General features: G+C 40.0%; 1 protein-coding gene across 1 annotated transcript; it reads right to left on the bottom strand.

Moving 5' to 3' along the window:
* Positions 1–10918: 10918 nt before the first annotated feature.
* Positions 10919–25018, bottom strand: PLEKHS1 (pleckstrin homology domain containing S1). The gene is given in 11 exon segments (XM_049790435.1): positions 10919–11059; positions 11319–11454; positions 12778–12879; positions 14414–14578; positions 15004–15110; positions 19663–19776; positions 20542–20599; positions 21857–21991; positions 22634–22740; positions 22864–22952; positions 24910–25018. Coding segments are annotated over 11 exon segments (1263 nt in total).
* Positions 25019–61135: the final 36117 nt, after the last annotated feature.

Below are 61135 nucleotides of genomic sequence, written 5' to 3'. Positions count from 1 at the left end.
GTTCTCTTCCTCTAATTTTTGTATCTTGTACTGTTTATATGGGAGATTTTTAGCACTTAAATATATTCTCATGTTACACAATACTTATTTTATAGTAATTAGTTACGTCTATCTGACTGGATTTAGAATGCTAGAACTGAGAGGTATCAGGCCTCCTTAAAAAATAGATTAGCGGGCCCGGAGAGATAATATAGCGGCAATTTGCCTTTCAAGCAGCCAATCCAGGACCAAAGGTGCTTGGTTTGAATCCCGGTGTCCCATATGGTCCCCCATGCCTGCCAGGAGCTATTTCTGAGCAGACAGCCAGGAGTAACCCCTGAGCACCACTGGGTGTGGCCCAAAAACCAAAAAAAAAAAAAAAATAGATTAGCTACTCAAAAAATAGCACTGATCTCCATATCACAGTTTATCAAACAGTGATTACAAATGCAATAACTGAGGTCTGAGAGGTGAAATGAATGTCCCAGGCCCAAGGTCAAACAAGGCACACTTTCAGTTAAAGACATGTGAGGTTCAGAGCCAAGTCAATTTGTATGAGTTTGTGACCTTGACATAATGACCTCACTGCGCATTGCTTTTTTTTTTTCATCTGTGTAGAGTGAACTTCTTTATGAAGTGTCATTTAGAATAATTGGAAAAATCTACCTAAAACTCTTAGTGTAATGCCCAATATTTCTAAATAGAAGGATTCCCACCACCAAAAACCAAAGTATTTTAACTCCTTACTGTTTCTTTTTACATTTTTAAGAAAAAAGTTATTTTATATACCTTCTAATTCCTAAGATATTATTAAGAAGAATTGTGATAATCACTTACTGACTCTAAAACAAAGAAGGAATTTTGTGAACAACAAAAGTTAGAACTTGATTCTCCCTACAGTCCCAGACTTATGAAGGCCTTCATCATTTAATCTAACTGGGTATTTGGTGTGTTGGGCACTGTTTGTTCCATTTTGTGGAAGGCCATTCATTATGACTGTCTACTCATAGTTCATTCTAATTCCACATGAATTTATTAAGATGATTAACACTCTTATAGTCCCTGAAATATAAGCCGATTTTTCTGCTATTGCTTGCAGAAAATCCATCTTCTCACATAGAGAAAATTAAAAAAAATTCTTATGGGGCCAGAGAGATAGCATGGAGGTAAGGCATTTGCCTTGCATGCAGAAGGATGGTGGTTTGAATCCCGGCATCCCATTTAGTCCCCCAAGCCTACTGGGGGCGATTTCTGAGTGTAGAGCCATGAGTAGCCCTTAAGCGCTGCCGAGTGTGACCCAAAACCAAACAAAAACAAAAACACTTCTTATTAGATTCCCATTATGCAGAAGAAAAAATGGAAAAGAAAGAGATGTAAAAACATACATGGGATCTTCAATGCTGCTAGGAAATGAAAAGCAAAGAGAAAAAGAAAAGTGATTCGGTGCTGGACCAGAGTTTGCCAAGTCGGTAAATACTTTTAGTTATGTATTTACAACACTCACATGCTTTAAGGCTTGTTTTTTTCACCTGTAATTTTTGTATCATAGAGAATTCGACTAGGCCATTTCCAGAGTCCTAATAGTCTGGATGGCTGTCTGTGCTCTAAAATTCAACCAATTAGGAGAGAAAGATTGCACTGGGGTGGAGGGTTGAGACTATGACAATGTTTTGAAGCTCATGAATAATAAGCAAATGCCTTGCAGGCATACCATATGAAGAGAGGCACTTCTCCTGAACTGATGGGATGCTAGCATCCACTCTATTTATAGAGTTCAGTAAATAAATACTGCATTAAAACTGTTCACAGCACTACCTAATAAATCCCCAACGTGGCTCAAGCTGGGCTTATGTAAGCAGAGAGAAATCCTGGCAGCATCCTCTGCGGTTTCACCCACTCTGAAAGTGTGAGATATTAATTAAAGAAAAGCTGGATTACAGCATCCAGGCTGAACTGAGCTGACAGCATCTTGCTGGCCATCTGTAATTCTTCCTAAATCTTCTTTTCAATTCATACCTATTTGTTAGAGCAGTTCTAATGGGACACATTGGACATTGTTTGAGCTTTGCAAAAACATTGTTTTATAGTTACACTATTAATTTTTGTTTTATTTGGGGACCACACCTGGAAGTGCTCAGTGATCACTTCTGACAAGGATCAGGAACCATATGTGATGTCAGAAAATGAATCCCGCTTTTTCCTGCTGAGCCAGCCTAGAGACACCAAGGACCATAATCCCTCCAGGACCCACACCCAATGAATGTGGGGCCGATTCCTGCCGTGTGATTGGGCACTCAGAGACTTAAAAGGGATGGTGGCCATGCTTTCTGCCTTTTTCCTGCTGAGTCAGCCTAGAGACACCAAGGACCATAATTTCTCCAGGACCCACACCCAAGAACCCCCGAATTCCATTTCTCCACATTGTAAGAAGCAATCTACAGCCTTACCAATGGAGAAATTTTGCAGAACACCCCCATGTTTAAAGAAATCAAGATGGCTGCTCTGATAATCTAAAAAGTAGGAAATAGCTAGGTATCCTCTCAAATAAGAAGTATAGATTAAAATTATGGAGGATGTCCAGGGAGCACTAAAAAAGCATTGATAGACTTAACTGGAGCACAGTTAAGCATCAAGAAGATTTGACAACTGAAATTAAAAATTTTCACACTGAAATAACAGGTCTGAAAAACTGAGCTTATGCAACTCTTGCCAGCATGGGGTTTGGGGAGACTCCATGCCGGAGGCTTTCTCCCTAGCCTGTGGAGTGCTGGGAGGCTTGGCAGGCCCCACAGCTGTCCCCCTCTTTTCCCCCTGGACTCCAGGCCCTCCCTGGGTGCCAGCTCAGATGGCCAGAAGTGGGTTCAGGTGGACTCTTTGGGGTCCTCAGGCTTCCTCCCTCCCTCCGTACTCCAGGGGGGAGGTGCATGGGGAGGAGGGTGGCCAGATATATGGCTTCTGGTTTCCTCTTTGATTCTGGAGGCCACCTCGTGCCAGGTATGGGGTTTGGGAAGGCCCCATGCCGGAGGCCTTCTCCCTAGCCTGAGGATTTCTGGGAGGCTTGGCAGGCCCCCAGCCGTCCCCCTCTTTTTTCCCTGGACTCCAGGCACTCCCTGGGTGCCAGCTCAGATGGCCAGAAGTGGGTTCAGGTGGATTCTTAGGGGTCCTCAGGCTTTCCTCCTCCTTCCGTACTCAAGGGGGGAGGTGCATGAGGAGGAAGGCGGCCAGATATCTAGCTTCCAGTTTCCCCTTTTATTCTGGAGGCCAGCTCTTCCCAGGTATGGAGTTTGGGGAGTCCCCATGCCGGAGGCCTTCTCCCTAGCCTGGTGAGTGCTGGAATACTTGGCAGGCCCCCATCCATCCCTCTCATTTTCCCATAGACTCCAGGCCTTCCCTGGGCACCGGTCCAGGTGGGCTCTATAGAGGTCATCAGGCTTTCCCCCTACCTCTTTCTACAGTAATGAGAATGCGCTTTGGGAGGAGGGTGGGTCGTTCTAGCACTGGTTTATGTTTTTACAGTCACTGGAAATTTTTTCTCCTTGGGGAGTCTCCTATTGACAGTATTGTATGCATATAGTTTATATATGCATAATATCCAACTTGTATTGTGACCTTGATACTGCCCTACAAAGCTCATATCTAATCTTTTACTGCCTCAGTCCCAACCCTTATTTCCCCCCATCTTCCCATGTAGGTGCAGCTCATGACATGAAGCTCAACACATAGAGTGATGAGTGCATGAGTGATGAGTGATGAGAGAAATAACTACACTGAAAACTATCATAACAATGTGAATGAATGAGGGAAATAGAAAGCCTTTCTTGAGTATAGGTGTGGGTAGGGTGGGGAGGAAGGAGATCTGGGAAATTGGTGGTGGGAATCTTGCACTGGTGAAGGGGGGGTGTTCTTTATATGACTGTTATTATACAACTACAATCATATTTGTAATCACAGTGTTTAAATAAAGATAATTAAAAAAATAAAATAATAAAATAATAAAAAAAGAAAATGAATCCCAGTCAGCCACTGTGCAAAGCAAACACCCTACGTGCTGTACTGTATCTCTAGCCCATTCATTTTTGTATGACAAGATCATGACTTTGCAAGACAGCTATGAGAAGGTAGAGCTGAATTAGCATAAAAGGCAAGAAACCATTGATTGATACATTATCTTTGTGTGTGTGTGTGTGTGTGTAGGTGTGTGTGTGTGTGTGTGTGTGTGTGTGTGTGTACAAGAAAATCCTGCTAGTCTCAAATATAACCGAGCAAAAAGAGCAGTTATGTTTTTTCTCAGCAGTTCTTAGGAGAAGACTTTAGGTATGGAATTTAATGCCTGATTACTATTGATATTAATACCAATAATTCTTAAGCACAGCTGCTTTGCATAGTGCATTTGGGGTGCATCTTTCTGCTCTAAATAGGATTCATGATGGGGCCAGAGAGATAGCATGGAGGTAAGGTGTTTGCCTTTTATGCAGAAGGTCATTGGTTCAAATCCCAGCATCCCATATGGTCCCCCGAGCCTGCCTGGAGCGATTTCTGAGCCTGGAGCCAGGAAGTAACCCCTGAGCGATGCCGGGTGTGACCCAAAAAAACAAAACAAAAAACAAACAAAAAAGCAAACAAAAAACAAAACAAAAAAAGAGTTATGCAATCATTTACACTTTAGTATAACTGCGTCTTTAAATAAGCTCTCAGCTTCTTCTTTAGGGGGGGGGTCACACGCAGCGGCACTAGCTCTGTGCTCAGAAGTCGATCCTGGCAGGCTCTGGGGACCATATGGGATGCCAATATTCAAACCACCGTCCATCCTGGATCAGCTGCTTGCAAGGCAAAGTCTATGCTATCTCTCAGGCTCCTAATCTCTGCTTCTTTAGGTTCTTTTTCATCAAGTTTTTATTGGTTCACAATGCTATGTAAATTGTATGAGTAGAAGATTCACCCTTGACATGTAAACATATTATATATTTCCATTTATGCACATTTCCACCCAGTTCTGGAGTCACCTACCAGCACTAATGGATTCCCTTTACCCATCCCACCCAATCTTTCCTTCCTGCCTCTATGGTATATTTTGCTCAGAGTTACTTTGTTTTATTTTATAAGTAGTTTCTTTTTCTTCTTTCTTTCTTTCTTTTCTTTCTTTTTCTTTCTTTCTTTTCTTTCTTTCTTTCTTTCTTTCTTTCTTTCTTTCTTTCTTTCTTTCTTTCTTCTTTCTTTCTTTCATTCTTACTTTCTTTCTTTTTCTTTCTTTCTTTTTCTTTCTTTCTTTCTTTATTTCTTTATTTCTTTTTTCTTTCTTACTTTCATTCTTACTTTCTTTTTCTTTATTTCTTTTTCTTTCTTTCTTTCTTTCTTTCTTTCTTTCTTTCTTCTTTCTTCCTTCCTTCCCTTCCTTCCTTCCTTCCTTCCCTTCCTTCCTTCCTTCCTTCCTTCCTCCTTCCTTCCTTCCTTCCTTCCTTCCATCCTTCCTTCCTTCTTCCTTCCTTCCTTCTTCCTTTCTTTCTTTTCTTTTCTTTCTTTCTTTCTCTTCTTTCTTTCTTGTCACACCCAGCAGCGCTCAGGGGTTCCTCCTGGCTCTACACTCTGAAATCGCTCCTGGCAGGCTCGGGGGACCAAATGGGATACCGGGATTCAAACCACCGACCTTCTGTATGCAACGCAAATGTCTTACCTTCATGCTATCTCTCTGGCCCCAAGTTCAGTTTCTTTATTTATATTCCACATGAGTTATTTGTTCCACTTTCTATGTTAATTATTTCACTTAGTGTAACCAATTCATTTTTTTAAAGTCCATGTTATCTTGAAAGATCAAATTTTATTCTTGTCTAACAGCTGTGCATCTAACAGTTGAGCATGTCCACTTGGCATCTAAATCACAGATTCTTTAGCCAGTTATCCTTTATGACTAGTTGTTACTGGCATTTGGATTTTCCCTGTTTTAGCTGCTGCAAATAAACCACCAGCTATCTGAGCACAGAGCTGCAGATATCTTTTCAAATTAGTATTTCCATAGACTCCAGATAAATATACTAATGTAATTGCTGAATCATAAGACATTTCTATTCTTTGAGGTATATTATTTTAAATTTTAATAGTGATAGCAATTATCACCTATCATAGTGTTAAATACTATCATTAATCATGTCTCCAAGTGCTTCTCAGACAGGAATACTCTTCCCATCTTCATGTGAAATAATGTTTCAGTGAAAGTTATTTAATCAGTCCCAGGAGCAATCTTTCCTGTTTCCTTAGTAACTGCAAATAAAATCTGTCTCGAGGTCTGGAGAGATGCTAACCCCAGTTTAGAATCTCTGAGACATATTTCTTTTATGTTTTCATTAAGATAGAATTAATCTATCATAAAATACCCTTTAAAGTATATAACTCATTGGTTTTTAAAATTCACAGAATTAAATTATCATTATTGTCCAATTTCAAAACATTTCACTACCCCTGAAAGAAATCCTGTTACACCCATTTTGCCCTCTTAACCCCTTAAAACTATTTATCTTTTTCCATGTCTATAAAATTGTTTTGTGGACCCTTTATGAAGTGAGACCTTTAGCATCTTACAATTAGCATATAAATTCCATAGCTATTCATGTTCTATCAGTCATCAAGGCTTTCTTCCTTTTATTTGACTGAATGATATTCCCTTGTATGAGTAGATCACATTTTATCAGTCCCTCAATGAATAGGCAGTTCCACTTTTTGACTATGAAATATGGCTACAAATTCACATGGTGATAAATTTATATAAACATGTATCTCAATTCAATATGAAAGTTTTTCACCCCTAAGAAAAATTTCCACTTATATCGTGAATTATCTCATCCCTGAGGAAATAGTTTTGTTTTTATTTACTGTTAATCTCACTAGAGATGCTCATTATTGCAAAAGGTGGTGCAAAAGCCTTGGATTAGCAGGATGGTTACAGAAGTTTAAAGGACCTTGAAGGCTTTGTTTGTCCTAACACCTTTATCCCAGTGACTGCGAATTGTGTGTCTGGACTTTTCAAGAAAATCGAGTAAATTCCATGCACGCCTCCAAACGCAAATTTCCACCCTTTGGGCAGACACATACATGCACATTCACATGCACTCATTTCCTCTGTAGGGTTTTTATAATTCTTTTTTTAATTTTTATGCCTTTAATTTTGAATAAACTTAATAGTTTTAGTTTTTTTAAATGACAGACATTTATTAGAATATATAATGGCAAATCTTACACAGTGATATTTAAGGTACACGGTGACAATCAATGAGGGCCTTTCCACCAGCAGTGTTTTCCTCCCTTCATCCCTGTTCCCAAGCATATATCCCTTATCTCCTTCTTTTATCCTCCAGAATGCTAGTGCTTCTAAAAGCATATATGTTGTCACTAATGTAAACCTTTTTCTTGTAGTTCCAGGTATTTTTACTAGTGGTTTCTTAAAGGTTTGGAGTCAAAGGAGCACTGTAAAAACAATGTTAGTGTGGCAATTATTGTTTGCATGGGCCCATCAAAGTATGGGGGTCATGGAAAGGAAAAATTTTGGCCTAAGTACAAGGAGACCCTACCCTGAAGTTCCTGACATAAGACTATTTCTAGGCTCCAGGCAAACTAGTTTGTTCAATCCCGGTCATTGTCTGTAGTACTCATACAGTTATATTTTTCACAGGGTTTTTTTTATAATTCTTAAACCAACTATATAAGCTAAGCCTTTAATTCTGTTGTTTTCTCCTTTCTAGAAATCAGACACAGTGGGGTCACAAGGATTTCCTGGGCGCATCCTATACCTGCAATTAAGCTCATGTTCTCACTCTTGTCTTAGATACCTTTTAAGTCACTAAACCATCTTCTGTGTCTGTTGCCTTTAATTCTTTCACTCATGCAACAGTGTCCTTTAACATGGTGTTTAATATAATTCTATTTGCCTGCCTTGTCATTATCTATGGATGTGTGTGTAATATTCTCACTTGATCAAGATTGCCACATTAGGGATCCTTTCCCATCAGAAGAACAGTCTGATGCCTTTGCTTTTGGAACTGGGCAGTAATTCTTTGTTAGCTGAAAGGTCCTGTGGAATCAGATGGTCAAGAGGGATATAAAACATACTAGCGTGCCATAACAGGATCCTCCATAGAATTTTCTTGGTTCCTGGATAGTTCCTGGAACATTAGGTGGGGACTGGGCTAGTGGCCCAGAAAATGAATGGCTTTAAATGAAATCAGAGATGCATGAGAAAGTGAGTCATGCTGCACAGCCCTTGTCTTCACTGGGAAAGAGTGTTCCAGGCTCACCCCTCTCTGCATCCTTTCCTGTGAATGCTCTTTTTCCAAACTCAGGTCATGTAGAGTTTGGCTTGTCATCTCTGAGTCATCTCTCTCTGACTTTATTCTTTGGCTCTAACACAAGTTGTCCTGGAGCACATTATCTATCATCTCTGTGGTTTAGTTTCCTCTTCCCAACATGGGTTAATAATGGTTCTCATAAGGCTATAGTTGGCTTTGACCACTTAGGCTCATGATATGCCATGCTTAGCGCTCCATGTTACTGAGTCTTACCTCTCTGAACTTTTAGTAGCTCCCATCCAAGTTTGTCGCTATTCTCTGAGTTTTCTTATGACATAATTTATCTTGAATCCCAATAATTTTTCTGGTAACTTCACCTATCCAGAACACATAAAAACATAGAGACAGGACTACCACCACCACCACTGAGATCACCAAGCATCTGAAATTAGCCTCTGCTGTGAAAATAAATGAACTTTATTCACAAAATATTTTCACTCAGAGTCTGTGAACTCTTAGTATAAGAGGCCTGATTTGTTTACCCTGACTACAGCATGAGAAAGACTATTCAGGCCTGTTAGCTTGGAGGCAAACAGTCCTCCAAAACTCAGTCTTTCTGAGGAAGAAGGCAAAAATAAGCCCACCAATTTTGGAAAGAGTATGATAAACATGATGATAAGTATGAAAAACTTAAGTATGATAAACATAAAATAAATAAGTATGATAAACCAAATTTTCTATTCGATTTACAGAAGAGGAATTTCTTAAATGATATCAAGTAAATAAGGTGATATCATAAGTTCTTTTTCCACTTAAACTCTTATTAAGACATTTTAGAACTTGTATATCTTTTGTCCCCATCAAAGTTACCAAGTAAACATCAATTCTCCCAGTGAGACCTATTAAATGTGGAGAAAATAGCCTATATTAGAGAGGCTCACAGCTTTGTTTGGAAGCTAATTGGACTTGGAACCATTTAAAAAATATGTCATCAGAATCATTGATGTATTTTATTTGAAAACATCAAAATGGAATAATGCTAATGAATTAGTACATAACACAAATCTTAGCAATTGCTTCTGTCAACATATGATTAATGAGTATTTCTCATGAGCTATGTGCTGCACTTACATGTTAAGAATATGGCAGCCAATTGTTCCCTTCTTGAGGGTTTAACCTTTGAGAATAGAGTTGCCCACTAGAACTTTCCAAATTAATAACTTGTTCTATATCTGTGCTAATAACGTAGATACATTGACCCATATTGTATATTTAGAAGTACAACTGAAACATCAAAGTGAAAATATTTCTTTTACCTGGGTATTAATGGGCATCATCCATTTTAACCTCACACTCACCTGTGAGGCAGATTGTGATAGATTACATTCACCAACAACTACCCACAAGCACCTATCATTCACTTGGAAGTAGAGAAAAATTATTCTGAATCTTCTACAACTTACTTTTCTCAGTCTTAGTGTTTTGTGGACCTGCTTGCAGAACTTTGAACACTTGCCCTCTTTGCTCATTGGTAATCTCCCAAGTATTTTTTCCTTTATTATGAAACAGTATGACACTGCAGCTGTCTTAAACCAGGTATTATGTACTTGTGAGAAATTCTACAGTCATATTTCTTAGATGTCAAAGCAATAGGCCAATGAAGGCATGCCTATAAACATGTCTTGTACTTTTCTGCACAAACTGGAGGACAGAAAAGAAAACCAGTTGACTGTCTTAGGATAAAAGATTTGTGCAAATTGAAATCCAAATACAAAGTGGGAATCAGGACATACTTTTCTCAAAGCTGGTTTTAGATCCTTGGTTTTGCCCCTACATAGCTGTGAAACCACAAGGCACAAAGAAAGAACACTGTTCATTCTTGGAGGCCTTCATTTCATCCCCTGTGAAATGACAACATGTTTAATCTATTTTCAGAATCTTCTTTTGCTTTGTCACTCCCTGGGCCCATCCATCCTTTAGCTCTCTGCCTTTAAATTCCTGCTAATGGCCAAGACCAGAGAGTTAGAGGATTAATTCGTGAGTGCATAGAGTGAAGATCTTTCAAACAGACCAGGGGCATTCATTATGTGATGAGTTGTACAGCAAGCAGAACCCCCCCCCCCCCCAATTCTGACCTCAGACTGTTTTGACTTCTACTGCATAGTCACTGGGTCTTGGAGAAAACACGATGATTTATTCAACGGTCTCCACAGGCACAATGAATAGCGGGAGGTGCCTGGTGAACTGACGGGGTATCATCTCTCTGTCTCCTGGGAATCTTGCCTTCCTGGAATGAATTTTTTTTTTAAATCTGTGCTTCCTCACAAAGAAGGTATTGTGTGCAGCTCCATGATCTCATCGAACAGGCGGCCCATTTCCGAAGAGGGCCTCTAAATCTCTCAGCCTCTGGTATTTGAGACAAAGTCTGAGATAATTAGAGTAAACAGTTTTACTGTATTCCAGAATTATGACTGCATTTGACCCTCCAATCGTCCCCAAATCCTCTTTAGAGAGGGGACAGTTACCCACCATCTGTGAGATGCAGACATTGCCAGCAACCAGCATCTATGGTTGACACTATTCAGTCCAGGGCTCAGCCAGGCCCATCCTTACTCCTGGAAGTGGGTCCCACAGTCAAGGTCTGTTTGAGAACTCTTTCTTATGGCCTAACTCCTTCTTGGTATCCTGAGCAATCTAGATGTCTCCAGTTCAAGAGGCACAACAATCTTGTGTTTTAAGGGGCATGTGCAGGATTGAGCATGAAATTTCTCTGAGTTCTGAATTCCTCCAATGGTGAGTTTAACTTTCTGAATACAAGAAAGAATAATTGACTACAGGTCATGTTTAGGCAGCCTTTTAGTAGGGCCTTATTTACATCCTCTCAAACAAACAAAAATACCTGAGGGCTAGTGCATTTTGTGGAAAATGAACTCTGCCATCAACTGTTCTGAATCTCATCCAAAGCCCATGAGCCTTTCCTGAATTCTGTTCAGATGCCACCCTCAGCCTTGATCTTGTCCCTTGTTCCATTGACTTGCCCAGCCCTGGGCTCTCAGCAGGACTCACCATCTTCTGGACACACCGGTTGAGGAACAGGGACACCTCCTCCAAGTTCCTGGGGATCAAGTCATTCACGGCCAACAGGTAGTCTCCATGGAAAAATAAGCATCCCAGGTCCCTGGGGCCTTCCCACTGAGCCACACTACAGAGGGCAGACAATGTCCCCCCTGGGTAAGTCTGTGTTCACTGGGTATCCCTAGGCTTTGCTCACTGGGTGTACAGGACATCATGACTACAAGGAGAGGGGTGTGCCTTCCTCTGAGCCACCCAAAGTCTATCATCATTGGCTTCCTCAGCAGAGTTGTACCTCATATGATGAAGCACATATCCTTCTTATTGTATCTGGAACATTCTTTCCTCTATCGCTTCTTTTTAAAGCCTGAGTTTCTGCCAAACCTGTGCCAGTTGTATCATCTCTGCAAAGTCCTCCTAAATGTCCATTCCCTTTGCTTGAATGAATATGCCCTGACCTGCTGGAAGCTTTACTTACTTATGTGGTTCTTTTTCCTCACACTGAGCTAGTAGACTCTGGAAACATGCCACCATCTTTAAAATAGTTTTCAAAACTTATAACTAGAAGTAAAAGATGATCAGTAAGTTCTGAGAGAAACTGGGCTATGTAGTGACTTTACAATGACTAGCTGGTGAATTAATTAACTACTTAGGGCTTGGGACTGGAGCACAAGCTTTGCACATGGGAGCCCTGGGTTCAGAACAATCCCACGCACCAGATGGTCTTTGAGTACTGCTGAGAGTGGCCCTAACAAGGAAAAATAAAAAATAAATAAGCAAACTAAGACACAGAAGATTCCATTGTGTCAGCTAAATATTTATATAAACTTATTGAATTGGGAAGAACTGGGGGAATAAAGTAAAATATGATTTGGTTCCTCTTAGAGAATTTATAAGACAAATGTGTTTTTGTGTGTGGTTTTTTAATTTGTTTTGTTTTGTTTTTATAGGAGCATACCCAATGGTATCCAGGGAATAAATGCTCTCGGCTCAGGGAATGAATGCTCTCGGCTCAGGGGTTTTTCTCAGCAGTGCTGGGACAGAACCTGGGTGTCCACATGTGAAATCTGAGCTCTACGCACTTAGCAACCTTTCTGGCCTTGACAAATAGCCTTTGTGCAATACTTAATTTACCAGGTCCAATCCTTGACACCCCATGTAGTCTTCTGAAGCTCCCAGGAGGAATACCTGAGTGCAGAGCCAGGAGTAAGCACTGAGGACCTCAGGATATAGCTCGAAAACTGATAGATAAATAAATAAATATCTGTTTCCTGCATTTTTGGTCCTTAGTTACCTAGTTCTGACTCTCCCATAAAACAAGGCCTTTATTTCTGCCTAGTCGAGCAACACAAAGTTTCAAGTTCTTTGGCCAGTCTTGCCAAACCATTGTTTCATGATATAACTGCTTCCATCAAGCCCACAGATACCAATAAATCTCAAATCTCCAACCTACCATATCCTTCCTGCAACTTCAACAAAAGAAAGATACTGAAGAATATCAGCAGCAGAAAGGGACACATTCAACTTCTCCACTTGGCTTTCATCGGTGATGTTACTGTGAATTAGACATGGTAAAAATCATACAAGTGACTCCCTGGCTTTGAACTGGTGTGTGTGTGTGTGTGTGTGTGTGTGTGTGTGTGTGTGTGTGTGTATGTGTGTGTGTGAATAATTCTATTTAGAAAATATGGAGATAAGGGGAGAGGAGGAGAGGGAGGATAATGAGAAGAAAGAAACGGAGAGGAGAGGACAAGAAGGAAAGAAGAAAGTGTAGAGCAGAAGAGAGAGATGGAAATCCCATAAAACAAAGGAAGAAAATATTACATACACACACACACACACACACACACACACACACACACACACACACACACACACACATATCCTCTTCCCAACTGGGATTCAGGCAACTCCAGAATAATTGAGTGTTCCAATGAATAAAAGGAAAAAGCTTCACACCCAAAGTTCAGGGGTGAGCGTGACTCCAAAACAGAGTGAGCCTTTACTGTATTTTCATGAGATTTGGCCTCCTGTGTTGGAGATGCTATTTTCTTCTAAGAAACTACCCAGAACATTTGGACATGTATATGCACTCAAGATACAGAGGTCTTTTTCATGGTCTCTTTATTTATTTAATTTATTTATTTTGTTTATTTTATTTATTTGTTTGTTTGTTTGTTTTTGGGCCACACCCGGTGACGTTCACGGTTTATTCCTAGCTTGGGGGACCATATGGGATGCCAGGAATTGAATCCAGGTCCGCACTGGGCAGCCGCATGCAAGGCAAGTGCCCTATCACTATGCTATTGCACTGGCCCCCTTTCATGGTGTCTTTAACCCTCTTGAGCTATGGGTTAAGGTAGCCAGTGGGAAGGGAAGGAAAAGTGGACAAAATTGATTACCTAACTGATGGGATCACGGTGGTATTTATAGTCTTGACAGAAAGATTCTATAGAAAAGGGCCGGAAAGATAGCATAAGGGTAAGGCATGTGCCTTTCATACAGAAGGTCATCGGTTCGAATCCTGGCGTCCCATATGATCCCCCGAGCCTGCCAGGAGCGATTTCTGAGCATAGAGCCAGGAGTAACCCCTGAGCGATGCCAGGTGTGACCCCCCCCCCAAAAAAAAAAAAAGATGAGGAATGGAAAGAAATGGAGAGGAGAAAAAAAGTGAAGAAAACAGTGAACAGAGCTTAAAAATCAAGAAAGTCTCCTAAAGTGTTCTTGGTAGCCCTTCCAACCTAAACATCCCACTACTGGTTTGACTTGCCTGTCCCTAGCTGTGCAGACAGTGAAGACTGGTTGACATGTTGGTCCAAGCCAAAGTAGTCTAGGATCAGAAAGACTAGCAAATGCTTCCCACATTCCTGAGTCTGTTGTGCTTCTGGTACCACTGTTTTTGGTCACTACCAGTGAGAGAAGGGAGCTGGTCAGATGCTTGGCTGACTTGGAAATGTCAAGAAATGACTTTATATTGTGAACTCTGAGTAAACCCATCAGCTTGCTTTGCTCTCTGGGCCCATCAAATTGTAGAAAGTGAATCTTACTTGATCAGTATTGACAACTGCACCCCAGTCAGGGACTGTGACCTTTTTTTGTCATTTGTAATTACTGCTTTGGCACTGGCTGGAGACAAAAACACATCTCTTCCTGAGCTATGTTCTTGCAGTTGAGATGGCTCAGGTTGAGTTTCTGGAAGGCTCTGGGTCCCCTCTTGGCTGCCATCAGGCTGACGGACTATGTCTTGGGAAACACTAGGGTATAAGAAGTTCAAACAAGCCTTGTTTTAGTGTATCTTAACATCATCCCATGTATGTGGTAATCAAATTTAAGGAGCTAAGAGCTGTGTGAGACCTAATTATGCTTTGATGTCTGTCCTAACATCAGAGTCATAGTCAATTAGATTCAAATACAACTCACTTTCCTGAAAATGGGTCAGAAAGAAGTGAGTGTGAGAGACAAAAATGCAAATTCAAATAGTGTCCTTAAAAGCAGAAAATGGTCTAAGGATATCTTGACAAGTTTCTCCACTTGTTCTTGTTTTGAGATCACTAAATTCGATATGGATTTGGTCTCTGGTAGAGTTTTTACTAATATAGCCAAGAGTTAAGTGAATTGACAAGAGTGTTCTATAGCAACATGTTAGCTAAAACTCATGTTTGGCATATCCTTTACTTACCAGGACTTCATTGACATGTAAATTGGCTCAACTTTCTTAAAGATCTTCTCTGGCCTACCAGAATTAATGGGTTCACTAGTGTCATTTTCAGCAAGATATTTATCCAGCTAGAGACAAGAGAAATAGACATAAATATGCAGTTTAGCATATATGCAGTTAGCCTGATCCCTTTCCACCCCTTCCCTAAGGCTTTGGGTTCTAAAATAGTAGGCACATTCACCATCAGCTAAGCAATGGTTTTTATTCTGGGACAATGACCCATAAGCCATATACCTTTTATTTTCATATGGATTTCACACATTTTGGATAGAAATGTTATATTGAACCAACTTGCTATTTACTTTTTAACATTTCATTTTAGGCACTTAAATATATGGAATCTTTCCCCTGGTCCCAATCCAGTGGTACTGCAGAATTGTATCAGCTGGGTAGGTCAAAGACTCAAAGGTGGCCCTGGAATAAATTATTCTGCTCACAAGCAATTCAGTGGATTCTAGCAGTTGTAAGTAAACCATATAATAGTGCCTTTGAAAAGATCTCAAAGAGATCTTTTGAAGAAAGCTTACTCAAAAACTTTCAGGACTTTCTATTGCCTACTTCATCAGTTAATCATTAACTGATTATGGAATTCTTCACTCAAGTCAAGTGAATATTCTACACTTCTGATACAGATAGTGATCTACTATCTATTCTTATGCAATTTCCTCCCCAGCCCCTGATGTTCCTTTCTCTCCTACTTCAAGAAATTGTGTTCATGCCTGGCTGAGGTCCCACAGTCTCCTCTGATAACCTCAACCACCCCCCACCTTTTATTTTTTTGAAATTCTTTTACTACATCATCCTGTACTTGATTTTTCAGTGGTTATGTTTTAGCTATCTTTTTAGACTTTGCCTCTCATAAAACACCTAGCAAATGCCAGTATTTAATTAAGGCTCAGGGAATCTGGCTGGTTAGCTGAACCTTAATGAAAGTCTAGTTGCCTCATCTCAGTGTCTGGAACGTACAGCATAAAAATATATTGGATAAAAGAAGATCTTGTGGTCAAGAGCTTGGGATACACTGTGTGTGGCCCGTTTGTCTACAATGTACTTTTATACACTAAAATTTCTGAGAATCAATTCTGTATTAAGAAACTTGTTAGAGGGGCCGGAGAGATAGCATGGAGGTAAGGTGTTTACCTTTCATGCAGAAGGTCATCGGTTCAAATCCCGGCATCCCATATGGTCCCCCGTGCCTGGCAGGAGCAATTTCTGAGCACGGAGCCAGGAAAAAATCCTGAGCACTGCTGGGTGTGACCCAAAAACCACAAAAAAAAAAAAAAAAAAAAAAAAAAGAAGCTTGTTAGGGACGCTGGTGGTGCAAGTGATAGGGTGTCTGCCTTGCACGCACTAACCTAGGATGGACTGCAGTTCGGTAGGATGGTAGGGATCCCTACCATTCCATGTGGCCCCCCAAATCAGGAGTGATTTCTGAATGCATAGCCAGGAGTAACCCCTGAGCGTCACTGGGTATAGCCCAAAAACCAAAAAAAAAAAAAAAAAAAAAGCTTGTTAAACTTAATTAAATATGGTACTTCTGGAACTTATGTGATGCTACAGTACTCTCTTCTGCAAGTATTTGTTCATCTGATAATGATCACCTATTTGGGAAGTGCTATAGCCCTCTAGCTCACTCCCAACCCTTTCATTTTGTCTTGTTTATTATCCACCTCAAATAAAGACTTTTGGGGAACTATTACTGAGATCTAGTTTAAATTTTGATACTCTCATAACACAGAAGCCATCTTAGTTTCTGTGCTGCCTATAGGATAAATAACTTGGAATGCAAGTCAACCATTCTATGGCTCTCTGTTCTGTTTTCTATTATGCCATTGACTTACTCTAGATTACAGCCAACTGACTTATTTACCATTTTGTCTATGAAGTTCTGACTCTCTTCAATGAGAAGAAAAAATTTGTACTTTTTCTTTTCCTTCTAGAGCTTTTGGACCAACTTTCTTGTGTTGCATGAGCAGGTAAGTAACAGAGAAGACTGTGAACTCTAAAGGCATCGATGAGGTCAGGTCATTTTTTATAACTCACAGGCCAACTATAAAATGTACTCAGTGGCTACCAGTAATCAATTGGTTAGTGAATACACATAAACAGTTGATCACATAAAAAGTTTTTGCTCAAATTATTCTTTATGCTCACAAAGCAAAATTATTTTCCTCAATGACTCTGAAGTTCAAAATTAGTCAGATATATTTAAATCTAATCTCTGTGAATTTTCCCATGGTTTTCTGTTTGGAATCAGTTTCCATTCTTGCACTCCAGTAGTCTTATGTATATATTATAAGGATCTCTCCTCAGCATCCTGTATCATGGTTGACTTTTATTCAAATACCAACACTGGAAAGCTTATCCCTTATGTCTAATTCACCTTCTGTATTTCAACTGAGCTCAAACTGAAGCCTGAGAAAGAGGGCAAAGGAGGAGGGGATCAGCAAATATTTGTAGAAGAAAGAAGTGATTAACAAATGGAAGGGATTACCTCTAAAAGAATGTTTCGAGGAGTATCATAAGAATTCTCTTTATTGGTGTCTTGAGCAGTCATTGACAAGAAATCATGAGTTTGAGGAACTCCTTTAAGCCCTAGATGACTTCCAATTAAATGCTAAATAAAGAAATAAAAGTAGAGTTAATATTTGTCTTTTTCTTTGCAAATGAAATTAAAACATGTTTTCTGAACATAATAAATTAATTAGGATAAGAAGATCAAAGGCTTTTCCAAGGTCTCCTAAAAGCCCACACAATATGAATTTGCCTCTTGAATTTGGATCACCATAATACTGTAAAAATATGTTTCTATGGGGCCGGAGAGATTGCATGGAGTTAAGGCATTTGCCTTTCATGCAGGAGGTCATCAGTTCGAATCCCGGCGCCCTATATGGTCCCCTGTGCCTGCCAGGAGCAATTTCTGAGCCTGGAGCCAGGAATAACCCCTGAGCACTGCCGGGTGTGACCCAAAAGCCACACACAAAAAAATGTTTCTATTTTGAACTTGACTTTGGAGATCAATATCTCTGAATAAGCAGGTTTCTCCATTGGGCAGTATTTTAATTCACTAAGTTTGGCCACAATTTCCCATTCCATCTTTCCCTCTGTCATCTGAGAAGCTAATTATCCCAGAATCAAGATATTATACCTTTCTTCCTTCTGTTCAAATTTTCTCTTTGTATTCTGCTCACTTACCTCTATTGTTTCCATAGTAATACAAATTGGTAGTACTGATCATGTGATCATCTAAATTACAGGCTTCACAGTGATACAGGATACAGGTCCAACCCATTACTGTCTTCCCTCCCCCAGCAGATATGACACTCCACTTGTGGAGAAGTGATTTTCATGGAAGGAAAATTATTGTAAGTACAATTTAATCCTACAGGGGTTTTTAAAAAGGTCCTAAAGATTCTCTAGTAAGTCATAGAAAGAAATTTATAAAATAAAATAAAGATATTTAAGTGTGTCTAATTCTTCTAGCTCTAGGCTCTTGGAGCCAGATCATAATGTGTTGGGGTGAGAAAAGGTTCCCACATCATTTCATTAACAACAACACGCTAAAGCAAATAGTACTCAGATAAATCTGAGTTTTAAAAATCACTGGATGATAATAGAGAATAAATGCAAGAAGGCCAAGAGAGTTATCTCACAAGAGACCAGATCTAGTAAGTGAAAAGGCAGAAGAATTTCCTGCAAAGGGTTCATCTTTCCCACTCTGCTTACTACCACCTCGCCCACAGAAACCAAATGAAATGTTTTGCCTGGCATTTGACAGTCTACTAAAGGCTTTTAAAATATTTGGATAGTTCCCAACTAGATAACACTGAGGGCTATACAATATTGGTACCTAAGGAGAAAGAAAAGCCAATTCTTACAGCTCTAGGGAACAAATTGTATCCATGGGAGAATATAAACACTCAGTCCATTTATTGCTACTATCCAAAGTTCAAAGGCTGTAAAAACCTTTGTTTTACAGAGGATAATCGCAACACACTTTAAAGGGTCAAGGGAATTTCCTTTGGTTCATTTTTCTTTGAATGGGCTTCTTTGAAAATGAACGTAAAGTCTCTCACACATACTCTCTCTGTCTCTCTCTCTGTGTCTCTGTCTCTGTCTCTGTCTCTCTCTCTGTCTCTCTCTCTCTCTCTCTTTCTCTCTCTGTTCCACGTGCACACATGAATATACAGTGAGAAGTTTGGTAAATGCAGAAACTAACAAAATTTTTGTCTTTACCTGAGGATTCTACCTGGGGTCAAAGAAAATTTAGAGGTATCTGTGAAATCATTTGACATATATCTTCTGTGTCCACTATGTGTAAGGATGAGAAAGGTTGTCAGACTTCTTTTTCTGGGGTAAATATAGTTCTGCCCAACATTATCAGATGTGTGCTGATGAGCACCCCAAAATGTATGCTTCTATTTGAGTCAGAAAGGCAAGCTAAAAGGTACTTCTGTGGTGTTGGGATCATGAAATACTAGATAATCACTGGGACCATAAATCAGTGTTAGGGTGCCAAAAATTTGAGGAAGGGGCACGGTGTGTTGGTGAAATCTTTGAAATGTTAGTAGACTTCCAGATGTAGTGGCAGTGATGAGAGGAAGAGGAAGTGCTCATTACCATATCTGGAAGATCACTTCTTTGTGAGCTGGAACTGGTGGCCTCTGAGGTGCTAAAGGGAGTTGGAGGAAAAGTGGGGACGGCAAAGAGTTTGTAATTATCCAAGGGGAATTCCTGCAAGTGAACAGGAATAGGGGGATTAGGATGCTGTGGACCTCTGAACTAGAATGAAGCCACATCTCTAACACTCACACTTTCACTCTTCCCCCACCAGAACTTCCTCATGATCTACTCTCATTCCTGTTTCCAAGAAGGACTCTTGGTCTAGCCTTCAGAGACCCCTGTTTTCACTCACCCACTCTACTCCACCCTCTTCTGCTCTGCACCTCATCTGCCTTGGCTCTAACCTTTGGGTCTTTTAGTCATACATTTTCTTCTTTCTCTCACCCTGTTTTTAAGGTGGGAAGCACCAGACAGCCTAGCAACCCAGTCCAAATGAAACCCAAAGGCCAGTTTCTTTTATAAATATCTGCCCCCAGTTCTTACAAACTCAACAAACAACCCTAACTCCTAGCATTGTCCTTAAAGAGAAACATATTATATTGAAAATGGTAGCTAGATGGAAAGTATTTTTACAGAAACCACCCTCGACTTAGTCACTTGAAAGGTAGCTGTTAAGTACCTTGAATAACAATAATAGAAAACATAGTTCCAGCTACTGTTTTTTTCTTAAACATGCTACAGTTCACTGTATTTTAGCTCCCTTGCATAACACAAAAGTATTTAATCACGAAAAGAACAAAACCATCCATTTCCATACTTATTGGTAGCTTATATTCAAGCCCATTGCTGAGAGGAAAAAGCCTTGTTTTTTGGTGAAAGGAGCTTTTCTGGTCACCCTGCTATTTGTGAAAGTCACCTCTGTATTCTGGGTGTTGCTTTTACTTCCCAGAGGCTCAGAGTTGACATGAAAGACACCCACTCTTTAATCTTCTCCCTGTGAAAAGAAATGAGCCATCAACTGCCATGTGGCAATCATAGGGCCTGAAAGCCTTTGGAGGGAAAGAATGACTCTTGTAGGAAGAGCAAAACAAGCGTTGGGAACAGAACTTTTTGTCCTTAACCAGCTCAAATGACCCACGAACTGCTTACCACCTCCACAGTGGCATTTGTCCTCCTGCTCCCTTTGGGAGGAAAGTACCAAAAATGGGGAGAAAATTGAAAAAGAGCATGGCAGGTTTGGGGCTTAGACAGTGGTCTCTTTCCATTCCTCTGCAAGCCCTTCACTCTCCTCCAGTTTTGTGCATGAAGAATAAATACATCTGAATGTATTTCTGTAAATCACATTTTCCTTTCTGTTGCCCCATGTGACTATCTCAAAGAAAGCTTTTGCACCTCAAGATTGATGTGAAACAGATCAAGTATCCTTCAGGCCCCACTGTTTACATTCAGGAGCTCACCAGCTAAACATGGTCTCTCAGTCTAGCACATAATAATCCTTAAGAATGCACTAGGCCCCTGGGCCATTGGAATTGTTCTTAAAGACAGAGTCTTCTGGGATAAGCAAAGTTAGTTCTTCCTCAGCATAGGGAGCTAGTACTCTTGCTTGGCTATTAGATTCCTTCACATGCACTGCTCTGGGATTATTATAGTCATTATTATGAATTAGATTGTGTTCTTTCATTCTTCTTCATAATATTAAACTATTGAGTTTCAGGACCTGGAAATGTGATTTTGTTAAAAACTAAGTTGAGTTGATGTAAATGGCTCATGAAGTCATACCAGGGAAGATGAATTCCTGAGTCCATGTGACTATGGTCTTTATTAAAGACATTTGAAGGTAGTGGCACCCATCAGAGAGGAGGACACATGAACTCTGGACTCATGCAGCTACAACTTTTAATGCCATCAGCAGATATGAGAGGGGCAAGGAAATCAGCTCTCCTCTAGCACCTAGAAAGAAAGCTGACCACTGCAGTAGCTTGACTGTGAGTATCTTGTCCCCAGCACACTGAAACAATGCATTTCTATTGTCCTCAGTGACCAAAGGCATGGCGCTTTGACTTTGCTATTAGTGGCCCTCGGAAAGGAATACAGAGACCTTTGAAGATGTTGCAACAACTATGACAATTTCCCAAATTGTGGCCAAGGGCTTTGATTTAAGGCATGTTTGCTTTCTCTAGGCTCAAAGTGGGTTTGTTTGCTTGTTTTTCTCTTTTACACCAGATATATGTAGGGTTTCCTTACTACTCACCTGTTTCGGCCAATGAGGAAGTACTCTCTGTTGATGGTTCTGATGGACATCACCTCATCAGGCTGGCATTGGAACATCTTTTGTACAGACTGTAGTTTTTCCTCACTTCATAAGCCAACTTCTATAATGGAAGTCCTAGTAGATAGAAAGGATTAAACATATGCAAATACAAACAGAATAAAAATGATGAAAGGTTTCTATTAGGATTTAATTAGAATAAAACCCAATCTGCTTTATCAGTGTTTTGAAGCTTGTTTGATAAGTTTAGAAAATATATCTAGAGCTGGTTCATCACTGATTGGAAAGATTTTGATCTATCTGAAGTTTAAATTGACAGTTCATACTTGAATCAGATGCTTTGACCCACAACTTGGTCTTCCAAAGATTTTGATCTGCAGCTTATTTGGAGGAAGACAAAGGAAGCTCATCTAGATATTTAAAAATCTTTGTTGGTTTTAAGGAATGATAATTTAAGAAATGATAATCTGTTCTCTCATATCCTTAAATTAATTTTAAATGAATAATCATAACATTATAAATATTCATAGATGTATAAACAATTTATTGATTATAATATATAAATATATACGATCATCTATGCATTTAACTCTAGTTTACCTATGGCTACACTATTATAGCTATTTTTAACCAACACATTATAAATGTGACATCTTTGGATCTTTTGTCAGTGATTTAAATTTCATTTTCATTTAATTTGTTAATACCTAACTTGTTTCTGTTTATTACAATAAAATATTTTCTTCAGTGAATACACACCCGTCAACTTCAATGACACCTTGGTGATGGCCGTCTTTGTAATAGGAAAGGCTATAGCCCTTACTCCCATTCTTTGACAGAATGAAAAATCGCTTCTTCCAAGAGGTCTGAAAAATTCAAATGTTTTATGTGGCTCTTAAATCTCAGAAGAAGAGCAAGTATTTAAAAACAACAACAGCAGCAGCTCATGAGGCTGGTGGGAGGCCTGTTAAATCATCAAGAATACTTACTAGATTAGTAAAAAGCTGAGGAGGAGGTGATTTAATAAAGAAATCTTGTTTGCAGATTTCATCTTCATAGGAAGATGCAAATGGTTTGCCTAATAAGAGAGAACCTGCTCTGTCAGGTTCTACTGAGAAGCAGCCTCACATGAAAAACACTATTTTGGGAGAAAGCTTCAAATTATTCAGCTATGGGAAAGAACAATTCGAACTGGACAGGAAAGTAATGGAGTCAATGGACTAAGTGTGTGTGGGGCCTTTGTCACTACAGCTGGGACCTCCTTTCAGACAATTTTTCCAAGTGCTATCATCCAACTCACTCCTGTCTGGCTCTTTGTCTTTGGAGCAAGACCTTGGCTCCCTCCAGGGAGCAGAGGTTGGTTTCTATATCTAAGGAAGTACCAGACCCAGGAACAGATAATTCTGCCTTGCCCTTTGACTTTGCAAACCTACCTACTACTGCAAACAGATTAGCAAAAATGGTTCAAAAGAGTTCTCCAAAATGTGAACTACTTCTCTGGAAGTCTAGAACTATGGGGAGTTTTTATTTTTTTCCCTATATATTCCCAAATGTCTGCAAGCTAGAGATATGACTTTCATTAAATAGTCAATGATTTAGAAAAGCATAATAAATGCTATTTATGCATAGTTTAAAAAAAACTGGTGAGCCAAGGGGATTGCTCATGCTTTGCATGCAGGAGTCCAAGGTTTGCTCCTCACTACTACATAGTCCCCTGAGCAGCTTCTGAAGTAAACCCAAGCACTGAGTTGGAAACAGACCCTGAGTACTAAAGTGTGGTCCCTAAACAAAACAATATCAAAAAAGAGAGCTTGGTCTTGTTTTCACATCTAAGTTGTACTCCTACTCTGTCCATGACTTTGGAAAAATGGCCTTAATGAAGAAATGGGGATTTAAGTGCAAATATAATCAGAATTAGGTAACACAGCAGAGTGGCCATGATATAATGTCTGGTAAATTCTTAGGCAGCTGTTTATAGCTTCTTTCCCTCTCTTCCTTTTGAGGCAACTCTCTCTGCTTCTGGCCCCATATCTATCAAAAAGATAAAGGAAAAGAAAACCAGAGGAACGGAAAGAACAAAGTTCTAGCTCCTATGCTTAATAGTTATGTGGCTTTCAGGAAATTATGGGCTTATTTCCTGAACAAATATTTTCAGAATACCTAGTTCTTACTGTGGTATCCTTAGTCTCATTTGTAAAATGGAGACAGTGGACTTGTGGTGAGGATTGAAGGATTTATGCGTGAAAACTTCTGGATACTGGTATTGGTGCACAGAAAGGCTCACTGAGGAGTAGATATTATAACTGAAAGAGGAAACTTCCACATTTGTTATTTACAGAATAAATCCATCTTGAATTTTCCTAGACTGCGGTACATTTTGGTGGAATTAAATTCATAGAGTTCAGCCAATGTAGCTATTTTGTCTTAGAAATTTGGTCTTAGATGTTTCTGGTGGGTAATGCACACTACAAAATCAATCGAATTGTATGGCAACTAGCTATAAAGACATAGCCTGAAATGACTTTTGCAACCCCAGAATGGCATTAGTGACCAGTTCCAGGGCATGGCAGGTATTTGTTAAATGCTTTGATGGCACCAAGTTTATCCTTACAGGCTAAGCCAGTAGGCACTTTTGACTATGTTTTTCTGAGTTTATAAAGTAAGCTGGATTGAGAGTACAGCAGGGACTGGAGTGAGAGTACAGCAGGTAAAGTTTTACCTACCTGCAAGAACCCCATACCTGAACCCATATTTGATTCCTGACACCACATATGGTCCCCTGAGCCCTGCCAGGATTAACGCTTGAGTACAGAGTCAGGAATAAGCCCTGAACACCCCAATCCCCATAAAAAACAGCAAACAATCAATTCTATTGGCAGTCAATTTATCAGTGAAGAAGCATGAGGCCCCAAAATAGAGTCTGACTTCATTGCTACACTAAGACAAACTTAGATGAAATAATGCAGAAAAACAAACTCTGGCATGATGATACTATTATTATGAAAGACACTGAGAGCATTTAGGGTTTTCTCTACAGAGGTGCATAATGATGTTCTCGTCCCATGCCACCTTCTTGTCCTTCCTGCCCACATGAAGCTTCTGATTATAGGTGATGGGAGATGAGGGGAAAAAAGATAAGATCATAGCGAATTAGAAAGTTGCATTGGAAACACACTATAGAGATAACCTAGAGGTGTCAAGAAGGTCACCATAGGAGAAAAGACAGAAACAACCTTGGTGAGATGAGAATGGGTTCAGGATTAAAACCCTGGAGAGGCACAGAAGCCACAGAAAGGTCCAGTGGGTTCCAGGAACCTGCAATACACTGAGCCCTGGAGACATGTAAGAGTGGTACAAGTGGTGTCTAAAGACCACTTTTCTGAATCCTGGGATGTTGAAGGCCATAGTAATAGAGTTTGAGTTTTTACTTAAAAGACTATGTTAAGGCTACTCATTAATTTGTCTTGATCAAAAAAAATTATATGAAAACCATCTTATCAACTCTCAGATCCAACTTGTATAAAATACAGAAAACAAAAAGTCATTAGACATTGTGCCAAGAATGCAAACAAGCAGAGTAAAGCCTGTGGGAGAACTTACTAAGCACATGTTCAGTATTTCTGTGCCAGAATGTGGCATTTTTGCCACTGTCCTTCTCCATCTGTATTTCTCATCAGCTTCTTTCTTTTTCTCCCCCACCCCATCTCTCTATCCCACCCCACATGCAGGACACTCTAAAGTAAATTTAGCTTTCCCTCTGCCAACTCTGAACAGATGAAGCTCAGTCAATCATTAAGTCACTTACAAGCACTCCTGGGATCCATCCTCCTTTTGTTCTTATCACGACTTCTTTAAGCCCTTCATATTGAATGCACGAACATGTAGGAAAACTAGATGTTTTCCAGTGCACTTCATTAGTTTGACTTACTTATTCGAGTCTTCACATGTTCAAACTCATCTTTTACAGAGTGGAAATGGTCTAGAGAGTAAGGCGCCTGTCTCGACTGTAGTGGACCCAGACTGTGGTTTGAATCCTGAAGTCCCCTATGCTCCCCTGGACTCTTGAGCGCCTCCCACTGTGACCCCTAAATAAACAAATGAACAAATTCATCTTTTATAGGCCCTAGGGAGTAAATGCCAAATCAACTAACCAAACTCTTCGAACAAGAAAGAATTGCAGGGTCTGGGTTTTCCCTCTTGACTGAAACAATTACAGAGAGAGAGAAAGAGAGAGAGAGGAGGAGAGAAGGAAATAGAATAAAGGATGGTTTTCAAAACATTGAACATAGACTATAGAAGTCTTTGATCTCTAAAAGACAGGAAACCAAAGAGGTACGCCCTTTAATTTTCAGGTCACAACATAGGCTATGTATAGAACTTGGAATCCTGAGTAAAGTAGACAGATCTGAGAATTTAAGGACAGTGAAACTGTAAGATTGCATAGGTCAGAGTCCTAAGTAAGAAAGATAATCCTAGAGATATGCACCCCCCCCCCCTCCTCACATCCTCAAGAGAGCTGTGTGAGGAACTACTGAAGCCAAAAAAGTATTTGTAAAGATTAGCAGGAATAAGCCCAATGCTTGCTCACACAGGGCCAGAAAAAAATACCTGCTCCCACCTGCTAGCATGCCATTTGCCAAACATTGGAGAAGATCTCAGAAAGGGGAGAATTATTCCCCAATGTCTGAGAACTCTTCCACTTACCAAATCACAAGAACAAGTGATGGAAGGATATTGTAATCAGGAAACTTGATGGCACTACAGAGAAAAGTCTAAAAAATTGATAGGAATACAAAAGACAACAGCACCCAGCAAAGTGAAATTCCCAGTGTGTGGCTTCCAAGGATTACTAGGCATATAGAGTGGGCAAGTGTTGAGAAATCCCACTCTACCCAAACAGGCTCAGATTAGACATTAGCAGAGAAGATTCTTAGAACAGTTTCTGCTTGTGTTTTTTACATTAACAAAAGCAGATAGAGATATGGAGATATTAAAAATATCCAATTAACTTATGTATAAAAAGAAGATTGACTTTTGGGGCTGGAGAGATAGCACAGCAATAAGGCGTTTGCCTTGCACACAGCCAGTCCGGGAAGGACCCGGGTTCTATTACCAGCATCCCATATGTCCCGCGAGCCTGCTAGGAGCAATTTCTGAGTGCAGAGCCAGGAGTAACCCCTGAGTGCTGCCGGGTGTGTGTGTGTGTGTGTGTGTGTGTGTGTGTGTGTGTGTGTGTGTGTGTGTGTGTGGAGAGAGAGAGAGAGAGAGAGAGAGAGAGAGAGAGAGAGAGAGTAGAGAGTAGAGAGAATTGACTCTAGAAAAAATATTCCAGGTGGGATCAAGAACAACATACTTGAGGGTCTAGAGAAAGGAACATCAAAATTAATGCTGAGGGGCTAGAAAAAGAGTACCATGGATAAGGTATTTGCCTTGTATGCAGCCAACCAGTGTTCGATCCCAGTACTCCCCATATGATCTCCGTGCACTGCCAGGTGATTCATGAATGTAGTGCCAGGAGTTACCCCTGAGCATCACCAGGAATGAGCCAAAAATAAAGAAATAGCCAAACAAACAAATAAGTGCTGGCTAACCCAAACTCAAATTCAAAAGCAGTACAAGAGCACCAGGGTATAGGCACAATGGAACCATTTCATGTACTCCAAAATCTCAGCATTTTAAGCCCCTAATGAAGAGTGGGAGATAGAAAGCTTCTGATGAAACATTATTCTGCTGAAATTATTACAGATTTAAATAAAAACTTAAACTGGGGCCTGAGAGATAGGTAGAGAGCAAGACTCTCACCTTGTGTGCAACTAATCAGGCTCCAGTTCCTGTATATTCAGGTCTCCCAAACTCTGCTGGGAGTGACGCAGGAGTGACAGCCAAGCACAGAGCTGAGAGTAACCCTGAATACCACTGAGTATGACTATTAAACAAATCAACGTCAATGAAAAATCAACAATACACCCCAAAACCATAAAAGAAAGAAAATCTCAAGAACCAAGCCATTGAGAACTCTCAACTAAGATACAAACAACAACAAATAAAACCTAACCCCAAAAGACAACTACTTATGGGGCCAGAGCCATACCACAGTGGAGGGCATTTTCCTTGCATGTGGCTGACCTCAGTTCAGTTCCTGGCATCCCATATGATTCCCAGACCTGCCAAGAGTAACCCATGAGCACTGCCAGGTGTGGCCCAAAAAATCAACCAAGCAAAAAAAATATATCAAGGATATTATAATCAAGTTGCCATAACCAAAGTTAAAGAAAGACCTTAAAAGGCAGCCAGAAGGGAAAAGTGGCATGATGCAGGCAGAGCTAAAAGAGGATGAAACAAGCAATGTAAACAAATGCAGACAAAAACCAGGGAACAACCTACATAAAGCACTAGAGAAATACTGTTGCTCTAGAATTTAATATGCAGAATTTTAGATATCTTTGTATATGGAGGCAACTTAAAGACATTTTCAGATGTACAAAGGAGGAATGTATTCACCCTCAGGAATGCTGCCCTACTGGAAATGCCAGTCTTTTAGGCAGAAAAGTAGCACTAGAAATAATTTTGAGGTTATCTTACTGTGTGAAGAACCCTAAAGTGGTAGCTACAAAGACAAAGCTGTGAAATATTATTATTATTTAAAACATAGGAAAAAATGGATTTGTTTGAGCAAAAATAAAAGCAGTGTATTGTGCAGAATAAAACATATAAAATGTAACATATGACATGTATAATGTGATGATGCAAGAACAAGAAGACAGAGGGGATGAAAGTGAATTTTAATAGAAAGTATTAGGTTATTTAAGGCTCTGCATTTCATTACCAGGACTGAATGGCTCTCCAAACACTCTTTGGCATGGCCTTCCCCCAGAAAATTCAAAGTGGTTAATGTATTTTTCCCTTAATTTGTCTTAAAAATAAAAGAGCATGGCTAGTCTGTATAAGGGGATACAGGGTCAAACAAAGATTCATCGGAAATGTGCCTAGCAGGTTTGTCTGCAAGAGCCAAAGGTTGGGAACCTATCCAGATATTCAACAGTGTATAAATTAACAATTTCTGATGAAACTTTTCCCTAGAATTGACAAGAATTTATTATTAAAAAAGGAATAGTTCTTGACACATGTAAGCATAGAAATAAATCGTAGGGCCAGTGAGGTGGCGCTAGAGGTAAGGTGTCTGCCTCGCAAGCGCTAGCCAGGAAGGACCGTGGTTTGATCCCCTGGCATCCCATATGGACCCCTAAAGCCAGGGGCAATTTCTGAGCACTTAGCCAGGAGTAACCCCTGAGTATCAAAACAAAACAAAACAAAGAAAAAAGAAATAAATCTTAAAAAATCATACTGGGTGGCAGGGTGCCAGAGTGATGGCACAGTGGTAGGGCTTTTGCTTTGCATGTGGTCACCCTGGGATGAACCTGGGTTCAATCCTCGGCATTCCATGTGGTCCCCAAACCTGCCAGGAGCGACTTCTGAGCACAGAACCAGGAGTAAACCCTGGGTGCTGCCGCCAGGTGTGGCCCAAAGACAAACAAACAAAAAAATTATACTGAGTGAGGCTGGAGTGATAGCATAGAAGTAGGGCATTTGACTTGCATGTGGCCAACCCAGGACAGACCCGGGTTCAATCCTCAGCATCCCATATAGTCCCGTGAGCCTGCCAGGAGATATTTCTGAGCACAGAGCCAGGAGTAACCCCTGAGACGTGCTAGGTGTGGCCCATAAAACAAGCAAACAAAAAATCATACAGAGTAAAGACATGCCAAAGAAGAGTGTTTTATCTCATTTATGAAAACACTCTAGTGCAATGGTCCTCAAACTACGGCCCATGGGCCACATATTGTATTTATTCCCATTTTGTTTCTTTACTTCTAAATAATATATATGCAGTGTGCACAGAAATTTGTTCATAATTTTTGTTTTTACTATAATCTGGCCCTCCAACAGTCTGAAGGACAGTGAACTGACCCCTGTTTAAAAAGTTTGAGGACCCCTGCTAGTGAGTATATATTCAACAAGTATATATTCAATATATTCTGAACCCGAGAGCTGCCAGGTGTGGCTCATAAAACAAACAAACAAAAAATCATATAGAGTAAAGACATGCCAAAGCATAGTATTTTATCTCATTTATGAAAAAACTCTGGTGAGTACAATAAAAACTATGTGAAGAAAGAGGGGAGTTTTTTTCTTCACCATAAAAAATCCTGGGGACTAAATTACATGACCATTCTTCTAATTGTGGTGATAGTTTTCAGGCTTATAGTTGATAGAACTGAATACTTGAATGGTTCAATACTTATGGTCTGTCAATTATGCAAACAGTAAAACTATTTTAAGAAAATATAACCTATGTAAAAAGAGTATCTGATCATGGTTTTCTTGTACTGCCATGGGGAATAAAGTTTGGATGGGGTACGGCAGTTCCTCTCCCACTCCTCCTCCTTTCCTCCTCTCTTCTCCTCTGATCTCTCCTGCCCTCCTCACTTCCCTCCTCTCATTTTCCCTTCCTCCCTCTCCAGAGCTATACTTTCCTGGTTATTGCTTCCTTTCACTTCCTTCCTCCCCCCAGACTATTCTCCATCTCTTCCAAAGTCCCATATATCTTTTAGGTCACAGCTCAGAAGCCTTCTCCACAAAGCCCTGAAGATTCCTACAATATTTGTATGTTTTTCTCTCTTTCGGAGACCATGAATGTTGCACTTCTGTTGTGATTCCTCTAACATTCTAACATCCTGGTTATGTGAGTTTCTCTTAACTTCCCCCATACAGTCATTGGCATGCATTTATCTTAACATCTCAACAAAATGATGAGTCCATTGAGAGCAATGGTTACTTCAGTGACCTGTAATTCTCAATAATATAAAACAGAGACTCAATAATAACAGGTGCTTTAAAGAAATATCCAGAAACAATTTGCTTTTGAATTGGATAATTTGATTTTTTTTTGTTGTTGTTGTTTTTTTAAATTTTCGGCCACACTCGTTTGATGCTCAGGGGTTACCCCTGGCTAAGCGCTCAGAAATTGCCCCTCAGGGGTTATTCCTGGCTCTACTCTCAGAAATTGCCCCTGGCAGGCTGGGGGACCATATGGGATATTGAGAATCCAACCAGGTCCCTCCCAGGTTAGCCACAAACAAGGCAAACGCCCTACTGCTGTGCTATCTCTCTGACCCTTCACTATGTTTCTTTGGTGGTTTGTCAAAGCATGTAGAACAACCTCACACTGTCTCTTATCATAGAATGGTGGTGTGGAGCTGAGGAGCTGTGATTTGACAAAATGTCAAATAAATACAATGACCAGAGGGCCTGTCTGTAGCACTGAGGGACACATTCTGGAGAAGGGGCCCCTTGTGTGGCCCAGGATGAAGTGATGCACTTCTGTACATATGGGCTGTGATGTTCTATTTTGGGGAGCCCATTGGATGGATTGCTGATCCTTGGAAGACCAGGCTGTATGAGGAAAAGAAGAAAGGCTCCCCTAAACCTTGGCCACCTTTCAAAGCATGAACAAAATCAAAGACTCTCTCCCAAGATATATCTGAAGGGCATTCTCTTCATTGTCATTGGGACTTTCACAGTGTGAAGCAAAATCAGGGACTATCAGCATGTCACCCTCCTTCCATCCATCCTGTCAATCTGGGTGGGTATGGGACATGGTGCCTGGTCAGAGATGGGACTCCCAGCTCAGATCAGTGGATGATGCAGTGAAGACTGTTGCATTAAATAATTAACGATGGGGCTGGATGGTGGAGGATGCCATCCAGCCCACATGGCTCTGCAACCTCCATGCAGCCGGCGAGTTCCAGGCCCAGGTGAAATCACTCACTCACACGCAGGCTTCAGGAAGAATCATCTTTATTCATGCCCTAGCCACCACAGGTGTGTGGCCTATGTCAACCTTTCAAGCATTCAGCAATATTTTGCTAGCCCTGCATCTTATCTCCTGTTAGCCATCTTCCCTTTGGGCTCCATGCGGCCCAAAGATCCAAAAGCCAGGAAACCAAGCCGGGCCAAAAGAGAAACGGCAAAAGGGCCGAATCCCCTGGCTCAGAGGTTTATCTATCCTTTTCCAGACCCCTCCCAGAAATGGGAGGTCTTGCAGGTAGTTACACCTATTATCCGGTTCCCAAAACTCCTCCCAGATATGGGTGGGTCTTGGGGTACACCACAGAAGACAACCTGTTTGCAAGCAGAGTGGTGACTGTAGTAAGCTCTTTGTCGAAAATTCAGAACTTTTCTTTCCACTTGATAGAAAAACTATTTGAATTCATAAAATGTGTTAGCAGCAAAGTCTCATAACTGTCCTAGAAGATAGATCATTTTACATACAGGAAACTACATCTGGGAGAGGAAAAACAAGGATCCCTGGTCGAGGCCCTCCCGACACCCCTTGGCTCCACACAAGACTCATGGCCACATTCAGTGGCACTCCCTGCTGTGTTCCCCAAAAGTCACAAGAAAAGAGTTCTCCTTTACCTGCTTTTATGTAAGATAGAGGGGACACAGATAGATTGCAGATCTAGAATAAGTTTTATCTTCACTAGGCATGAAAGCTGGTGTTACCTACCAGAAAAAGTGCATGAAACCACTTACTTTCACCTCTGTCTTTTCCACTGGTAAACTGAAGTTGATAATCACCAACTCCTACATTTGCTGAAGTAGTTTTGATGACCAGTGTTCAATACCTACTAAGTACTCAATAGTTGCTTTGTGTTATTTCTAGTTCAGCAAGTCTATGATTCTAGTACTAACATTTATTCTGTGACTAGCAATTAATGAGTGCTGTATGTTCTAGGTAATTCAAAGCAAACATCTTATAATAGGTTTATTATCTATGTATGCACAAGTAGCTATTTAAGGTATTTTATACTATTTCAGTATTTTATATTATGAATGTGAATTCATTGTCTATCTATGAAACCCAAAGTTTCATATGACTAGATAAATATAAATTTATTATAAAAATATACTTATATATGGAAAATTACATGTCAGCTAATATCTCTTTGGAGTTCAAGTATGTATGGAAATATATAACCTGAGATATGTACATCTTATTTAAAGAATAACATTACTATGAAATATATACAATGTGCAATGTTAAATATAGTATTGTGCAATGTTAAAATTTTGCAGAGGAGGGGCTGGAGAGATAGCATGGAGGTAAGGCATTGGCCTTGCATGCAGAAAGTCGGTGGTTTGAATCCCAGCATCCCATGTGGTCCCCTGAGCCTGCCGGGAGCTATTTCTGAGTGTAGAGCCAGAAGTAACCTCTGGGCATTACTGGGTGTGATTCCAAAACCAAAACAAACAAACAAACAAATTTTGCAGAGAATCTATAGCCAGAGAGATTAACCAGCTTGCCTTTTATTATGTAAACTAAAAGAAGTGACACTGAATTCTAACTTGAGACTTAGTATCTGAGCTACTTTGGTCTTTTATCTAAAAATAAACAAAAAATTAAATTTTCATAGCTGTGCTAGCATTTCTTGTCACGATGACCAAACCAAATAAGGTTTTCAGCTTCCTTTCTTTGTTCTTATTCAGGAGAATCTCTTACAATTATTTCTATAATTTTATATTGTGAAACATTTGGAATTTGATGAGTATGATTCCAAGAGGTCTTACTTGCCACTAACTAAATAGTTCCAAAAGGTTATGAAGAGAGAACTCGCAATAGCAAATTTTCTCAGTTAAGCTTCTGGGTCCTCAAAGCCTCAAGAACAGCAGCAATGATTAGTACCCACTGAGAGCCTGGGAAAACTTAAATATTTAGTTCAAGTCTCAGCAAAGAGCTGAGTGGAAGCAAATGAGAGAGAGAGAGAGAGAGAGAGAGACAGAGACAGAGACAGAGACAGAGAGACAGAGACAGAGAGACAGAGAGAGACAGAGAGAGAGAGAGATATCAATTATGGAAATTGTAACCAAGAAGACAAGTGACTTTAGGCCCAGGGATGCCGAGATGTGACCTCTGACCTTGGCAAGACGGAGGTCATGATGACTCTAGCAAGAGCTATGTGGATAGACTGGTGAAAAGGGACTTGAAATGGGTTGAAAAGAGATGGGCTCATCTGTGTCAGAGAGTGTGGAGAGACTCTACAAGGGGTAAATGGAGATTAACAAGAAGGAGCTTAAAACAAGGAACACCAAATGGAAAGCAGGTAAGTTCAATGCTGAGTGAGTTATGGGGAGCAAGGGAGGAACTGTTCTTCCAGGGAAACTTATGAAGAAAGTGGCACTAAGTCTTGGAGGCCCTTCTTCACATCAGTGGTCAATAGGCCATGTGACTGAATAATGAATCATTTGTCTCTAAGGCTAGCCTCACAATTCATCCTGAGGTAGAGGAACTCTCATGATTTGTGACCAGCACAAAAGACAGCAAAGGAAAAAGGTGATCTAAAAGAATCTCAGGGATACTGAGTGGATGATGTGATGCGAACAATTGAAGTGGACCCAGAGATAAAGATGGAGAAAAGAATTTAGAAAGAGAGAAAGGATTTTTTTTATAAATGCAAGGATGAAAAAGAATTCAACAGAGTGTATTTTAGCATGAAGTCAAAGTTTCTGGGTTCATTTACTGTAGGTAAGAACCCACTTACCTTCTCTAGGTTTCAATTTTCTCAATTTTTCTTGACATGGGAATGATTATAATACCACTTGATAGAGTCATTCTGATGATTAACTGGCCTGCTCTTTCTAAAGAACTTAGAATAGTTGGACAGGATTAGCTCTGCATGTGTCAAACGAATTGAGTGCTTTGTCCCTGTAGTTTACAAGTGGGTTTGTGCCTGAGTCTCTCTGTGTTTAAATACTGTGCAAAGTCCTTTACTTTGATCATGTGATCATGTGGGCATTAGGTCACTCTTTACCTGGATCATGTGAATAAGAAGTTTCAGAACACTCATTTAATAGAGAAATCATTTAATCAGAAATCATTTAATAGAGAACTTGGCAATGGCAGGTAGAGGGCCTGGGAACATCTTTAGGTCAGGTTGGCTATGAATTCTGCTGGCTCTACTCATGAGATCAGTGACCAAATCCAACTTCATCTCAAGATGTCCACAGGCTCTCTACCCTGCCATTATTTTTCCCTCAACCCTAGCTTAAACTCTGGATCATTGAACATGTGTATGCTGTGTGTTAGTGTGTGAAAGAAGGAGAAATAAAGTCACAAGAAATTGCAATGGCAAAAGATTTCTCAACATGCAATGACCAAAATCAATTCAAAATTAACGGTATCACAAGTCCCAGGTTCTTCTGGCTACACACATCTGTATTGCATTTCTCCAGTTAAAAGGCATTGCAAGAGGATAAAGCTATAGGCCTGCCTCAAACCTTCCCTTTAATAGCTACCTTCCTGGGCTCTATGCCTTGGTGGTCTCTTAGCCCATCTCCAGAGCATCTTCCACCATTGGCCGGTGGGGCCTGGGACATAGAGCTCAAGTCCTTCCAAAGAATTTCCATTGCAAGCTAATAAAATCCCAGAAATTCCTGGTACATAGAGCTCAAGTCCTTCCAAAGTATTTCCATTGCAAGCTAATAAAATCCCAGAAATTCCTGGTAGTGAGTGGTACCACCACCTGCTTGGTTCTGCTCTCCTTTCCCTCATCATTTCTCAGTGGCCTGCCCTGTAATATTGGCCTTTTTATTGCTCAAAAGGTGATAACAGCTTCAGGGTCTTTGCATTTGCTTCTTGCTATCTAGAATCTTCCTTCATTCATAGCCATAAAGCCCACTTCTTCCCTTGACTCATTTTTTTTTTTTCTTGCTCAGATAGAGCCTGGCCAAACCATTCCATTCACTTACCCTCTTATCTTCCTCCTTGGGATCATTATCTTGCTTTCTTTATTCATAATGCTTCTCACTGAATGCAATCAAATTATTCTTTTTTTGTTTTGTTTTGTTTTGTTTTTGGGCCACACCCGACGATGATCAGGGGTTACTCCTGGCTGTCTGCTCAGAAATAGCTCCTGGCAGGCATGGGGGACCGTATGGGACACCGGGATTCGAACCTACCACCACCTTTGGTCCTGGTTCGGCTGCTTGCAAGGCAAATGCTGTTGTGCTATCTCTCCGGGCCCAATCAAATTATTCTTCTTGTCCATTAAAGAAAAACTGTGAGGACTCAGATGCTTCAACTACTTACTCTAGTCCCAGTATTGACTGCATAGTTCATTAATATTTGTTGATTAGAAATATGTTTACATATTATAACATATATAATGCTAATGGAAATTCTATGAAAAAATAATATATATTTGAATTTATATTGATTCATATGTGGTTAATTCCATTGAAGACTTTATCGTGAGTTGTCAAGACAAGCTGTGGCTGTTCACGTAGGTGTTCTTTACCCAGAACACAAACGAATGCACTTTCCATCACCTCCCACGTCTCTCTGTCTTTATGAAGAGAGTAATTGGCCTCCAGCTCCCATGGTTTCCAGCAGAAGTTAGAAGAGGCTTCATGAAGTGAAGCAACAGTGATTTCACTGATAGGACCAACCTCCACAGCTGCCTTTTCGCTCATAAATGGGTCCCTTTTTAGCCCAACCCTAGTTAGCCTCAGAATGTAGTTGTCAAGTATACTGGTTGCTTACTGAGGATTCTGACCTGAAATCCAGACCAAGCACATAGTTCCACATTCAGACTCCAACCTCCTGATTGTTTTTGGCACACTCAGTGGTGCTCGGAGCTTACTCCTGGCTCTGAGCTCAGGGATCACCTCTCATGGACTCAGGGGACCATATGTGGTGCCGAGATTTGATCTTGAATCAGCTGCAGCAAGGCAAGTGTCTTAGTCCTGCCCTGGTGGCTCCAGGTAGTCCTTAGGCAATACAGGGCCCAATCAACAGCACATCCTCTGACTCTTGCTTTAAACTACTGGCCCAGTTGGTTAAGAGTCATCAATGGATTCTGCTGAGCACCACATGCTGGATTCTTCTACCCCCTGGCCAAAGCAAAGAGAAATAAGACATCCTTACTTCTCTTGTGATACATATTTATAAATATTTTTATGGAATCACATAATATATAGACTTAAAAAGTTGTAGATGGTCTGGAATCTTCTCCAGAACAGATCATGCCTTGGGATATAAATCTAACTTGCATAAAGTCACAAATATAAGAATTATTAGAAGCACCCTATCAGATCATTATGCAACAGAGATCAAGATTCACTGTAGAAAGAAACTATGGAGAAAATCTAACACCTGGAGATTAAACAACATGCTGCTCAACAACAGTTGGATCAAAGAGGAACTCAAGGAAGAAATAAAATGATTCCTTAAGACAAACCATAATGAAGAAACAAATTTTCAAAATCTGTGGGACACAGCAAAAGCAGTAATGAGGGGAAAACTCATAGCAATACAGACCTGTGACAGGAAAGAGGAAAATGACAAAATCAACAGTTTAAAGGGACACCTTAAGAGCTGAAACAACAGCAGGAAAGAAACCCAAACACAACCAGAAGACAAGAAATAATAAGAACCAGAGCATAAATAAACAACATAGAAACTAAGAAAACAATACAAAAAATTAATGAGGCCAGGAGTTGTTTTTTAGAAAGAATAAACAAGATAGAGATACCACTGGCAAGACTCACAAAAAAAAAAAAAGAGGGAAAAAAAACAAATAAATAGGATCACAAATGAAAGGGGAGAGATTACAACAGAACCCCAAGAAATCCAACACATCATGAGGACTGATTATGAACAACTATACTCAGGTTAGAGAACCCAGAAGAAACTGACAGATTTTTGGAAAAATATTATCTTCCAAAACTAGATAAGGAGGACGTAGAAAGCCTAAACAGGCCAGTTACATCTGAGGAAATTGAACCAGTAATTAAGAAACTCCCCAAGAACAAAAGTCAAGGTCCAGATGGCTTAATAGGTAAATTCTATCAAATATTCCTAGAATTATTACCACTGACCCACAGGCTCTTCCAAAACATTGAAAAGACAGGAATCCTTCCTAATTCCTTTTATGAGGCTAATATCACACTCATTCCCAAAGATGGCAAAGACATCACCAAGAAAGAAAACTACAGACCAATTTCACTAATGAACATAGATGCAAAAATCCTCAACAAAATCTTAGCAAACCGAATCCAGCACTACATCAAAAAGATTATACACCATGACCAAGTGGGTTTCAAACCAGGGATGCAAGAATGGTTCAACATATGCAAATTAATCAACATCATACACCACATTAACAACAAGAAAGACAAGAATCACATGATTATATGAATTGATACAGAGAAGGCATTTGACAAGATCCAACACCCTTTCATGATGAAAACACTCAGCAAAATAGGACTGGAAGGAACCTTCCTCAAGATAGTTACAACAATCTATGAAAACCCCACAGCCAACATTATTCTTAATGGTGAAAAACTGAAACATTTCCACTGAGGCCAGGAACTAGGCAAAGCTATCCTCTCTCTCCACTTTTTTTCAATATAGTTTTGGAAGTCCTAGCAATAGCAATCAGACAAAAGACGGGAATCAAAGGAATCCAAATAGGGAAAGAGAACTCAAACTATATCTTTTTGCAGATTATATTATGATATACATCGAACACCCTAAAGAGTCCATAGTAGAACTCTTAGAAACAATTAATCAATACAGCAATGTGGCTGGCTACAAAGTCAATACACAAAAGACAGTAGTGTTTCTCTATACAAATAATGAAGTAGAGGAGAAAGAGATTAAAATAGATTAAAGAGATTTAAAATAGTTTTCAAAAATATCAAGTACCTAGGAATCAATATTATGAGAGAAATGAAGGACCTATACCATGAAAACTTCAAAACACTTCAGAAATAAATTGAATAGGACCTAAGGAAATGGAAGAACATCCCATGCTCATGGGTAGGTAGAATCAATATCATCAAAATGACGATCTTACCTAAACTTCTATATAGATGCAATGCAATCCCTATCCAAATTCAAACATAATTTTTAAGGACTTAGAACAATCATTATAAAATTCATCTGGAAACACAAAAGACCCAGGTTAGACAAATACATTCTGAAAAACAAGAAGCTGGGTGAAATCTCTTTACCTAACCTGAAGCTTTACTATAAAGCCATAGTGATCAAAACAGCATGGTACTGGAACAAAGACAGAGTCTCAGACTAGTGAATTAGAACAGAATATCCAGAGATAAACCCCCAAATATACAGTCAACTAATATTTGACAAAGTAGCCAAGAACTTGAAATAGAACAATGACAGTCTCTTCAACAAATGATGTTGGAACAATTGGATAACTGAAATTAAAAATTGATCCATACCTCACACCTTATACAAAAGTCAACTCAAAATGGATCAAAGAAGTTGAAATCAGACCCGAATCTATAAAGCTTACTGAGGAAAAAATAAGAAGAACACTTGAAGACCTATATATCAAAAAAAGTCTTTGAGAATAGAGTGCCAATGACAAAAACATTAGCATCAAACCTAAATAAATGGGACTACATCAAACTAAAAAGTTTCTGTATGGTGAAAAAACCCTAGTTAATACTAGAAGACGGTGAAGGAAATAGAAAAAAATTTTGCATTCAACAAGTCAGATAAAGGGCTGCTATCTAGGATATACAAAGCACTCAGAAAGGTGAGCTCCAAAAAATCTGATAAAACTATAGAAAAATGGGGAGAAGAAATGAATAGACACTTCTCTGAGGAAGACCAAAAGATGGCCAACAGACACATGAAAACATACTCACCTTCACTCATCATTAGGGAAATCCAAATCAAGACAACAATAAAGCACCACTTTACACCAGTGAGGATGGCTCACATCAAAAATAACGGGACTAATCTCTGTTGGTGGGGATGTGATAAGAAAGGAACTCTCATCCCCTGCTGGTGGGAATGCTGCCTGGTCCAACCCCTTTGGAAAACAGTGTGAAGAGTGCTCAGTAAACTCAGAATTGAGTTGCCATATTACCCAACAATTGCTCTTCTGGCTATCTATCCCCAAGTCAGAAGGACATTCATCCCAAAGTATGTGTGCACTCCACTATTTATTGCAGCATTCAGTACAATAGCCAAAATTTGGAACCAACCTCGATGCCCAACAACAGATGAGTGGATCATGAAGATGTGGTATTTATACACAATGGAATACTACATAGCAGTTAGAAATGATACAATAATGAATTTTGCAGCAACATGGATGGATCTACAAAATATTAGGTTAAATGAAGTAAGCCAGAAGATGAAGGAGTAAAACAGAATAATAGCACTTTTCTGAGGTACTTAGAATATACACCATATATACATATAATACTCCAAGAACAAATACAAGCACTGTAGTTGTCAGCATTTACTGGGGAGAAGTGTTCAAAAAGAAATGGAAGAGTAACAACAAAAAACCTCGAATATCCATTATAGCATAAAGAAACCAGCAACAATGGAAACAACGGTTTAGCCTTTTACTACAAAGGCCTATAATAATGTCTTAGGGAGATCATATACAGATACTGGTGAAGAGACTCCAGTGGCAGCATTTCCAAACAATACGTTTTAGTGCCTTAATCTTGCTAGGTATAAAATAACCTCTCAGCGTCTCTGTCCACAGAGATTCTTGGATACAAAGGGTGGATACCCTAATTTGACACCTTGGTGTTCAGTTATGCTAGATACCATATTCAGCTTGCATTATGAAAATGTCTTGATAAAACACCCCAATATGCCCTTTTTCTCTGATTTATGTGCTCTATAGGAACTGAAGCATATAACCATTCAGACCACTAAAACAGTCAACTGTGAACCACAGACTTATATTACAGGACCTACTCATCAAACACGTTTGGGAAAATTAATATTTCCTTTCTCTTTCTCTCTTTTCCCTACTTCTTTCCTTCTCCCCTTTCTTTTCCTCTTCTTCCTCCTCCATCTCCTCAATTCAATCTATGTCAAAACAAAACAAAACTCACACTGATAGTTTCTCTTCAGGAAAGGAACTTTGATACAAAAGAGGCAGCATAACAATACTACATAGAGTAGCCTCCCACATAGGTAAACCTCGTTAATACATTGTTTAGTACTCCAGATACCAAACCTATGTGTATCCTAAACTGCTCCAGCCATTATCTAACCCTGAAACCTTCATTTTGCAAGACCCAACCCCATCACTGACGAGATGCCTAGCAACTGGGAAAAACTCCCAATTCTGATGCACCAACCCAATCTCTTTTATTTGATTTATTAAATTTTTTACTTTATGTTTACTATATTTCCCACTTTTCTATTCTCTCTCTTATCCTCTGCTCTCCCTTCCTCTCTTTCTTAAGCTATACCAGTCCTTAAGAGCTAGACCCATCTTATCAGAGTCAGACCTCTAACAACATCTTAAGAATAGATCACTAATGTATGTCCTTATGTGGGCATGTGTACAGAGAGAGAGGACTCCTTTATGAGAGCCAAACCTAACTTTTAAACAATCCATGCCTATAGTGTATATAGCTCCTCCTATATACTATCCCTCCTCCCCCCTTCAGAAGTCTTACTATTCCTTCACCTTATATCTCATCTTATTAACGATCTTTACCCTCAGTTCTTAACCCATTAGGTATCAAGACCGCCCTCCTGCCCCAATAAACCATCACCCAGCTCCCAAGCAAAGGGACACACACTCAGCCCCACATCTCGTCCCCCAACAAGAAACTACAACTAACACTCCTGCTGACTCATGCTCTGTGGCCCTCCTCACCCTTCCAAATGTGGACTGTTGCATGATACCAGATTCAGCTCCAAAAGGACCCCCAGTGCAAGAACTTTACCCAAACCCTTTCTGCTGCAAATCATTGCTGAAACTCAACAAGATCAGGGTGTGTGATGAAAATGTGCCCTGGATTCAATCCCCCACCGGAATACCTCAAAAGACAATGGGGAAGCCTATATTTCCTTTATAAGTTTAAGACCTCTATAACAATACCTCTTAACCTATTTATCCCCAAATGTAAGTAGTCTCCTGCATCACTTTGTTCCCTTAATTACTTTTTTTAACTCATTTTTATTTTTCTTTATATATTGTCTTGTTTCAGCTTTCTTTTTTATCTACATACATATTTTTTTAATTTTTATTTTGACCATTTTGGCTTACATATCTTTCACAGTAGTATTTTAGGTACATATTAACATTGAATCTGGAGCTGGAGAGATAGCATGGAGATAAGGCATTTGCCTTTCATGAAGAAGGACTGTGGTTCGAATCCTGGCATCCCATATGGTCCCCTGTGCCTGCCAGGGGCGATTTCTGAGCAAAGAGCCAGAAGTAACCCCTGAGTGCTGCCGGGTGTGATCCAAAACAAAACAAAACAACACCAATCCCCCCAAAAAAAACATTGAATCAGGGGAATACCATCACCAAAATTTGTCCTCCCTCCACCCCCGTTCCCTTCCTGCAACCCATATCCCCCACCATAAACCACACAACCACCACCACCCCCCGGGCTGCTAGAGTAAGTGGTCCCCTCTGTGTCTAGCTTACTATTAGTGATCATATATCTGTTTGGTCCTGGTACCCTCCCTTGTTTCCCCCTCTATTTGAGAGGCGGAGCTAGGTAGTTTGAGTTATGTGGTTTTGTTTGAAGGAAAAGAAAGAATGGGGTAAAAAAGAAAAAGTCAAATAAGCTGAAAATGGGTGGAGTCCTTCTCAAGGCTTTCAACCTACGTTTGAGAGAGGACAGGAAAAAGGTAATTGAAACACCGCAACAATACAGAAAGAAATATCAAATAAAATATCCAGTGAGCACTACAGCAATAAAGACAAGCACCACACAATAGTCTCGGTCCTGAAATCAAACCATGCCGGAGTGCAATAAGAAAGATAAAATAAAATAAAATAAAATAAAATAAAATAAAATAAAATAAAATAAATTGGAGACATCAACTTCAATATCTACACCAAAATAAAGAAGTCAAAAAAAATCAATCAATCAATCAATAAATATAAATGTGGCTAAAAGAATTATTTTGTGCTTTTTTTTTCTTTTCCCCCCTGCATAGGTACAGTAACTATTGGGGACATTATAGAGGGAATTCCCTTGGCCTAGGAAATACAGGGTTTCTCCACCCCGAAGTATACTGTCATGGAATTAACTATAGACTCCTTGCATGATCATTTACTCTTCCCTCGGTGCTTTTGTGGTATATGGAAGACTTCTGCTTCGTCATGGATGGTAAAATCAGACCTCTGTATCTAGAGATCTTGGTGTCTGTACAGCTCAAGGAATGGAGCTTATGACGAAGTCTCTCTTTGTGGTTCTAGCAGTTCTGCTTCTTCGGTGTTGTTTTAATTCATCTTCTGTAGTTGGTGGTCTTGGTCATTATGCTGTTCCTAGGATGGAGCCTGGAATAGAGTTTTTCGTTATGTTTCCGGAAGACCCGTTCAGTTGCCATTGTATCAGTCGAACCTCTGTAATTGGAGATCTTCTTTGTTAAACAGATCGTAGACCAAAAGTTAGGCTAGAGCTTTTTGTTGTTGTTGTTGCTGTTGTTGTTGTTGTTGTTGTTGTTGTTGGTGGTGGTGGTGGTGGTGGTGGTGGTCGTCCCGGGATGCGTATTGCCCAGTCCTGGTTGTAATAACCAGTCATCTATAGATAGCTATGTTGGCTTTTGCACAGATCAAATGGGGACATGTCGTCTGACTTTGTCTTATCGTTGGCAGGTGAGGAAGGACAACTTGCTCTTAGATCAAGTTGTTTCCATTTTCTCATTGTCAGGTTATCAATTTAGAACTGGCACATGTTGGTGTCAGAGTAGCATTATGGATGCCCCGGAGGGGATATGTTTCCTGGATCTTTTGTGGAGAACTCTGTCGTTTCTATGTCTGCGGTCCAGGAGTCAAGGCTGGAAGGTTGGTGCCTAATTCCCTGGGGTCTAGATTGGTTCCACATGACATACGTTCAAGGTGGGAGATGCCCCTGTGTTGTAAAAAAAGTATGAGTTCTTATCCCTAGTAGATAAGAGCTTGTTTTCACATGTAAAATTTTCCCTTTTTTTAATATGCCTTTGCAGGAAGAAGTGGTGCTACATTATATTGCTGGTGGATTTGGGGGTGGAGAGAGAAGAAAACAGACACACGACAAAAACTAAAAATATATATGCTCACACATATCTAAAGGAAAAAAGTTTCTTTTTTTAAAAAAAGATTAAATAAAAGATTAAATTAGATTCCTCAGGTAGGGAGACCCCGCCCAAACACGCTGCCCGCGCAAGCAGCTGGGCCCCGCCCCCGGCAACTTCCTGAAGCTCTCCCCAGCTAGGGAGACACCGTCCAAAGACATAGCTCGCGCGAGCAGTTTGGCTCTGCCCCTGGGGACTTCCTTCAGTATTCCTCAGGTAGGGAGACCCCGCCCAAACACGCTGCCCCCGAGAGCAGCTGGGCCCCGCCCTCGGCGACTTCCTGAAGCTCTCCCCAGCTAGGGAGACACCGTCCAAAGACGCAGCCCGCGCGAATATAGCTTAACACAACTTATAGGTATAGCCAGTTCAGGCCTAACACCAAAATTTCTTAAATAATCAAGAACCCATAAAATTGGGAAAAAAAAAAGGTGGGCATTCAGAGACCTCTGTGCCCCACAGTCCACGTGCTTCTACCTAAAGTGAGTGCAGCGCCCAGAGGCCACTCCACCTGGGGCATAGGGATCCCCGCATCCACGACCCCCCCCCCCGCACCAGTGCCCAGAAAGAGTGCATTCCCCTGGGACCATTCCACGTGGGTGTACTCCAAAGCATACCAATTGACGCAAAGAAATATGGGTAAATCAAAGAGAACCCTAACATCTGAAAATACAGAGACAGACCCTATCAAGTTTCCAAGTCCGCCAAAATGCACAGATCCATGGGAAGGTGACCTAAAAGCAGCAATGAGGAAGGAAATGCAAGAATTAATAAAACAAATGAAAGAAACCTTAGCTACCGAGTATAAGAAATCTATGGATGAACGAATCAGCCAAATTGAAGAAGAAATGTTAAAGAACATGAGAGAGTCCATACAAAAAGAAATGAAGGAATTAAAAGACAAAGTAACAAGCCTTACAAGCAGAAACACAGAGTTGGAGAGACACATTGAAGAACTCGAAGGAAAAACTGCAAACAAAAAATGATCAAGAAACCAACAAAGAAATAAAAGGCAAAGCACTGGAAGGAAAAGTCCAATATCTAATGAACAAGGACAAAAAAAACAATCTAAGAATTGTGGGTATACCAGAAGGGGAGGAAATAGGGAAAGGGGAAGAACAAGTAGTCAGAGAGATAATAGCAGAGAACTTCCCCTCCCTCTGGAAAGAAACCTCAATGCCAATCCAGGAAGTGAAAAGAGTCCCTAATAAAATAGACCCTAATAAAACAACTCCAAGACATATAGTAATCCAAATGGCAAAAAATAAAGAGAAAGAGGAACTCCTTAAAGCAATAAGAGAGAAAAAAATCTCAAGTACAAAGGTAGGGACATAAGAATCAAACCAGATCTCCCATTCGAAATAATTCAAGCAAGACATCAGTGGAATGACATATTTAAACGACTGAATGAAAGAAACTTCCAACCTAGGGTCCAATACCCAGCAAAATTATCATTCATATGGGAGGATAGACTAAAAACATTCTCAAACAAGAACGAGCTTGAACTATTTGTGCAAACTAAACCAATCCTAAATGACCTGCTCAGAGATGAATTACACAATCCAAACCCCCGATTGTAACAAAAACCACCCTACACAACACAACTGCACAACAGTCATCTCTCTCAATAATCTCCCTAAATGTTAATGGACTAAACTCCCCAATTAAAAGACACATAGTAGAGAACTGGATTAGGAAAAATAAACCAGACTTCTGCTGTCTGCAAGAAACACACCTACAACTACAGGATAAGCACAGGCTTAGAATAAAAGGATGGAAAGTAATTATTCAGGCCAATGGAAAACAAAAAAGAGCAGGGACAGCCATTCTTATATCAGACCAAATTGCATTCAACATCAAGAAAGTGATCAGAGACAAACAGGGCCACTACTTACTGATCAGGGGAACATTAGATCAAGAAACACTAACCCTGGTCAATATCTATGCACCTAATGTAGAGTCAGCAACATATGTGAGGCAACTGCTCGTAAACCTGGAGAAACATATGAAGGGAAATGTGATAGTAGTACGGGACCTCAATACTCCACTATCACCACTGGACAGATCCACCAAACAGAAAAATAGCAAAGAAATAAGAGCTTTAAATGAAAAATTAGAAGATTTGGGGCTAATAGACTTATATAGAGCCCTACATCCCCAGAAAGCAGAATACACATTCTTCTCAAGCCCACATGGAACCTTCTCCAGAATAGACCATGTCTTAGGATACAAAGCCAACCTATATAAGACCACAAAGGTAAGGATCATTAGAAGTACCCTTTCAGATCACTATGCAACAGAACTCAAAATTGACGTCAAGAAGAAGCAATGGAGAAAAACTAATACCTGGAGATTAAACAACATGCTGCTCAACAACAGCTGGATCAAAGAACAACTCAAGGAAGAAATAAAAAGATTCCTTGAGACAAAAGACAACGAAGAGACAACATGTCAAAATCTGTGGGACACAACAAAAGCAGTAATTAGGGGGAAACTCATAGCAATACAGGCCTATGTCAAGAAACAGGAAAATAACAAAACCAACAGCTTAAAAGATCACCTCAAAGAATTGGAACAACAGCAACAGAGAAATCCAACCACAACCAGATGGCAAGAAATAATAAAAACCAGAGCAGAAATAAACAACATCGAAACCAAGAAAACAATACAAAAAATCAATGAGACCAGAAGTTGGTTTTTTGAAAAAATAAACAAGATAGACAAACCGCTGGCAAAACTCACCAAAAAAAAGAGGGAAAACACCCAAATCAATAGGATCACTAATGAAAGGGGAGAGATTACAACAGAACCCCAAGAAATACAACATATCATGAGATCATATTATGAACAACTATACTCCACTAGGCTAGAGAACCCAGAAGAAATCGACAGATTCTTGGAAAAAAACCCTCTTCCAAGACTGGAAATGGAAGATCTAGAAAGCCTAAACAGACCAATCACCTCAGAGGAAATTGAAGATGTAATTAAAAAACTCCCTAAGAACAAAAGCCCAGGTCCAGATGGATTTACAGGTGAATTCTATCAAGCTTTCCAAGAAGACTTACTACCACTTTTCCATAGGCTCTTCCAAACCATAGAAAAAACAGGAATCCTCCCTAACTCCTTCTATGAGGCAAATATCACACTCATTCCCAAAGATGGCAAAGACATCACCAAGAAAGAAAACTACAGACCAATCTCACTAATGAACATAGACGCAAAGATACTCAACAAAATCTTAGCAAACCGAATCCAGCACTTTATAAAAAAGATAATACATCATGACCAGGTGGGATTTATACCAGGAATGCAAGGTTGGTTCAACATACGCAAATCAATCAACATTATACATCACATCAACAACAAGAAAGATAAAAACCACATGATCGTATCAATCGATGCAGAGAAGACATTTGACAAAATCCAACACCCTTTCATGTTAAAGACACTCAGTAAAATAGGCTTAGAAGGAACCTTCCTCAAGATAGTTACAGCTATCTATGAAAAGCCAACAGCCAACATTATACTTAATGGTGAGAAACTAGAAGCATTCCCACTAAGGTCAGGAACTAGGCAAGGCTGTCCACTCTCTCCACTCTTATTCAATATAACCTTAGAAGTCCTAGCAATAGCAATTTGACAAGAGAAGGGAATCAAAGGAATCCAAATTGGGAAAGAGGAACACAAACTATCTCTATTTGCAGACGATATGATGATTTACATTGAAAACCCTAAACAGTCCACAGTAAAACTCCTAGAAACAATTAACCAATACAGCAAAGTGGCTGGATACAAAGTCAACACACAAAAGACAGTAGCATTTCTATATACAAATCACGAAGTCGAGGAGAGAGCGATTAAAAATACAATTCCATTTAAAATAGTATCAAAAAATATCAGGTACCTAGGAATCAACCTTACAAGGGAAATGAAAGACCTATACCAGGAAAACTTCAAAACACTTCAGAAAGAAATTGAAGAAGATCTAAAGAAATGGAAGAACATCCCATGCTCATGGATAGGTAGAATTAACATAGTCAAAATGACTATCCTACCCAAACTTCTATATAGATTTAATGCAATCCCTATCCAAATCCAGACACCATTCTTTAAAGAAATAGAACAATCAATCACAAAATTCATCTGGAACCACAAAAGACCCAGGATAGCCAAACAAATACTGGAAAACAAGAAGCTGGGTGACATCTCCTTACCTAACTTGAAACTATACTATAAAGCCATAGTAATCAAAACAGCATGGTACTGGAACAGAGACAGGACCTCAGACCAGTGGGTCAGAACAGAATTCCCTGACATAAACCCCCAGATATACAGCCAACTAATATTTGATAAAAGAGGCAAGAACCTGAAATGGAACAAAGAAAGTCTATTCAACAAATGGTGTTGGTACAACTGGAAAACCACATGTACAAAAGTGAAGATCAACCCATACCTCACCCTTTATACAAAAGTCAACTCAAAATGGATCAAAGACCTTGAAATCAGACCCGAATCTATAAAGTTTATTGAGAATAAAATAGGCAGAACACTCGAAGACCTATATATCAAAAAGGTCTTCGAGAATGGAGCACCATTGGCAAGAACTTTAGCAACAAACATAAACAAATGGGACTACATCAAACTAAAAAGCTTCTGCATGGCGAAAGAAACCCTACTTAACGCAAGAAGACAGTTAAGAGAATGGGAAAAAATCTTTTCACTCGACATATCAGATAAAGGGCTGATATCTAGAACATACAAAGCACTCAAAAAGCTGAGCCCCCCAAAACCAAATAAAGCCATAAAAATGGGGAGATGAAATGAATAGACACTTCTCTGAGGAAGACAAAAGGATGGCCAACAAACACATGAAAACATGCTCACCTTCACTCATCATCAGAGAGATCCAAATCAAGACAACAATGAGATACCACCTGACACCAGTGAGGATGGCTCACATTAAAAATAATGGGAACAATCTCTGTTGGCGGGGATGCGGTATGAAAGGAACTCTCATACACTGGTGGAAATGCCCCCTTGTCCAACACCTATGGAGAACAGTCTAGAGAGTACTCAAAGAACTCAGAATTGAGCTGCCATTTGACCCAGCAATTGCTCTCCTAGGTATATACCCCCAAGTGGGAAGGACATTCATTCCAAAATATATGTGCACCCCACTATTTATCGCAGCACTCAGTGTAATAGCCAAGTCTTGGAACCAACCTCGATGTCCAACAACAGATGAATGGATCATTAAGATGTGGTATATATACACAATGGAATATTACATGGCAGTCAGAAATGATACAATCACAGACTTTGCAGCAACATGGATGGACCTAGATCATATTATATTAAACAAAGTAAGTCAGAAGACAAAAGAGAAACACAGAATGGTAGCACTATTCTGAAGCACCCAGAACACACATCTTATACACAACTGATACTCAACAATCAAAAAACACGGTTTAACAGGGTAGAAACTCTAAACACTGCAATAGTCAACATATACTCAGGAGCAGTCCCCAAAGTACTTGAAAAAGGAACAATGCAAACTCTTGACTACACATTATTCCACAAAGAAAGCAACAACACCAAAAACTGCACCGTAGAGAGAACAGGTATGTAATCAACCTTCCACGACAAAGGCCCACAACAATCACTTAGAGATAGTATTCAGGAACACAGGTAAAGAACACCACGGGAAATCACTGTCTGCAATGGAATCATCCCATAACACTACATTTTAATGTCTTTATCTTATAATATTTAAAATAACCTCTCAGCTTTTATATCCACAGGCATCCTTGAATACAAATGGCGGATAAACTAAGATGGCATCGCGGGATACCACACGAGATACCATACCTAGCTTGCAATATGAGAAGGCCCCGAGAAAACTCTTTAACATACACTTTATCTCTAGGTTACACCTTCTTTTAGGAACTGAAGCACGTGACCAGTCAGACCACCGAAACAATAACTGAGACGTACAGACTTAAACTACACACTCTATTCTGTGAACACATTCAAGCAAACTAGCATTCCCCTGCTATTCTCTCCTCTCTTCTCACTACTTTCTTTTTTATTTTTATTTTTTTTATTTTTTATCTTCTTTTTTTTCTCTTCTTTTTTTCTTTTTCTCTCTCTTTTGTACTCTTCTCTTTACTTTTTTCCTTTTCTCTTCTCCCTTTCTTTCTAAAGTATTTTCTCTTTTCTCCCTTCCTACCCCTTCCATATACCTTCCCCTTTTCCCCCTTTGGAAATCCAACTATCCCTTCACCCCTCAATCCCATACAGACCTCCCGCCATATTAAAACTCTCCACCCTCAGTCCTTAATCTATTAGGCATCAAGATTGACCTCCTACCCCAACGAACCACTACCCAGCACCCAGTCGAGAGGACACCCAGTCAAACCCACACCTCGTCTCCTGCAAGAAAAGGCAGCCAACTCCCCTGCAGATCCATGCTGCGAGGCCCTCCCCACCAACTCCCCCTAACGTGGACTGTTACCTGAAACCGGACTTAGGTCTAAAAGTATCCTCAATGCAAGAACCCTTCCAGGACCTCCCTGCCACAAATCTTTTGCCACTCTGAAGAAGATCTGGGGATGGGATGGAAAGATGCCTGGGGACCCACACACTACAAGAAAAACCCAAAAGACAATGGGAAAACCTGTATTTCCAACATAAGCATAAGAACTGTATCACACCACCTCTTTACCTGCTTTTCCCCAAATGTAAGATAGTCATATGCATCACTTTGGCCCTTTAAATACTTTGCTACCTCATTTAAAAAAAAAAACCTGGCCTACATATACATATGTAAGCACATACATTTTTGATACCTATTTTTTTTTCTATTTATTAATTTTTCATCTTTTTTTGGGTATGTAACCTGTTTCTGTTTTCCCCTTTGGACCACCCCCAAATGCACCAACAATATAAGGTAGCACCATTTCCCCCTGCAAAGGCACACTAAAACAAAGGGGAATTCTTACATAAATATATATATATTAAAAAAAGAGAGCTCTTATCTATTAGAGATAGGAACTCATAGTTGTTTACAATAGAGGGATATCTCCTACCTTGAAAATATGTAATGTGGGGCCCGGAGAGATGGCACAGCGGCGTTTGCCTTGCAAACAGCCGATCCAGACCAAAGGTGGTTGGTTCAAATCCCGGTGTCCCATATGGTCCCCCGTGCCTGCCAGGAGCTATTTCTGAGCAGACAGCCAGGAGTGACCCCTGAGCACTGCCGGGTGTGGCCCAAAAAAACAAAAACAAAAAAAAAAAAGAAAATATGTCATGTGGAATTAACTTAGACCTCAGGTGTTTAGATACCATCAATCCAGCCTTGAACCCTGGATCCCAGACACAGGAACGGCACAGTTCTTCACAACTGCTACAGGAAACAAATCCCATCCGGGACAACCGCAATACTGCGAGGTCACCAACAAATGCCAGCTCTAATATGACATCCTGACAACGAAGAAAATGGGAACAACTTGACTTAAGTGAAGGTTATCCTACCTTTCTAGCTAACGACAAGACAAAATCAGAAGACTTGTCACCCTTTGGAAGGCCCAAAAGCCAAGATTTCAAGTTACAGATGACTGCTGCTAGAACCATGACCAGACTGTATACAGCCTGGGACCAATAAAAAAGCCCTAACCTAGGGTTTGAACTACGATCTGCACAATGAACATGATCCCCAGTTTCAAAGGTCTGGCAGAGACCATTGTAACGGAATGGGGCTTCTGGAAGCACAAAGAAAGACGCTGTCCTAGGTGCCATCCTAGCTTCAGTGCAAAGACCAAGATCACCAACCACAGAAGATGAATTAAAATGACACTGATGGAACAGAACTTCTAGAACCACAAAGACTGACTTCATCATAACTCCCACCGCAGGATCTGTGCAGATACTGAGATCCCTAGACACAGAGGCCTGATAGTATCACCCAGGACAGAGCAGAGGTCTTACAAACACCACAAAAGCACCACCGGGAGAGTAAATGATCCTGAACAGAGTCTATAGTTGATCCCATGACAATACACTCCAAGGGTGGAGAAACCCCATATCTCTTAGGCCAAGTGAATTCCTTTTCGAATGACCCCAATATTTACTATGCCTGGGCAGGAGGGAAAAAAACAAAAAGCACAAAACATTATTTTTTTATATATATTATTTTATTTTCATTTATTATTATTATTTTTATTTACCTATCTATTTTTGGTCAATTTCTCTGTTTGGGTGTGATAATTGAAGTTGTCCCCAGTTATACTTATTCTTTCTCTTCCTTTCTGTTCTTCCTTTGTATGCTATGCTATGTTTCCTATATCAAGACCATGGCATATTTTTTGTTTGTTTGTTTGCTTGTTTTGTTTTGTTTTGTGTTTGTTTTTGTGTTTTTTTTTTGGTGCTTGTGTTTATTGTTGGAGTCCTCACAGGATATTTGACACTTCTTTTTGTACTGGTGGAATGTTTCACCTTTTTTCTCTCCTTCATTTCTCAAACCGATGTTGAGAGCCTCTGGAAGAATTCCGCCTATTTTCGGCGTATTAGACTTTTACCCCAGTTTATTACTTTTCTCTCCTTCAAACAAAACCACGTAACTTGAACTAGCTAGTCCTGCCCCCCCAATTAGAGGGAGAAACAAGGGAGACACCAGGACCAAACAGGTGCAAGACTACTATGCAGTAGGCTAGATACAGAGGAGACCACATATCCTAGCTACCCTGGGGGTGAGGGAAGAGGATATGGGTGGTAGGACAAAAACGGAGGTGTAGGGAGGACAATTTGGTGATGGGAATCCCCCCTGATTTTATGTAAATATGTACCTAAAATATCATTGTCAACAATATGTAAGCCACTATGATCAAAATAAAAAAAAAAGTCTCAGTCACATAAAACATATAAGAAAATAAAATGTGGTACTTTTGGAAAAAATAAAAAATAAAAAAAAAGATTAAATTAAAGGAATAAAGTGGGGCTGGAGAGATAGTATGGAGGCAAGGCATCTGTCCTTCCTGCAGAAGGATGGTGGCTCAAATTCTGGCATCCCACATGGTCCCCCATACCCGCCAGGGGCGACCTTCGAGCATAGAGCCAGGAGCACCCTCCGAGCACTGCCAGGTATGACCCAAAAGAAGCAAAACAAATCAAAACAAAAAAACAAAAACTAAAACAAAACAAATAAAAAAACAAACAAGGGAAAAAAACAAAGAAAACGGGAGAAAGTGATACAGGAGATTACTTTACATTTGGGGAAAAACAGGATAAGAGGTAGTGTTATATAGGTCTTTACTTATGATGAAAGTATAGGCTTCCCCACTGTCTTTTGAGATCTCCTTGTAGGGTGTGGGCTCCAGGCAGGTAGGTCTTGGGTAGAGTTCTTGCAGTGGGGGTCCTTTTGGAGCTAGGTCCAGTATCAAGCCACAGCCTACATTAGGGAGAGGTGATTAGGAGTGCCACACTGCATGAGTCAGTTGGGGTATTGGTTGTGTTTTCTTGTTGTTTTAGCTTTCTTCTCCACCTTAACTTCATCTATTTTGGTTCTGCTTGGTACAAAAACCTACAAGAAAAAGTCTTGCCCCGGATTAAAGCTCAAGTAAAAATCAAAATCAGGGCACAGAGATGATGGAGCCCGACACTCTCACCCACAAATCCACCAGCAATATAATATAGTATCATTTTTTTTGTTGCACAGGCATACTAAAAAGGGGGAAATTTTACGCATAGAAACAAGCTCTTATCTACTACTTATAAGAACTCATACACTTTATATTACAGGGGCACCTCCCATCTTGAACATATATCAATGTTAGACTTAGACTCCATGTGATTAGACAGCAACTGTCCAACCCTGAACTCTAGATCTCAGAAACAGAACCAACACAGTTCTCTGTAACAGCTCCAGGAACCAAACTCCCTCTGGGACATTCTTAACACTGCTCTGACACCAACAAGCACGACCAATTTTGATAAGACATCCTGACAAAGGAGGAAATGGCAACAACTTGGTCTAAGAGCAGGTTTTCTTATCACACCACCTAATGATAAGATGAAATCAGAAGATACGTCATCCTTAGATCTGTGCGAAAGCCACGATTGCTAACTTCAGAAGATTGAGCATGACAACCATGACTGGGCAGAACCTACCCTGGGACCAATAAGAAAAACAAAACAAAACAAAACAAAACAAAACAAAACCTAGTCTAGGCTTTGGCCTATGACCTGTACAACAACCAAGATCTCTAATTTCAGAGGCCTGACTGAGACAACTGCAACTGAGCAGAACTTCTGGAAATATAATGTAAGACTCTATCCTAGGCTTCACTCTAGGATCGGTACAAAAATCAAGACCACCAACTACAGAAGACTGATTAAAACAACAGCAATGGAACAGAACTTCTAGAACCATAAAGAAAGACTCCACCCTAGGCTCCATTGATCTCTAGTTACAGAGGCCTAATTTTTATCATCCACGACTGAGCAGAAAGTTCCCAGACATCACAAAAGGACCTAGGGGAGAGAATAAGAGCATGTACAGAGTCTGTGGTTATTCCCATGATAGTATACTTCAAGGGTGGAGAAACCCTGTATATCTTAGGTCAAGGGAACTCCCTTTCTAATCTCTCCAATATTTACTATGCCTATGGAAATAAAAAAGCTCAAATTAATTTTTTTGTTATTGTTGCTTGTTTTTTTTTGGTGTTGTTTGTTTGTTTTGAACTTTGTCTTGCTTTTATTTTGGGACCATGGTTATTGTTCTGTTGTTGTCTTTATTGCTGTGGTGCTTTTTGGGTTGTTTTTTGTTTGTTTGTCTTGGTTCTTTTTTCTTTTTTTGTATTCTTTTTATGTTTTTCTTCCTTTTGCCCTTTCTTCTCTTAAATTGACATTTATAGCCTCTAGAAGGACTCCTCTCATTTTTTGCTTCTTTGATTTTTGCCCCCCCCTTTATTTTCTTTCCTTCTAACAGAACCACATAACTTGAACCACCTTGTTCTATCTCACAAATTGGAGGAGAAATAAGGGAGAGTACCAAGACCTAACAGTCATATGAGCATCAAGTAGAAATAAAAAATGATCAGACTTAAACACCAAATCCAAAGCCAATGACAACAGGATTGATACCCACTCTACAAAAAGCTAGACACAGAGGAAGCCACTTATACTAGCAGCCTAGAGAGCAAAGGAGGGGGATATGGGATCATGCTGGGAACAGGGGTGGAGGGAGGACAACATCGGTGGTGGGAATGCCCCTGATTCACCCTGTACCTAAAACATTACTGTGAAAGATTTGTAATCCACTGTGGTAAAAATAAAAAAATTCTCAAAAAAAAAAAAAGTTGTAGATGGTCATTTCAGTCATACAATGTTCCAACACATGTTCCAACACCCAGCTGTTCACCATTCATATCCTACCACCAATTTCCCCAGTTCCTTTTCTTTTCCCCACTGCCTCTGCTAGCCTTTATGTCAAACACCTCAAACCCCCCCAACACACACACATACCTACTTACTCTCCCTCTTACCTTTTTTTCATTTTAGGCACTGGTTTGCAGTGCTGTTACTAAGATGGTATCATGCATGTTACTTTAGGTACTTTTACATAGATGGATGTATCTATCTTTGCAAACTCTTCTCCTTTTTCCTTTATCCTTGCACTGATCTCTATAAGGAGATAACTTTTCAATATGTTCCACTTACTCACTGCTAGGAGCTTCTGCCACCATATCTTTCGCTGCTACACTCTGCAATCACATGGAAAGGTTTAGCACTCAGCTTCCCCAGAAGCGTTGGTGGAGAAGACAGACTGTTGCCTGACCACAGGCAAAGTTCTCCAGGCCCAGCTAGGTATCCTCAAGCAGCAACACATCTAGGCCTCATTCAAGGTTCTTTAGAAATCTCTTTTACATAACTCTGGCTCCCAGGAATTTTACATGCATATCCTTAAAATCACAGTGTTTGCTCCATGAATACAAGATCAGTGTGATATTTGTTTGTTTGTTGTTGTTTAAAATTGACTTTAATGTCTTTTGGCATTGGCAGATTCTTTTGCATCCCTTCACTGTGTCTCTACACCCCCTAAAGTGCCCTTATAGGCACAGTGATGAACTAAGAGCTAGAGGCATGATCTGCAAAACCAGGGGAGGCAGCAGACTAAGAAAAACAAACAAAAGCAAACCAAGATGACCCTACCAAAACAGCAGACACAGTTCAAATGAAATTCCAAATAAACAGCAAATCCTTTTATATTCTAAGTTGCCTTGCAATACTAGGAAGTTACTCTAAAAAGACTACAGTTGACTGTGAAGTTCCAATGGAAGTGGGCACCTGTATTTCACTGGGCATCATGACAGTGAATCGAGCCTCTAGAGCTCTGCTCTTTCTTTGCCTTCCCAGCAACCTGAATGTCAGCTCCTGGCCACACCCATCATCTCCCTCTCCTCACTGAGAACACGTTTTTTCTGAGTCTTCCCTGTCTTAGAATTCACCTATCTTTCTTTTCTCCTTCCTTCCAAATACTTTTTCTAGTAAATATTTACTAGGTCAAAATATTTACTATGTCAAACTGATTTGAAAACACAGTCAAGCTTTTGTTCTGGGATTCTGTGTCTAGGCAGTGCATGCTAATCACTTCACACTCCTGGTTTCATTTATATTGCTAAAGACTCTGGGAAGTAGAACCGTTTTGCAAATACCAAAGTGGGACTCTTTCCATTTCAATATGGAGAAATAGGGGGTTAGGGCCCAAGCAGGGATCAAAATGATGTTGTAGTTGTCTCTGATCCATTGTTTATAACTAGTGTGCTATGAAGACAAGACAGTGGCTTTATTATTCGAGTTTCCAACATCTTTCATGCCGATATTTCAATGTCTCCAACTTATTCCTGAAGTGCCAGTGCTGGAACCACTCTTGGATAAACCTTTGTTCTGCCATCTGGGTGGCCCCCAGACTTAAAGTGTTGAAATACAGCAATCTATAAGATACAAGCTTATTTTTGGAAACTTTATTTTTATCCCTAAAAAAAAAAAAAATTAAGTGCTGCCCACAAGACTCTTGAAAAAAGACTTTGGCAGCTCATGCCAGCAAAGTAAACACTAAGTCAACCCAAGGACAATGTTCTTTAAACATATTTGCTGAGGCTAAGGGGCAAATAGTTTATGCTGAATCTGAATAACTGGTCATAAATATAATGTGTCAAAGAGCTTCTCCCCACCAAGTGTTTCATATCTTTTTGGATATAAACTATCCCTCTGCTTTAGTAATCTGTAAATATTTGTGCGATTCATGTATGCTGGCCAATGTCTCCAGAGGAAAGCAGGCTTGATAATGCCAAGCAAAATTGTAATTAGCAGCACCAAAGAAAAAGAATTTGTCTCTTTCATCCCTGTGCTTAAAAACTGTCAGCACTTCATACAGCTGGGGATTTCAGAGGAGACCATTTGCAAAAGCTGATTTTGCTAAACTTTTAAAAGATGGCCCTATACCCTCATAGAAAAAAACATTCACTTGGGAATGAGTTTCCTTTCCCTGTTTAATATCCCTTTAATTTATTTTAATTATGAAAGGTACTGTAGAAAAAAAGTTCCTTTAGAGGAAGGATGCTGTACTGCTGTTAAAAGCTGCAAAGTACTATGGAGAGGCAGGGCATGAGTGGCCCATCTGCCTGAACTGATTGCCTGAGTGATTCCAGAGGAAGGAGGTCAGGACCAGCCTGCTGAGAGCAGCTGGAGAAGCAGAAGCACCTGGCTCTCCACTACCAGTTCTCTCCTGCTCTGTGCCTCCCTCAATTCTTCTCAGACATCCTCAAAGAAGCACACTGGGTTTCAAGTTCTGATTTCAGCCCCTGTAAGTCCCTGAGCAAGAGTTTTCTATTCTGAGTACAACTGTACCTTGAGACCTTGGTCACTTAATATGGGGATAAGCAGGCTAATCAAGTGTGATAGACTATTTGTGTTCCCTTTTATTTCCAAATTCATTTGTTCTCTTTTGGAAGAGGGCATTGGGTTTGGGGATCATTCTTGGTAGGACTTGGAATTCAATCTTAGCAGTGCTGGGATGGGGGGTTGGACCATTGGGATCTCAGGGGTTGAAACCATACTTCTAGCGTGCAAAGAATGAGGTCTGGCCTGTTGAGCTATCTTTCTGGATCCCTGTCTAATCTGACCACTAAAAGGGTAATATTAGCAGAAAGGGCATTTGGGAGGCAAATAGGTTGTGATACTAACACCCCCATGAAGAATTTTCATCTTGTACCAGAGATGTCAGAATGTTCCCTGGATCAAATACAATGAGAAGAAGGTCATCTAGCAATCATGATGAGAGCTCTCAGGAAACTTGGAATCTTCCTACACTTTTATCTTGGACTTTCCAGCCTATACAACATGAATGTAGGTGGTTAGACCATCCAGTCCATGATCATAGGTTCTATGAGTCCATAGGAGTTAAGATCTTAGTCAGCTTGCAGAAGAGGGAGGCGTTGGCTTCTGGTGTTTTTATTCCCCTCAGATATTTGATGCAGACTTTACAGCCACTCAAGCTTATAGCAAGAGCCTTTTAATAGTGCAAAGCATGTTGCCCAATGACATCAGATTCCCCCCCAGGCATGCTTGATCAGCATGCAAATTCCTAGTCTCCAGCCTGGATGTGCTAATCGATGAGAAAAATTGGACAGGATGCAGAAATCTGCTGCAAAACAGACCCTCCAGAATTTTTTGCATATTCTAGATTTTGACAATATCTAATGGAGACCCCTTCTACATGCTGAGCTGCACTTCCTCTTTACTGCTGATACTTCTCAAACTTATTTGGATGCTTAAATGAAAGAAAATTGGGTAGTTTCCCTGGGAACCACTTTCTGTAGCACCAAGCAGAGAATGCCTCCTTATGTTAGAAACTATGTATGTACAACCCTGTTGCATCATTAGCGTGAATGATCTACTTCCTCTAGGCAATTCCCTTCATCTTTCCAGCCTTTACTCTCCCACCACACCTGACATGTGAAAGGATTCTGAAAAAAAAAATGGCTGCATAAAATATCAATCTATGGGGCCCGGAGAGATAGCACAGCGGCATTTGCCTTGCAAGCAGCCGATCCAAGACCAAAGGTGGTTGGTTCGAATCCCAGTGTCCCATATGGTCCCCCGTGCCTGCCAGGAGCTATTTCTGACCAGACAGCCAGGAGTAACCCCTGAGCACCGCCGGGTGTGGCCCAAAAACCAAAAAAAAAAAAAAATCAATCTATGGTGTAATCCCCAAATTTTTGGGAGTCTTCACGTTGAAAGACAGAGCCTAGGAAATAGAAGCTATTCATTGACACAGAGTGAGAAGAGTTCAATGGAATGTCTTCATTGTAGTCCTTCCAGAAAATTCATGCTTACTTTGCATCACCATCACCATGACAATGGCCAGGACCATTCTCATTCTCACATCATTGCCTCTTTTTTCTCCTCCTCCTTGTAATTCTCATCATCTTTGATAAGCAGAATTTTAGTTTTTTGTGCCATATATCATAAGTACTTCACAAATACAATCTCATTTCATTTTTAGGCTATTATCTTCATAGATAAGAAAACTGAACAGCCTAAAGTTACCTGAGTATTAAGTGGTCCATTGCCAGGTCTAGGGCTAGAACCTAGAGCAAATTTTTAAGTACTATTATTCAAAGAACCACTTCTCATCCTGGATCCTGAGAAACATGACCAATGTGCAGATATGTGCAATATTCCTTAAACAACAATTAAGTGAGAACTAGCTATTAAGACCAAACCTGGCACATTATTTCTACTTCCTCTTTTCTAAATCATTCCTAAGCCTCATGTCATGCATACTGGGTTAGATCATCAAAATTCAAGAAGTTTTCAACCTTCTAGATCTGCACTCATAAATCCATGTGCAGTCCAACTTTAAATACTTTGACATAGATTGGCTTTAGATGCTTAAAAGCAATATTTGATAAAATTGCGGTGTGCCATAAATATTTATACTGACATATAAACCAAAACTCATGCCAAAGTAAAGTCATCGCATTTGACCTTTGTGCTTTCAAAGGATGATCACGTATTTTCAGAAAGCTATTCAGGCTTCAGTTTCCCAGCTAATGGAGTTTCCGTGTCCACATTAGTGCTGTGGTGATGACAGGGGCTTCCAAACGTGTTTTTGTTAATGATTCATGAATCAAAAAAAAAATTCGTTGCCATGTGACCCCAAAGCTTGAGCTCATCAAAGGCCGATAGATACCAGGGTAGGGAGAAGAGAATAATTTCTCTTGGGGTGCTCTGGTTTTGTGGATGAGTAGAAAGAGACACATTCTGCAGCTTCACTATAAAACTGCTGCCAATGAAAATATTTAAGGACCACTGCCCTTAATCCTGTTGGTTATGAGAACATTTTATTTTCTTTTGTATTGAATTTTTAAAATTTAATCATCATAAAATTGCAAAGCTGTTCATCATAATTGGGTTTCAGGAATACAATATTTCAACACTGACCACATCAGTGTCCACTTCCTTCCACCAAATCTCCACCATCCCATTTGCTTTCTACCAACAATTTGCTTTTGTGAGAGGCACAGATTTTTTTTTTTTTTTGGTTTTTGGGCCACACCTGGTGATGCTCAGGGGTTACTCTTGGCTGTCTGCCTAGAAATAGCTCCTGGCAGGCACGGGGACCATATGGGACACCGGGATTCGAACCAACCACCTTTGGTCCTGGATCGGCTGCTTGTAAGGCAAATGCTGCTGTGCTATCTCTCCGGGCCCACAGATTTTTTTTTAAATATATATTTTTTCAATATAGTTTACAGCACTGTTGCTGGTAGTGTTTCATACGTAACACTTTAGCACCTTTCAACACCACTTCTTTCTCCTAGCTGAACATTTCCCTCTACCATAGACACTGTCCCCTCCTTGTCCTATCTTCAATCCCCTCAAGTGTCATGTTTTCTATTGAATACTAGATCTCAACATGTCCTTTGTTTCCACTGTCTTTGGGTATTTGTTACTCTACATTATATTCCTTTTAGGGTTCTCAAACTCAATTTACCTGGGGGCTGCAGGAGGCAAAGTCGGGGTGATCCTTGAGTGCAAAGTCAGTAGTAAGCCTT

The sequence above is a fragment of the Suncus etruscus genome, chromosome 17 (assembly GCF_024139225.1).
Source record: "Suncus etruscus isolate mSunEtr1 chromosome 17, mSunEtr1.pri.cur, whole genome shotgun sequence".
Lineage (NCBI taxonomy): Eukaryota > Metazoa > Chordata > Mammalia > Eulipotyphla > Soricidae > Suncus > Suncus etruscus.
Note: the sequence above shows the minus strand (reverse complement) of the source record. Positions and strands in the feature narration are given on the sequence as shown.